The sequence below is a fragment of the Chiloscyllium plagiosum genome, unplaced genomic scaffold (assembly GCF_037043375.1).
Source record: "Chiloscyllium plagiosum isolate Xiang-an unplaced genomic scaffold, Cpla_swu_hap1 HiC_scaffold_42, whole genome shotgun sequence".
NCBI classification, from domain to species: Eukaryota; Metazoa; Chordata; class Chondrichthyes; order Orectolobiformes; family Hemiscylliidae; genus Chiloscyllium; species Chiloscyllium plagiosum.
Window position 1 is genome coordinate 71368607 of NW_028270180.1, and position 71582 is coordinate 71440188.

The following is a 71582-nucleotide window of genomic DNA, read 5'->3' on the forward strand; positions in this document are numbered from 1 at the left end:
TTTATTATATCTGATGCTTTCACATCCCGAGCATGTAAGAGACTTAAATATACACTCTGGTTAGTTGTAGGTTAGATTAGTAGATAGTTGAGTTTTGTTTAGTTTTTTTTATTTTTTTCGTTTTTTTTTTGTTGTTGTGTTTTTTTTGTTAAATTTTGGCTATTGTATATTTGAGCTAATTGTATATCAATGTTTATATCTGAGAGTTTTGTTTATTTTTGTAAACTTGTAAAAATGTTAAATTTCTAATAAAAATATCTATTAAAAAAATCAATTCTCAAACCTTCCATGTTTCAGTGCCTCTTTCTGATAAGAGGGAGATCAGAATTGCGCACCATATTCCAAAAGTGGCCCAACCAATGTCCTGTACAGCTCCTTTACTCAATGCTCTGATCAACGAAGGGAAGAATACCAAACAATTTCTTCACTGTCCTATCTACCTGTGACTCTACTTTCAAGGTACCATGAACATGCATTCCAAGGTCTCTTTGTTCAGTAAGACTCTCCAAGACCTTACAATTCAGTGTGAGTCCTGCTCTGATTTGCTTTTCTAAAATGCAGCAACTCACATTTATCTAAATTAAACCCTATATGCCACTCCACAGCCCATTGGCCCATCTGATCATTATCCCATTGTATTCTGAGACAACCTTTATCACTGTCTACAATACCTCCAATTTTGGTGTCATCTGCAAACTTACGAACCGTACCGGCTCTATTCACATCCAAATCATTTAAATGGATGAAGAAACAAATCCAGAAAAAAAAATCAGTTTCTCTGGGTTTGAATGTGCTCTGGGTATATCCTGCCCTATGACTCTCTACCAGGGAGGGCTGCACATGCACACCTCTGAACTTTGCCCCCGACAAAGCTGGCGGCCGCGCACATGTCCAGTGAATCTTTGCCCCAAATAAAGATGGCGGCGATCACATGATCAGGTTATTTTCCAGTTTACTGCAAAAACGGGACTGTAAGTTTCAAATTGTATTTTCCGATGTGAACCAAATGTTTGTAAAACATCTCAGCCCATACCAACACCATTTCCCTCCCACTACCTGCTGTTTATTTCTTTCCTTACCAACAGCTCTCCATCCACACGTGCCGCACATCCGCGCCCACCGTGAGGTTGATCATGCGGTATAGTCTAGTCCCATCCCTCTTTATTCTGATTGGTCGGAGGACCAAATGCCCCGCCAGGTCCTCCAGCTCTGCCCCTGCCTTTCCAATGGTCTTCCGCTGACATCACCCACCAGGGGCCCATTGTTACCTGGAGAATGCGCACTGCTTCGTGGCTTTTGTTGCTGTTTATCAGTTACAAGAGTGAGGCACAAAGTTAAAACCATACAACCACTTGATGAAGAAGCTGCAAAGCGAGTGCTTCCAAATAAACCTGTTGAGCTTGCTCTGCCATTCATTAAAATCATGGCTGATCATTTTTGGACGCAGAACCATTTACCAACGTTCTCACCATATCCCTTAATTAATTAGTTATTCCTTTTAAAAAAGTTACCTTAGCTTTAAAAACATTTACTGAACTAGCATCAACTACTTCCCTGGCCAATGAATTCCATAGAGGTCAAGAAGTTCCTTCTCAATTCAGTCCTAAATTTGCTGCCTCTCATCTTCAGGTGATGCCCTCTGGTCCTGGCTTCACCTGCCAGTGCAAACATTCTCTTCACTTCTATTTTATCCATTCCATTCATTATTTTATATATTTCCCATTCTTCTGATTTCCAATAAATACTTCCCATTCTCTGTTAAGCCAACCCCCTCAACTCCAGAATCAACCTAGTTAACCTCCTCTGCACCCCCTCTAGTGCCGGTGCATCCTTGAGCAAGTAAGGAGACAGCCCTCCAATCCCTCTGCTCCAATCCTAACCTCACCATTTCACCAGCAGATAAAGGGGGCGCAGTGGTAGTCTGGCGCACTGACTGAACACCACTGAAGCCAAACGCCAACTCGAGGACACCTCTTCCTACTGTCCCCTCGACCATGACCACACCCCCCATCCCCAAACCATAATCTCTCACACCATGCAGAACCTCATCACCTCAGGATATCTCCCACCCACAGCTTGCAACTTCACAGTCTGGGAACCCCACACTGCCCGGTTCTACCTCCTTCCCAAGATCCACAAGCCTGACCACCCTGGCCGACCCATTGTCTCAGCATGCTCCTGTGCCACTGAACTCATCTCTACCTACCATGACACTGTCCTATCCCACCAGTCCAGGAACTCCCCACATACGTTCGAGACACCACCCCCACCCTCCACCTCCTCCAAGACTTCTGTTTCCCCGGCCCCCAACGCCTCATCTTCACCATGGATATCCAATCCCTCTACACCTCCATCCACCATGACCAGGGCTTCCAAGCCCTCCGTTCTTTCCTCTCCCGATGTCCCCAACAGTACCTTTCCACCGACACTCTCATTCGTTTGGCCGAACTGGTCCTCAACCTTAACAATTTCTCCTTCGAATCCTCCCACTTCCTCCAGACCAAAGGAGTAGCCATGGGAACACGTATGGGCCCCAGCTATGCCTGTCTCTTTGTTGGCTACGTAGAACAGTTGATCTTCCGTAATTACACCGGCACCACTCCTCACCTCTTCCTCCGCTACATTGGTGACTGCATTGGCGCCATCTCGTGCTCCCGCGAGTAGATTGAGCAATTCATCAACTTCACCAACACATTCCACCCTAACCTTAAATTTACCTGGACCATTTCTGACACCACCCTCCCCTTCCTGGACCGCTCCATCTCCATTAACGACGACCGACTTCACACTGACATTTTTACAAACCCACCGTCTCCCACAGCTACCTGGATTACACCTCTTCCGACCCTACGTCTTGCAAAAATGCCATCCCGTATTCCAATTCCTCCGCCTCCGCCGTATCTGCTCCCAGGAGGATCAGTTCCACCACAGAACACACCAGGTGGCCTCCTTCTTTAGAGACCGCAATTTCCCTTCCCACGTGGTTAAAGATGCCCTCCTCCAACGCATCTCGTCCACATCACGCACCTCCGCACTCAAACCCCACCTCTCCAACCGTAACAAGGACAGAACGTCCCTGGTGCTCACCTTCCACCCCACTAATCTTTGCATAAACCAAATCATCCGCCGACATTTCTGCCACCTCCAAACAGACCCCACCACCAGGGATATATTTCCCTCCCCACCCCTTTCTGCGTTCCGCAAAGACCGTTCCCTCCGTGACTACCTGGTCAGGTCCACATCCATCACAACCCACCCTCCCAACCTGGCACCTTCCCCTGCCACCGCAGGTATTGCAAAACCTGCACCCACACCTCCTCTCTCACCTCTATCCAAGCCCCTAAAGGAGCCTTCGACATCCAAAGTTTTACCTGCACATCCACTAATATCATTTATTGTATCTGTTGCTCCCGATGGTGTCTCCTCTACATTGGGGAGACTGGACACCTCCTAGCAGAGCGCTTTAGGGAACATCTCCGGGACACCCACACCAATCAACCCCACCGCCCTGTGGCCCAACATTTCAACTCTCCCTCCCACTCTGCCGAGGACATGGAGGTCCTGGGCCTCCTTCACCGCCGCTCCCTCACCACCAGACCCCTGGAGGAAGAACGCCTCATCTTCCGCCTCGCAACACTTCAACCCAAGGGCATCATTGGGGACTTCAACAGTCCCCTCATCTCGCCTTCCCCCGCCTCATCCCAGTTCCAAACTCAACACTGTCCCTGTGACTTGTCCTGACTTGTCCTGTCTGCCTATTTTCTTTTCCAACTGTCCACCCCACCCTCCGACCACTCCCGACCTATCACCTACATCCCCTCCCCCACTCACCTATTGTACTCTATGCTACGTTCTCCCCACCCCCACCCTCCTCTAGCTTATCTCTCCACGCTTCAGGCTCTCTGCCTTTATTCCGGATGAAGGGTTTTTGCCCGAAACGTCGATTTTACTGCTCCTCGGATGCTGCCTGAACTGCTGTGCTCTTCCAGCATCACTAATCCAGAATCTGTACCCCACCACATCACTTTGCCCCACAATCGTGGTATCTGGCTGTGCACAAGGAGGAGTGGCACAGTCTGTACTGGGATGCCCTGGGGCCCTGAAACACATGGTAAAGACTAAAATCACCAGAGCACTGAGAGCCCCACCACATTGTTTGCATGTTCTATTGTTTTTACTCTGTTCCTGCCTTCCCTTGTTTTTTCTTAATAAAGTTGTTATTACACACACCTGAACAAGATGTGAAATAAACTCAGGCCTCTCGATCCAAGATTCGGGATACTTTCACCACATGACAAGGCATCGACTCTAACTTCCCTTGTCCCTTAGCCTGCTGAGTCGCGTCTGAATCAACTCCGCAATTGAGAGGAAGGGGCGAAACAGGAGGACCGAGCAGCGGCCGGTCGTCTAACCAGAGTGAGCGAGGAGAGGGGCAAAGCATTCTCGGGGAGTGAACGCTTCAGGATTGGTCAGAAAGCAAACTATTTTGCAGGATTGATCATTTTCACTACATAGTGGAGCATTAAACCTCTCCCATGAATCAATGTGAGATATTTAAGAAATAGTTGAGATGTAAATCTGATAACGTACATTAGGGAGATTTAAACAATCCTTAGATAAACACATGGGTGATTTTGCAATAGTGTAGGGGACGAGCTGAGAATAATTCACAGATCGGCGTGAATAATTCACAGGTCGGTTCACACAACTCGAGTAAGAAATTTATTTTCAAACTCCCAGAATGATTGGTAATTTACATAACCTGGCTAATATGGTTAAATTGGACCGAATAATTTATTTACATAGTAATCATCTCAATGACTGTAACTCGACAGACCAATTGTTAATGACTAATATTTCACCCATGATCCTGTGCAGTTTTGAATATTCTCTATAAACTCACCGCTAATCTCAGACGCACGCGCAGTTTGGTTTCTATGTAGAGCATGCGCAGTGTCGCATTGATCATGTGTGTGAGAGAGAGAGAGACATGGAGCTGCTTTCTCCGGCAGCGGCTGCGATCGGCTTCAGAGAGCGGCGCTAGGGGCCGGTGTGTGTGAGCCTCGCTGGGAGAAAGGAGCGGAGAGATTTCACAAGTCCTGGATAGAGGTAAACAAAAACCGAAAAAGACCCTCCAGGCCCGGGTAAGGAGGAGGCGGTCTCTGATCAGGGAAGCGGCCCAGGATCACGGCCGCCATTTGTTTGAGGGAAGAGGAAGCGCTCAGGGCCGCCATCTTGAGAAGGTCAAGGTGCAGGAGGGCGGGGCTCTCGGGGTCTGTAGAACAATCAGAGGAAAGGGAAGACCCATTGTTCCTGATTAATCCCACGAACAAAGCGTCACTGGGCGGTCCCGCAGGAATATCCTCTCTCAGTCCTGCTGGGATGGTTCACCCAGTCAGAACCAGTAGCTCTGTCCTTCCTGCAGCATCTGTCCCTGGAACATTGAGCTGCCTGTCCTGTCCCTCCCTCAGCTGTGTTTCTGTAATATTCCTGTCCCATCTTAGGTTACTTCACTAAAGACAGGAATGCACCCGAAGGATTTTTCTTAACATCAACAATTGTTTAATACTCACTTACACGTTTTTAATTACATCGTTTTTGAAGCATTTACTTCACATTCCATCATTTGCAATGGTGGGATTTGAACCTGTGTCCAGAGAGCACTTGCTGAGTTTCTGGATAAATTGTCACACAATAATGCCACTAGGCTATCACTTCGCCTGCTCACAGTTGTGTATCCCAGAGCAACATGAATCAAAACCCTTTCTTCCTGCACAATTGTTTGACCTGGCACTTTGGTGATGTGACTCAGTGCCTCTCCATGTGGTATCCCTGACTGTGTGGGTCTAATTGCTGCCTCTGTCAGCGTCTCTCACCTTTGAAGCTACTCCAGATCCTGAGCCAACAGAATTCTCCACTCCAGAGAGATGAGGCAGCACAGGTCAGGAATGTAGACTGGGATTTTCCAGATCTCTGTGGGCTCAGTGCCATTCTATTTGTGTAACCCTCAAAGCATTAGTCTAATTTCCCATTCTGCCTATTTCTGTGTCTTCTACAGGTACTCATGGAGTTCCTGACTCAATAGACTTGCCATCTGCTGGTTGGGACGATGATTAGTCAAAGTCAGGGAGGTCGGGAGTCTTCAATAAATCCTGCTGCCAGGTAAGATCATTCCAGTGCACAAAGCAGAAAGTAACAAGGGTGATCCAAACATCAGCTAACAAGACATGACATAAGAAAGTGCTGGAGGGGGAGCACAGTACAGACACACCCCAGGCTCAATCACCACGCCTGCTGCAAGTTTTGTTGTAATGAGACAGCGTCGGGAGTTGTCAGTTATCAGTCCATGCATGTGCTTTCTTAGGGAGCATCAGAACAACTGAGGGGAAAGCAGGCCTCCCACGAGAGGGTGGTAATGCTGCCTGGGGTCTTTCTGTTCCCTATTCCCTCTCCAACACTGTATCTATGGCTTGTATTGAGGACCAGTGTCTTCAATCATTCTCATTCCTTTCACAGTTCCTATCTCTGTCATCTCCTCCGCTCTCACCAATTATTTCACGTATTTGAAACCTCCAGTGACCATCCTTATCGCTGTACCTTGCTTCAGTCTCTACAGCATGCCTTGTCTCGATAATCTCCTCCTCCAACAACTGGAGACATAGGGTCTGTTTCTGTGCGGCATGACTCTTCGGCTGAGGTTTCCTAAATGGAATGAGTCGCGTTTGCCTATGTTTGGCTCATATCCCTTCAAACCTTCTCCTCTCCATGTACCTGCCCAAGTGTCTTTTCCATGTTGTAATTGTACTTGTTTTTTCCATTTCCTCTAGCAGTCCATTCCCTCTATGCACCATCCTCTGTGGATAATGTTGCCCCTTAGCTCCCTCTTTAAATCCTTGCTCTCTCACCTTACGTTTATGCCTCTAGCTTTGGACTCACCTACCTTTGGCAATTCACCTTACTTAGACACTACATAGTTGCATCAACTTTTATCAGGTCACCGCGTGGCCTCCTCTGCCCAAGATAAATATTAACGACAGTGTTACCAATATCTCCAACTCATGTACTGAATGCTCTGACCAATGAAGACAAGTGTGCCAATTGCCGCTTTCAACACCCTGTCACCCTGTGATGCCAGTCCAAGGAATAATGTAACTGCACCCCTTGGTCTCTCTCTTTTCTACAACACTGTCCAGGGCCCAACCATTACCCGTGTTAGTCCTCCCTGGTTTGTCTGAACTAAATCCAACACTGAAATGAAACTCCATCTTTCATTCATTGGCCCCCTGGCCCATTTGATTAACATCTTCTTCAATAACTATATTCCCTGCCCACTCTTCCACTAATCTTGGTATCCATAAACATACTAACAGGGACTCCTATATTTTCACTCAAATTGTTAATGTAAATGGTGCACAACAGTGGTCCCAGCACCAATCCTTGCAGCACACTGCTGGTCAGAGGCCTCCAATCTGAACAACAACCCTCTCCCACCACCCTCTGTCTCCCACTGTCATTCCATTTTGTATCTAGTTGGCTAGCTTTCCCTGATCCCTTGTGATCTACCTTTACGATCTACCCTTACTAACCAATGTCTCATGCTACACCCTGAACAAGGGTTTGCGGAGGCCAGAAGCAACGTCTGTTGCTCTGCATTTGTCTATCTTTTTGGTCACCTCTTGAACAAACTCCAGTCAATTTTGTGGGACATGTTATCCCACGCACAAAGCCATGCTGGCTGTCTGTAATCAGGCCTTATCTTTCCAAATGCATGTAAGGCCTACCTCTCAGAATGCCCTCCAACAACTGACCCACCCTGATGTCTCGCTCATCAGTCTGTAGTTCCCTGGCTTTCTCTTGCAGCCTTTGTTAACTGATGACACAACATTATAATCATAGTCAGAGAGTCATACCGCACTGTTCGGTTAACGCTAACCGCACTCTAAAACGGATCTCATCCCACCTGCTTGTTCCTGGATCATATCCCTTCAAACCTTTCCTATTCCTGTACTAATCCAAATGTCTTTTAAACATTGTAATTGTCCCCACATTCACCCCTTCCATGGGAAGTTCATTCCACACACAACCCACCCTCTGTGTAACAATGTGCCTCTCATGTTTTTTTTAATGTCTCTCCTCTAACTTAAAAACATAGTGCCTTGTCTTGAAACTCCCCTGTCCATGGGAAAAGACAACTCCCATTAAGTCTATCTATCCCCCTCATGATTTTATAAACTTCTGTGAGGTCATCTGTCAACATTCAGGTTTCAGTGAAAAATACCAACCTATTCAGCCTTTCTTTATACTGAAGCCTTTCGTACCCAGCCACATCCCAGTAAATCTCCTCCCAACCCTTTCGAGCTCAATAATATCCTTCCTATAACTGGGCGACCAGAACTGGACACAGTATTCCAGAAGAGGACTCGCCAATGGCCTGTACAATCTCAATATGACTTCCCAACTCCTATATCCAAAGGACTGAGCAATGAAAGCAAGTGAGGCAAGCCCGCTTTTTTTTTAAACTATCCTGTCTCTCCATGTTGCAAACATCAAAGAACTATGTAGCTGAACCCTGAGTTCCCTCTGTTCTACAATACTACCGAAGGTCTTGCCATTAATTGTATAAGTCCTGCCCGTGTTTGTTGTACCAAATGCATTACCTCGCATTTATTCAGATTGAACTCCATCTACAGTTTTTCAGCCATTCACACATTTCATCAGCATTCCTTTGTAATCTCAGAAAACCTTCTTCACTGTCCACAATGCCACCCTCCAGTCTAACAGCCTATCACACATCGCTCTCTATGGTACAAATATCTCTGCTGGGGGCCCTACAATTTCTTCACCAGCTTCCCACAATGTCCTGAGGTACATTTGATCAGGTCCTGGGGATTTACCTACCTTTGTGTTTTAAACCCTCCAGCACCTCCTTTTCTATAATGTGGACTCATTTCAAGACATTGAGTCATAGAGATGTACAACACAGAAACAGGCCCTTCGGACTAACTCCTGCATGATGTTTCTCGTCACATTTGCCACAATTTTGCCAATATTCCTCTAAACCCTTGCTATTCATACACCCATCCACGTGCCTTTTAAATGTATTTCTATCAGCCTTCACTATTTGCTCTGGCAGCTTATTCCATCCACTCTGCGGGAGCCAGTTGTCCTTTAGATCCCTTTGAAAAGTTTCCCTCGCCTGGGGAAATGACCTTGTCTATTGACCCTGTCGATGACCATGATGATTTTAAACACCTTTTATCGGTTAACTCCTCAGCTTCCCATGTTCAAGTGAAAACAGCCCCAGCCTATTCAGGCTTTTCCCTGAAGCGCAAACCGTCCAACCCTGGCAACATCTTTGGTTATTTCTTCTGAACCCTTTCATGTTCCACGACATCCTCCCGATGACATTGAGACCAGAATTGCACACAGTATTCCAATAGTAGTCAGGCCAAACACTGTTTAGTTCCCTGATCGCCCCAGTCTTTATCCACAGTAAGTTCCAAAGTGAAATATTTGTTTCGGATCTTGTACTTTCACACATCGTTGGCTTCATTGATCATTAAGGATACCGGGTTTGTCCCGAGCTCTTCTTTTGCTCTTAATACACTTTTAGAGTCTCTTTGGATTCTCCTTAACTTTCTCTGCCAAAGCCATCTCGTGTCTCCTTTTTACATTCCTGATTTCCATCCTAAGTGTATTTCTACAGCCCCGATGCTCCTGAAGGGATTCCCTTGAGTCAGCCAGTTATATCTGACATGTGACCCCTTTTTTCTTGACCACAGCCTCGAAACTCAGCCAGTGTTTCCTAATTCAGTCAGCATTGAGCTGCACACTAACAGGAACACGCTGGCGCTTAACGCTCCTTTTATCTCGGTTTTAAAATATTCCTACTTGCCAGACTTCCCTTTATCTGCAAATAGCCTCCCCAGATCTACTTTAAAAATTGCGGGGTTATCCGTTTTTGGCGAATACATTGTATAGGTGTTTTTCTTCCTCTTTTTGCAGTTCTGGTGTACTGCAGTGTGTCATGACCCTTTTGAACAGTGTCTTGATGCAACTTCCTTTGTGTGTGTTGGGGTGGTTGCTTTTGTAGTTCAGGACTCGTTCTGTGTGTGTGGCTTTCCTGTATACCTTTGTGGTGAATTCTCCGTTTGGTGTTCTCTGTACCGTCACGTCTAGGAATGGGAGTTGGGTGTCCTTTCCTTCCTCTCTAGTGAATCGGATTCCTGTGAGTGTGGCGTTGATGATCCGGTGTGTGTTCTCTATTTCTGTGTTTTTAATGATTACAAAGGTGTCATCCACATATCTGACCCAGAGTGCGGGTTGAATTTGCGGTAAGACTGTTTGTTCTAATCTTTGCATTACCACTTCTGCTATAAGTCCAGAGATGGGTGAGCCCATGGGTGTGCCGTTGATTTGTTCATATATTTGGTTGTTGAATGTGAAGTGTGTTGTGAGGCACAGGTCCAGTAGTTTGAGTATGCCGTCTTTGTTGATAGGTTCACCGTCCTGTTGTCTGTTCTGTATGTTCAGCAGGTTGGCTATTGTTTCTCTGGCTAGGATTTTGTTGATAGAGGTGAACAGTGCCGTGACATCGAATGAGATCATAGTTTTTTTCTTGTCTATGTGTATATTTCTGATGATGTCCAAGAATTCCTGTGTTGATTGTACAGAGTGTCTGGATCCGCTGATTAGGTGTTTCAGTTTCTGCTGTAGTTCTTTAGCCAGTTTGTGTGATGGTGTCCCTGGTAGTGATACTATGGATCTGAGTGGGATGTCTGGTTTGTGCACTTTAGGTAGTCCATAGAATCTGGGAGTGCTGTTGCTTTCAGGTTTCATTCTCTGTAGGTCAAACCTGGTTATCTCTCCGTTTTTTGTAGATTTCACAGTGTGTTGTTTATCCTATTGGTGAGCTGTGGGGTGGGGTCGAACTCCACGCAATTTCATCCACAGATGCCTCAGGGAAAGACAATGGAACGAGGACATGCCACAACCCAAAGGACTAGCCACACTACCATACATCAAGAACATTTCTGAACTGACAGCCAGACTACTGTGACCACTAGGACTCATAACAGCACACAAACCAACAGCCACTCTCAGACAACAACTCACCAGGACGAAGGACCTGACACCCAGCATGAGCAAAACCAATGTAGTGTACAAAATCCCATTCAAGGACTGCACAAAACACTACATAGGACATACAGGAAGACAGCTAACGATCCACATCCATGAACACCAACTAGCCACGAAACGACACGACCAGCTATCCTTAGTAGCCACACACGCAGATGACAAGCAACATGAGTTCGACTAGGACAACACTACTATTATAGGACAAGCCAAACAGAGAACAGCCAGGGAATTCCTAGAGGCATGGCACTCATCCACAGTTTCAATCAATAAGCACATCGACCTGGACCCAATATACTGGCCACTGCAACGGACAGCTGGAACGGAAGCGGCAGGTACAAACCACGATAAATGCCGGAGGAAAGATCACAGAAGCGCTTCACAGGAGGCTCCCTGAGGATGTCACCTAGACAGGGGACGAAACGTCTGCAACACAAATTCCCAACTCGGCGAACAGAACCACAAAAATGAGCACCCGTGCCACAAATCTTCTCACAAACGTTGAAGCCCTTTAGACTGTACAAAGCTCCGTCATGAACAACAAGCCACCATCTCTCTGTTTCCTTTGCCTTCTTCAGTGTCTGCAACTCTCGCTGTATCTTCCAGTTACGTTCTTTAGTGACTGCAGGTCTGCCTAGCTCCCCAGATAACCTGTTTCATCCCCTACAGCTCCCTCAATCACGGTAACACCCTCTTCTCTGTCTAAGCCTCCTCTTTCCCATTGTCTTCCAGGCACAGCAGCGATCCTGTAAGAGAGCAGTGCGGAATGGGATGTTGTAAATCTCAGCTGAGGTTTGATGCCGACCATTACCTGGGAGTCACAAGGGGAGAGAACCTGAGTGAGTGCAGCACAAAGCGGGAGAATATAAATCAGCAGCGAGGATCAAGGCCGACTGGGACTTGGTGTTGGATAAAAAGCAGAGCAGGAGGCTCGAAATCAGCACCGAGTCACAGAGGGAGTGACCGTGTGAGGGAGCAACTTGGAGCAGGAGCTTGAGGCTGACTCACACCTGGGAGAATATAAATCAGCACTGAGGATGGAGGCCTAGCTGTACCTGGGAGTCACAGAGACGGTGACCCTGTGAGGGAGCAGACTGGAGTGAGAGCTGGACGATTACACGTCCGAGGAGACACATCACTGTGTGTGCACGTGCCCCTCCATTGTTCTGTGTTTGTGTGTGTGTGTGTGTGTGTGTATGTGTGTTTATGTGTGCGTATGTCTGCATGTCTCCCTCCCTCACTTTGTGTGTGTGTCCCCTCGTGTGTGTGTGTCCTCTCGCTTTCTGAGCACATGTCCCATCCTCGCTGTGTGTGCGTGTCTCAACCTCGCTCTGTGTGTGTGTGTGTGCGACCCTCTTGCTGTGTGTGAGGGTGTCCTCCCCTCGGTCTGTATGTGTGTGTATGCCTATCACTCACTCACTGTGTGTCCCCCCCGCGCTGTGTGAGGATGTGTGTGTGCATGTCCCTCTCTCACTGTGTGCGTGTCGCTCTTGCTGTGTGTGTCCCTCATCCTGTGTGTGTGTGTCCCTCCCTCGCTGTGTGTGTGTGTGTCCCTCCCTCGCTGTGTGTGTGTGTGTCCCTCCCTCGGTGTGAGTGTGCGTGTCCCCCCTCATTGTGTATGTGTGTGCGCGTGTCCCTCCCTCACTGTGTATGTGTGAGTTCCCCCCCCTTGCTCTGTGTATGTGTGTCCCTCTAGGTGTGCGTGTGTGTGCGTGGCCCTCCCTCGCTGTGTGTGTGCGTGTCCCCCTCTCGCTGTATATATCTGTGTTTGTGTGCTTCCTCATGCGCATGTCGCTCCCCCACAATATGTGCGTGTCCCTCCCTCGCTGTGTGTGTGCGTGTCCCTCCCTCGCTGTATGTGTGCGTGTCCCTCCCTCGCTGTGTGTGTGTGTGTCCCTCCCTCGCTGTGTGTGTGTGCGTGTCCCTCCCGCGCTGTGAGTGTGCGTGTCCCTCCCTCGCTGTGTGTGTGCGTGTCCCTCCCGCGCTGTGTGAGTGTGTGTCCCTCCCTCGCTGTGTGTGTGCGTGTCCCTCCCTCGCTGTGTGTGTGTGTGTCCCTCCCTCGCTGTGTGTGTGTGTGTCCCTCCCTCGCTGTGTGTGTGTGTGTCCCTCCCTCGCTGTGTGTGTGCATGTCCCCCTCTTGCAGTGTGTGTCTGTGTTTGTGTGCTTCCACATGCACGTGTGGCTCCCTCGCTGTCTGTGTGTGTGTGCGTGTGTGTCCCTCCCTCGCTCTGTGTGTGTGCGTGTGTGTCTCCCTCCTTCGCTTTGTGTGTGTGTGTGTGTTTGTGTGGTCCCACCCTCGCTATCTGTATGTGTGAGTTTCCCCCCTTGCCCTGTGTGTGTGTGGCCCTCTCTCGCTGTGTGTGTGTGTGTGTGTGTTCGTCTTGCTGTGCGTGTGTGCACGTGGCCCTCCCTCGCTGTGTGTGCATGTGTCGCCCCCTCGCTATGTGTATGTGTGTGTGTCTCTCCCTCGGTCTCTGTGTGTGTGCGTGTCCCTCCCTTGCCGTGTATTTGTGTGTCCCTCTCTCGCTGTGTGCCTGTGTTTGTGTGCTTACGCATGCGCGTGTCCCTCCCTCGCTGTGTGTGCATGTCCCCTCTTGCTGTGAGTATGTGTGTCACTATTGCAGTGCATGTGACTGCCCCTCCCTCGCTGTGTGCATTTGTGTATAACCCTCCCTTGTGTGTGTGCATGTCCCTCCCTCGCTGTGTGTGCGTGTCCCTCCCTCACTGTGTGTGTGCGTGTACCTCACTCGCTGTGTGTGTGTCCCTCCCTCGCTGTGTGTCTGCGTGTCGCTCCCTCACTGTGTGTGTGTGTGTCCCTCCCTCACTGTGTGTGTGCGTGTCGCTCCCTCACTGTGTGTGTGTGCGTGTCCCTCCCTCGCTGTGTGTGTGCGTGTCGCTCCCTCACTGTGTGTGTGTGTGTCCCTCCCTCACTGTGTGTGTCTCTCCCTCACTGTGTGTGTGTGCGTGTCCCTCCCTCGCTGTGTGTGTGTGTGTCCCTCCCTCGCTGTGTGTGTGTGTGTCCCTCCCTCGCTGTGTGTGTGTGTGTCCCTCCCTCGCTGTGTGTGTCCCTCCCTCGCTGTGTGTGTGTGTGTGTCCCTCCCTCGCTGTGTGTGTGTGTGTCCCTCCCTCGCTGTGTGTGTGTCCCTCCCTCGCTGTGTGTGTGTGTGTCCCTCCCTCGCTGTGTGTGTGTGCGTGTCCCTCCCGCGCTGTGTGAGTGTGTGTCCCTCCCTCGCTGTGTGTGTGCGTGTCCCTCCCTCGCTGTGTGTGTGTGTGTCCCTCCCTCGCTGTGTGTGTGTGTGTCCCTCCCTCGCTGTGTGTGTGCGTGTCCCTCCCTCGCTGTGTGTGTGCATGTCCCCCTCTTGCAGTGTGTGTCTGTGTTTGTGTGCTTCCACATGCACGTGTGGCTCCCTCGCTGTCTGTGTGTGTGTGCGTGTGTGTCCCTCCCTCGCTCTGTGTGTGTGCGTGTGTGTCTCCCTCCTTCGCTTTGTGTGTGTGTGTGTGTTTGTGTGGTCCCACCCTCGCTATCTGTATGTGTGAGTTTCCCCCCTTGCCCTGTGTGTGTGTGGCCCTCTCTCGCTGTGTGTGTGTGTGTGTGTGTTCGTCTTGCTGTGCGTGTGTGCACGTGGCCCTCCCTCGCTGTGTGTGCATGTGTCGCCCCCTCGCTATGTGTATGTGTGTGTGTCTCTCCCTCGGTCTCTGTGTGTGTGCGTGTCCCTCCCTTGCCGTGTATTTGTGTGTCCCTCTCTCGCTGTGTGCCTGTGTTTGTGTGCTTACGCATGCGCGTGTCCCTCCCTCGCTGTGTGTGCATGTCCCCTCTTGCTGTGAGTATGTGTGTCACTATTGCAGTGCATGTGACTGCCCCTCCCTCGCTGTGTGCATTTGTGTATAACCCTCCCTTGTGTGTGTGCATGTCCCTCCCTCGCTGTGTGTGTGTGCATGTCGTTCCCTCCCTCGCTCTGTTTGTGTGTGTGTGTGTGTGTGTGTCCCTCCATTGCACTTTGTTTATATCCCCCTCACTGTGTGATTGCATGTCCCCCCTCGTTGTGTGTGCGTGTCCCTCCCTCACTGTGTGAGTGCATGTCCCCTCTCGATGTGTGTGCGTGTCCCTCCCTCACTGTGTGTGTGCGTGTCCCTCCCTCGCTGTGTGTATGAGTGTCCCTCCCTCATTGTGTGTGTGTGCGTGTCCCTCCCTCGCTGTGTGTGTGCGTGTCCCTCCCTCACTGTGTGTGTGCGTGTCCCTCCCTCGCTGTGTGTGTGCGTGTCCCTCCCTCACTGTGTGTGTGTGTGTGTGTCCCTCCCTCACTGTGTGTGCGTGTCCCTCCCTCACTGTGTGTGTGTGTGTGTCCCTCCCTCGCTGTGTGTGTGCGTGTCCCTCCATCACTGTGTGTGTGTGCGTGTCCCTCCCTCACTGTGTGTGTGTGTGTGTGTGTGTGTGTGTGTGTCCCTCCCTCACTGTGTGTGCGTGTCCCTCCCTCACTGTGTGTGTGCGTGTCCCTCCCTCGCTGTGTGTGTGTGTCCCTCCCTCGCTGTGTGTCTGCGTGTCGCTCCCTCACTGTGTGTGTGTGTGTCCCTCCCTCACTGTGTGTGTGCGTGTCGCTGCCTCACTGTGTGTGTGTGCGTGTCCCTCCCTCGCTGTGTGTGTGCGTGTCGCTCCCTCACTGTGTGTGTGTGTGTCCCTCCCTCACTGTGTGTGTCCCTCCCTCACTGTGTGTGTGTGCGTGTCCCTCCCTCGCTGTGTGTGTGCGTGTCCCTCCCTCACTGTGTGTGTGTGCGTGTCCCTCCCTCACTGTGTGTGCGTGTCCCTCCCTCGCTGTGAGTGTGTGTGTCCCTCCCTCGCTGTGAGTGTGTGTGTGTTCCTCCCTCGCTGTGTGTGTGTGTGTCCCTCCCTCGCTGTCTGTGTGTGTGTCCCTCCCTCGCTGTGTGTGTGTGTGTGTCCCTCCCTCGCTGTGTGTGTGTGTGTCCCTCCCTCGCTGTGTGTGTCCCTCCCTCGCTGTGTGTGTGTGTGTCCCTCCCTCGCTGTGTGTGTGTGTGTCCCTCCCTCGCTGTGTGTGTGTCCCTCCCTCGCTGTGTGTGTGTGTGTCCCTCCCTCGCTGTGTGTGTGTGCGTGTCCCTCCCGCGCTGTGTGAGTGTGTGTCCCTCCCTCGCTGTGTGTGTGCGTGTCCCTCCCTCGCTGTGTGTGTGTGTGTCCCTCCCTCGCTGTGTGTGTGTGTGTCCCTCCCTCGCTGTGTGTGTGCGTGTCCCTCCCTCGCTGTGTGTGTGCATGTCCCCCTCTTGCAGTGTGTGTCTGTGTTTGTATGCTTCCACATGCACGTGTGGCTCCCTCGCTGTCTGTGTGTGTGTGCGTGTGTGTCCCTCCCTCGCTCTGTGTGTGTGCGTGTGTGTCTCCCTCCTTCGCTTTGTGTGTGTGTGTGTGTTTGTGTGGTCCCACCCTCGCTATCTGTATGTGTGAGTTTCCCCCCTTGCCCTGTGTGTGTGTGGCCCTCTCTCGCTGTGTGTGTGTGTGTGTGTGTTCGTCTTGCTGTGCGTGTGTGCACGTGGCCCTCCCTCGCTGTGTGTGCATGTGTCGCCCCCTCGCTATGTGTATGTGTGTGTGTCTCTCCCTCGGTCTCTGTGTGTGTGCGTGTCCCTCCCTTGCCATGTATTTGTGTGTCCCTCTCTCGCTGTGTGCCTATGTTTGTGTGCTTACGCATGCGCGTGTCCCTCCCTTGCTGTGTGTGCATGTCCCCTCTTGCTGTGAGTATGTGTGTCACTATTGCAGTGCATGTGACTGCCCCTCCCTCGCTGTGTGCATTTGTGTATAACCCTCCCTTGTGTGTGTGCATGTCCCTCCCTCGCTGTGTGTGTGTGCATGTCGTTCCCTCCCTCGCTCTGTTTGTGTGTGTGTGTGTGTGTGTGTGTGCGCGCATGTGTTCCCTCCCTCGCTGTGTGGCGTGTCCATCCCTCGCCGTGTGTGCGCTTGTCCCTCCCTCACTCTGCGTGTGTGTGTTCCTCGCTCTCTGCATGTCTCAGCAAGTCCCTCCCTTGCTGTGAGTGCCCCTCGCTCGCTGTGTGTGTGTGTGTGTCTCGCTGTGTGTATGTCCCTTCCTCATTGTGTTTGTGTATGTGTCACACCCTCACAGTATGTGTTTGTGTGTGTCCCCCTTCGCTGCGTGTCCCTCACTCGCTGGTTGCGTGTGTCACTCCCTCACGTGTGTATGTGTCTCTCTCTCGCTCTGTGTGTGCGTCTCCCTCCCTCGCTGTGAGTGTGTGTGTGTGTCCCTCCCTCGCTGTGTATGTGTGTGTCACTCCCTCGCTGTGTGCGCTTGTCCCTCCCTCGCTGTGTGTGCGCGCATCCCTCCCTCGCTGCATGTCTCAGCAAGTCCATCTCTCGCTGTGCGTGTATGTGTGTGCTTGTCCCTCCCTCGCTGTGTGTGCTTGTCCCTCCCTCGCTGTGTGTGCTTGTCCCTCCCTCGCTGTGTGTGCGCGCATCCCTCCCTCGCTGCATGTCTCAGCAAGTCCCTCGCTCGCTGTGCGTGTATGTGTGTGTGTCCCTTCCTCGCTGTGTGTGTGTACGTATCACATCCTCATTGTATCTGTTTGTGTGTCCCCCCTTCACTGCGTGTCCCTCACTCGCTGTTTGAGTGTGTGTCACTCCATCGCGTTGTATGTATATTTCTCTCTCGCTGTGTGTGTGCGTATCCCTCCCTCGCTCTGTATGTGTGTTTACGTGCGTGTTCCTCCGTGTGTGTGTGTGTGTGTGTGTGTGTGTGTGTGTGTAAAAGTGTGTCTCCCTCCCACGCTGTGAGTGTGTGGGTCCTCCTCGCTGTGTGTGTGTACGTGCCCCCCCTCACTGTATCTGTGTGTGAGTGTTCGTCCCTCCCTCGCTGTGTGCGTGTGTGTGTCCCTCCCTGGCTGTGTGTGCGCATGTCCCTCTCTCGCTGTGTGTGTCTCTCTCTCTCTCGCTGTGTGTGTTTCTGTCTGTGTGCTTGCGCATGCGCATGTCCCACCCTCGCTTTGTATGTGTGTGTATCCGTCTGGCTGTGTGTGCGCGTGTCACTCCCTCGCTCTTTGTGTGTGTGTGTGTGCATCCCTTGTGTATGTGTGTGTGTGTGTGTCCCTCCATTGCACTTTGTTTATATCCCCCTCACTGTGTGATTGCATGTCCCCCCTCGTTGTGTGTGCGTGTCCCTCCCTCACTGTGTGAGTGCATGTCCCCTCTCGCTGTGTGTGCGTGTCCCCTCTCAATTCCTGTATACATGCCCTCCCCCTCGCCGTGTGTGTGCTTGTCCCTCCTTCCGTGTGTGTGTGTGTGTGTGTGTGTGTGTGTGTGTGTGCATGTGTCCCTCTTCCCTTGCTGTGTGTGCATGTCCTTCCCTCGCTGTGTTTGCGTGTCCCTCCCTCTGAGTGTTTGTGTGTGTGTGTGCACACGCGTGTCCCTCCCTTGCTGTGTGTGTCTCTCACTCGCTGTGTGTCTGCGGGTAATCCCCTCACTCTGTGTGTTTGCATGTCGCTCCCTCGCTGTGTGTATCCCACAGTCGCTGTGTGTGCACGTGTCCCTCCCTTGCTCTGTGTTTGTGCGTGTGTGTATCTGTGCGTGTCTCTTCCTCGCTTTGGGTGTGTGTTTCCGTCGTGTGTGTGTGTGTGTGTGTGTGCGTGTGTGCGCGCGCGCGTGCATGTCCCTCCCTTGCTCTGTGTTTCTGTGTGTGTATGTACCCCTCTCGCTTTGTGTGTCCGTCCCTTGTGTGTGTGAGTGCGTGTCCCCCCTTGCTGTGTGCGCGTGTCCCACCCTTGCCGTGTCTGCGTGCCCCCTCTCAATTTCTGTGTACATGCCCACCCCCTCGACATGTGTGTGTCCCTTCTTTCGCTGTATGTGTGTGAGTGTCCCTCCCTCACTCTGTGTGTGTGTGTTTTTGTGTGTCTGCGGGTAACCCCCTCACTGTGTGTGTTTGTATGTCGCTCCCTCGCTGTGTGTTTGTGTCCCTTCCTCGCTGTGTGTGCACGCGTCCGTCCCTTGCTCTGTGTTTATGTGGGTGTATGTGTATCTGTGCGTGTCCCTCCCTCGCTTTGCGTGTGTGTGTCCGTCCCTTGTGTGCGTGTGTGCATGTCTCTCCCTTGCTCTGTGTTTCTGTGTGTATGTATGTATGCGCATCACTCCCTCGCTTTGTGTGTGAGTCCATCCCTTGTGTGTGTGAGTATGTGACCAGCTTGCTGTGTGCGTTCTCACTCTTGCCGTGTCTGTGTATGTCCTCTCTCGCTGTGTGTGTGTGCCTCCTCTCAATTTCTGTGCACATGCCCTCCCCCTCGACATGTGTGTGCTTGTCCCTCCTTCGCGGTGTGTGCTTGTCCCTCCTTCGCGGTGTGTGCGTGTCCCTCCCTTGCAGTGTATGTGCGTGTCCCTCCCTTGCAGTGTATGTGCGTGTCCCTCCCTTGCAGTGTATGTGCGTGTCCCTCCCTTGCAGTGTATGTGCGTGTATTCCCCTCACCGTAAGTGTGTGTGTTTGTCCCTCCCTCGTATGTGTGTGTGTGTGTGTCTCTCCTTCGCTTTGCGTGTGTGTGTCCCCGTCTCTCGCAGTGTGTGTGTGTATCCCTCCCTCGCTGTGTGTCTGCGTGTATCCCCCTCACTGTGTGTATGTGCGTGTCCATCCATCACTGTGTGCGTGTGTCCCTCTTGCTGTGCGTGGCCCTCCCTTGCTGAGTGTGCATGTGTCTCCACCTCGCTGTGTGTGCGTATACCCCTCTTGCTCTGTGTTTGTGTTTGTGTGTGTGTGTGTGTTTGCATGTGACCCTCCCTCGCTGTGTGTGCATGTCCCGCTCTGGCTGTGTGTGCGCGTATCCCTCCCTTGCTCTATGTGTATGTGTGTGTCCATCTTGCTGTGCGTGTGTGCGCGTGGCCCTCCCTCGCTGTGTGTCTGCGTGTATCCCCCTCACTGTGTGCATGTGCGTGTCCATCCATCGCTGTGTGCGTGTGTCCCTCTTGCTGTGCGTGTGTGTGCTTGGCCCTCCCTTGCTATGTGTGCATGTGTCTCCCCCTCGCTGTGTTTGAGAGTGTCCCTATCTTGCTCTGTGTGTCTGTGTGTGTCTTCCTCCCTCGGTGTGAGTGTGCGTGCCGCCCCTCACTGTGTATGTGTGCGCGCGTATCCTTCCCTTGCTGTGTATGTGCGTGTCCCTCCCTCACTGTGTATGTGTGAGTTTCCCCCCCTTGCTCTGTGTGTGTGTGTGTGTGTGTGTGTGTGTGTGTCCTTCTTGGTGTGTGTGCGTGGCCCTCCCTCTCTGTGTGCATGTGTACCTCCCTGGCTGTGTGCGCATGTCCCCCTCTCGCTGTATATATCTGTGTTTGTGTGCTTCCTCATGCGCATGTCGCTCTCCCACTATATGTGCGTGTCCCTCCCTCACTGTGTGTGAGTGTTCGTCCCTCCCTCGCTCTGTGTGTGCGTGTCCCTCCCTCGCTGTGTGTGCGTGTCCCTCCCTCGCTGTGCTTGCGTGTCCCTCCCTCGCTGTGCGTGCGTGTCCCTCCCTTGCTGTGTGTGCGTGTCCCTCCCTCGCTGTGTGTGTGTGTGTGTCCCTCCCTCGCTATGTGTGTGTGTGTGTCCCTCCCTCGCTGTGTGTATGCGTGTCCCTCCCTCGCTGTGTGTGTGTGTATGTCCCTCCCTCGCTGTGTGTGTGCGTGTCGCTCCCTCACTGTGTGTGTGTGTGTGTCCCTCCCTCGCTGTGTGTGTGCGTGTCGCTCCCTCACTGTGTGTGTGTGCGTGTCCCTCCCTCGCTGTGTATGTGCGTGTCGCTCCCTCACTGTGTGTGTGTGTGTGTGTCCCTCCCTCGCTGTGTGTGTGCGTGTCCCTCCCTCACTGTGTGTGTGTGCGTGTCCCTCCCTCGCTGTGTGTGTGCGTGTCCCTCCCTCACTGTGTGTGTGCGTGTCCCTCCCTCGCTGTGTGTGTGCGTGTCCCTCCCTCACTGTGTGTGTGTGTGTGTGTCCCTCCCTCACTGTGTGTGCGTGTCCCTCCCTCACTGTGTGTGTGTGTGTGTCCCTCCCTCGCTGTGTGTGCGTGTCCCTCCCTCACTGTGTGTGTGTGCGTGTCCCTCCCTCACTGTGTGTGTGTGTGTGTGTGTGTGTCCCTCCCTCACTGTGTGTGCGTGTCCCTCCCTCACTGTGTGTGTGCGTGTCCCTCCCTCGCTGTGTGTGTGTGTCCCTCCCTCGCTGTGTTTCTGCGTGTCGCTCCCTCACTGTGTGTGTGTGTGTCCCTCCCTCACTGTGTGTGTGCGTGTCGCTCCCTCACTGTGTGTGTGTGCGTGTCCCTCCCTCGCTGTGTGTGTGCGTGTCGCTCCCTCACTGTGTGTGTGTGTGTCCCTCCCTCACTGTGTGTGTCCCTCCCTCACTGTGTGTGTGTGCGTGTCCCTCCCTCGCTGTGTGTGTGCGTGTCCCTCCCTCACTGTGTGTGTGTGCGTGTCCCTGCCTCACTGTGTGTGCGTGTCCCTCCCACGCTGTGAGTGTGTGTGTCCCTCCCTCGCTGTGAGTGTGTGTGTCCCTCCCTCGCTGTGTGTGTGTGTGTGTCCCTCCCTCGCTGTGTGTGTGTGTGTCCCTCCCTCGCTGTGTGTGTGTGTGTCCCTCCCTCGCTGTGTGTGTCCCTTCCTCGCTGTGTGTGTGTGTGTGTCCCTCCCTCGCTGTGTGTGTGTGTGTCCCTCCCTCGCTGTGTGTGTGTCCCTCCCTCGCTGTGTGTGTGTGTCCCTCCCTCGCTGTGTGTGTGTGTGTCCCTCCCTCGCTGTGAGTGTGTGTGTGTCCCTCCCTCGCTGTGTGTGTGTGTGTCCCTCCCTCGCTGTGTGTGTGTGTGTCCCTCCCTCGCTGTGTGTGTGTGTGTGTCCCTCCCTCGCTGTGTGTGTGTCCCTCCCTCGCTGTGTGTGTGTGTCCCTCCCTCGCTGTGTGTGTGTGTGTCCCTCCCTCGCTGTGTGTGTGTCCCTCCCTCGCTGTGAGTGTGTGTGTGTCCCTCCCTCGCTGTGTGTGTGTGTGTGTCCCTCCCTCGCTGTGTGTGTGTGTCCCTCCCTCGCTGTGTGTGTGTGTCCCTCCCTCGTTGTGTGTGTGTGTGTCCCTCCCTCGCTGTGTGTGTGTGTCCCTCCCTCGCTGTGTGTGTGTGTTCCTCCTTCGCTGTGTGTGTGTGTGTCCCTCCCTCGCTGTGTGTGTGTGTGTGTCCCTCCCTCGCTGTGTGTGTGTCCCTCCCTCGCTGTGTGTGTGTCCCTCCCTCGCTGTGTGTGTGTGTGTCCCTCCCTCGCTGTGTGTGTGTGTGTCCCTCCCTCGCTGTGTGTGTGTGTGTCCCTCCCTCGCTGTGAGTGTGTGTCCCTCCCTCGCTGTGTGTGTCCCTCCCTCGCTGTGTGTGTGTGTGTCCCTCCCTCGCTGTGTGTGTGTGTGTCCCTCCCTTGCTGTGTGTGTGTGTCCCTCCCTCGCTGTGTGTGTGTGTCCCTCCCTCGCTGTGAGTGTGTGTCCCTCCCTCGCTGTGTGTGTGTCCCTCCCTCGCTGTGTGTGTGTGTGTACCGCTTGCTGTGCGTGCGTGTCTGTGGCCTTCCCTTGCTGTGTGTGCATGTGTCGCCCCCTCGCTCTGTGTGTCCCCCTCCTTCACTTTGTGTGTGTGTGTGTGTGTGTTTGTGTGGTCCCACCCTCGCTGTCTGTGTATGTGCGTGTCCCTCCCTCACTGTGTATGTGTGAGTTTCCCCCCTTGCCCTGTGTGCGTGGCCCTCCCTCGTTGTGTGTGTGTGTGTGTTCGTCTTGCTGTGCGCGTGGCCCTCCCTCGCTGTGTGTGCATGTGTCGCCCCCTCGCTATGTGTGTGTGTGTCTCTCCCTCGGTCTCTGTGTGTGTGTGGTCCCACCCTCGCTGTCTGTATGTGTGCGTGTCCCTCCCTTGCCGTGTATTTGTGTGTCCCTCTCTCGCTGTGTGCCTGTGTTTGTGTGCTTGCGCATGCGCGTGTCCCTCCCTCGCTGTGTGTGCGTGTCCCCCTCTTGCTGTGAGTATGTGTGTCCCTCTTGCAGTGTATGTGACTGCCCCTCCCTCGCTGTGTGTGTTTGTGTATGTCCCTCCCTCGTTGTGCGTGTGCATGTCTTTCCCTCGCTGTGTGTACGTTTCACTCCCTCGCTGTGTGTGTGTCCCTCCCTCGCTGTGTGGGCGTGTCCATCCCTCGCTGTGTGTGCGCTTGTCCCTCCCTCACTCTGCGTGTGCGTGTTCCTCACTCTCTGCATATCTCAGCAAGTCCCTCCCTTGCTGTGAGTGCCCCTCGCTCGCTGTGTGTGTGTGTGTCTCGCTGTGTGTATGTCCCTTCCTCATTGTGTTTGTGTATGTGTCACACCCTCACAGTATGTGTTTGTGTGTGTCCCCCTTCGCTGCGTGTCCCTCACTCGCTGGTTGCGTGTGTCACTCCCTCACGTTGTGTGTATGTGTCTCTCTCTCGCTCTGTGTGTGCGTCTCCCTCCCTCGCTGTGAGTGTGTGTGTGTGTGTGTGTGTGTCTTCATCCCTCCCTCTGTGTGTGTGTGTGTGTGTAAAAGTGTGTTTCCCTCCCAAACTGAGAGTGTGCGTCTCCTCCTCGCTGTGTGTGTGTATCCCCCCCTCACTGTATCTGTGTGTGTGTGTGTTCGTCCCTCCCTCGCTCTGTGTGTGTGTGTCTTGCAGTGTAATCGCATGTCCCACCCTCGCTTTGTGTGTGTGTATCCGTCTGGCTGTGTATGCGCGCGTCACTCCATCGCTCTTTGTGTGTGTGTGCATCCCTTGTGTATGTGTGTGTCCCTCTATTGCACTTTGTGTATATCCCCCTCACTGTATGATTGCATGTCCCCCCTCGCTGTGTGTGCGTGTCCCTCCCTCACTGTGTGAGTGCATGTCCCCTCTCGCTGTGTGTGCGTGTCCCCTCTCAATTCCTGTATACATGCGCTCTCCCTCGCCGTGTGTGTGCTTGTCCCTCCTTCCGTGTGTGTGTGTGTGTGTGTGTGTGTGTGTGGGTGTGTGTAAAAGTGTGTCTCCCTCTCACGCTGTGAGTGTGCGCGTCCTCCTCACTGTGTGTGTGCGTATGCCCCTTTGCTGTATCTGTGTGTGTGTCCGTCCCTCCCTCACTGTGTGTGTGTGTATGTGCTCCCCCCTCACTGTATCTGTGTGTGTGTGTGTCCCTCCCTCGCTGTGTATGTATGAGTTTCCCCTACTTGCTGTGTGTGGGTGGGTGTGTGTCCCTCTTGCTGTGCGTGGCCCTCCCTCGCTGCGTGTGCATGTGTCTCCACCTCGTGTGTGCGCGTAGCCCTCTCTTGCTCTGTGTGCGTGTTTGTGTCTAACTCTCCCTCGCTGTGTGTGCATGTCCCTCCCTGGCTGTGTGTGCGCGTGTCCCTCTCTTGCTGTGTGTGTGTGTATGTGTCTGTGTGTCTCCTCCTTGCTGTGCGCATGCGTGCGTGGCCCTCCCTGGCTGTGTGTGCATGTGTCTCACCCTCGCTGTGTTTGTGAGTGTCCCTCTCTTGCTCTGTGTGTGTGTGTGTCCCTCCCTCGCTGTGTGTGTTTCTGTTTGTGTGCCTGCGCATGTGCGTGTCACTCCCTTGCTCTGTGTGTGTGTGTGTCCCTCTTGAAGTGTATGCTCATGTCCCACCCTCGCTTTGTGTGTGTGTGTCCCTCTGGCTGTGTGCGCGCGTGTCACTCCCTCGGTCTTTGTGTGAGTGTGCATCTCTTGTGTATGTGTGTGTGTCCCTCCATTGTGTATATCCTCCTCACTGTGTGAGTGCATGTCCCCTCTCGCTGTGTGTGCGTGCCCCCTCTCAATTCCTGTATACATGCCCTCCCCCTCGCCGTGTGTGTGCTTGTCCCTCCTTCTGTGTGTGTGTGTGTGTGTGTGTGTGTGTCCCTCCCTTGCTGTGTATGAGCGTGTCCCTCCCTCGCTTTGTGTGTTTGTGTATGTTCCTCCCTTGCTGTGTGTGCATGTCCTTCCCTCGTTGTGTTTGCGTGTCCCTCCCTCGCTCTGAGTGTTTGTATGTGTGGGTGTGTGTGGGTGTGCGCGCGCGTGTACCTCCCTTGCTGTGTGTGTCTCTCGCTCGCTGTGCGTGTGTGTGTCCCTTCCTCGCTGTATGTGTGTGTGTGTGTGTGTGTGTGTGTGTGTGTGTGTATGTGCGCGTGTCCCTCCATCGCTGTGTGTGTCCCCCTCTTGCTGTGCATTTGTGTGTGTGGCCCTCCCTCGCTGTGTGTGCATGTGCCTCCTCCTCGCTGTGTGTGCGCGTGTCCCTCTCTTGCTGTGTGTGTGTGTGTGTGTGTCCCTCTCACTGTGTGTGTCTATGTTTGTGTGCTTCCTCATGCGCGTGTCACTCCATCACTGTGTGTGCGTGTCCCTCCCACGCTGTCGGTGTGTGTATGTGTGTCCCTCCCTCGCTCTGTGTATGTGTGTCCCTCCCTCGCTCTGTGTGTGTGCATGTGTGTCCCTCCCTCGCTCTGTGTGTGTATGTGTGTCCCTCCCTCGCTCTGTGTGTGTATGTGTGTCCCTCCCTCGCTCTGTGTGTGTGCATGTGTGTCCCTCCCTCGCTCTGTGTGTGTGCATGTGTGTCCCTCCCTCGCTCTGTGTGTGTATGTGTGTCCCTCCCTCGCTCTGTGTGTGTGTGTGTCCCTCCCTCGCTGTGTGTGTGTGTATGTGTATCTCTCTCTCGCTCTGTGTGTGTACGTGTGTCCCTCTCTTGCTCTGTGTGTGTATGTGTCCCTCCCTCACTGTGTGTGTGCATGTGTGTCCCTCCCTCGCTCTGTGTGTGTATATGTGTGTCCCTCCCTCACTCTGTGTGTGTGTGTGTGCGTGTGTGTGTGTGTGTGTGCATGTGTGTCCCTCCCTCGCTCTGTGTGTGTATATGTGTGTCCCTCCCTCACTCTGTGTGTGTGTGTGTGTGTGCATGTGTGTCCATCCCTCGCTCTGTTGTGTGTGTGTGTGTCCCTCCCTCACTCTGTGTGTGTGCATGTGTGTCCCTCCCTCACTCTGTGTGTGTGTATGTGTGTCCTTCCCTCGCTCTGTGTGTGTGTATGTGTGTCCTTCCCTCGCTCTGTGTGTGTGCATGTGTGTCCTTCCCTCGCTCTGTGTGTGTGTATGTATGTCCTTCCCTCGCTCTGTGCGTGTGTGTGTCCCTCTCTCACTCTGTGTCTGTGCATGTTGTCCCTCCCTCACTGTGTCTGTGCATGTGTGTCCCTCCCTCCCTGTGTCTGTGCATGTGTGTCCCTCTCTCGCTCTGTGTGTGTGCATGTGTGTCCCTCCCTCGCTCTGTGTGTGTGCATGTGTGTCCCTCCCTCGCTCTGTGTGTGTATGTGTGTCCCTCCCTTGCTGGATGTGTGTGTATGTGTGTCCCTCCCTAGCTCTGTGTGTGTGCATGTGTGTCCCTCCCTCACTCTGTTTTGTGTGTGGTCCCACCCTCACTGTGTGTGTGTGTGCGTGTTCGTCCCTCGCTGTGTATGTGTGAGTTACCCCCTTGTTCTGTGTGTGTGTGTCTCTTGCTGTGCGTGTGTGTGTGGCCCTCCCTCGCTGTGTGTGCCCGTGTCCCTGTCTTGCTGTCTGTGTGTGTGTTTGTGTGTGTCCATGTCCCTCACTGGCTGTGTGTGTGCGTGTCCCTGTCTTGCTGTCTGTGTGTGTGTTTGTGTGTGTCCATGTCCCTCACTGGCTGTGTGTGTGCATGCCCCTCTCTCGCTGTGTGTCTGTGTTTGTGTGCTTGCGCATGTGCGTGTGCTTCCCTCGCTGTGTGTACGTGTCCCCCTCTTGCTGTGAATGTGTGTCCCTCTTGCAGTGTATGTGAGTATCCTTCCTTCGCGGTGTGTGTGTGTGTGTGTGTATGCATGTGTGTCCCTCCCTCACTGTTTATGTGTCAGTTTCCTTCCCTGTATGTGTGTGTGTGTATGTGTGCTAGTCTTGCTGTGCGTGTGTGTGTGTGGTCCTCCCTCGCTGTGTGTGCATGTGTCTCCCTCTCGCTGTTTCTGCGCGTGTCCCTCTCTTGCTGTGTGTGTGTGTGTGTTTTGCGTGTGTCCATGTCCCTCCCTGGCTATGTGTGTGCGTGTCCCTCTTTAGCTGTGTGTCTGTGTCTGTGTATGTGTGCTTGAGCATGCGCGTGTCCATCTCTCGCTGTGTGTGCGTGTCCCCTCTTGCTGTGAGTTTGTGTGACCCTTTTACAGTGTATGTGAGTGTCCTTCCTTCGCTGCGTGTGTGTGTATATGTGTGTCACTCCCACACTGTGTGTGTCCCTCCCTTGCTGTGTGCGTGTGTGTGCGCCTCTTGCTGTGTGTGCGTGTGTCACTCCGTCGCTCTGTGAGTGTGTCCGTACCTTGTGTGTGTGTGTGTCCCTCCCTTACTCTTTGTGCATATCCCCACCATTGTGTGTCCGCATCGCCCCTCGCTGTGTGAGTGCCTGTCCCCCCTTGCTGTGTGTGCGTGTGCCCCTCCCTCGCCATGTCTGTGCGTGTCCCCTCTCGCTGTGTGTGCATGCCCCCTCTCAATTTCGGTGCACATGCCCTCCCCCTCGCCGTGTGTCTGCGTGTCTCTCCTTCCCTGTGTGTGTACATATCCCTCCCTTGCTGTTTATGTGCGTGGCCCTCTCTCGCTCTGTGTGTTTGTGTATATCCCTCCCTCGCTGTGTGTGTGTGTCCGTCCCTTGAGTGTGTGATTGCGTGACCACCTTGCTGGGTGCGTGTGTCCCACCCTTGCCATGTCTGTGTGTCCCCTCTCGCTGTGTGTGTGTGTCGCCTCTCAATTTCTGTACACATGCCCTCCCCCTCGACATGTGTGTGTTCGTCCCTCCTTCGCAGTGTGTACATGTCCCTCCCTCGCAGTGTATGTGCGTGTCCCTCCCTCACTGTGTGTCTGCGTGTATTCCCCTCACCGTAAGTGTGTGTGTTTGTCCCTCCCTCGCTGTGTGTGCATGTCCTTCCCTCACTGTGTCTGTGTGTGTGTGTCCCTTCGCTGCGTGTCTGTGCGTGTCCCTCCCTCGCTGTGTGTGTCCCTTCACTGCATGTCTATGCGTGTCCCTCCCTTGCTGTGTGTGTGTGTGTGTGTCCCTCGCTGTGTGTGTCCCTTCCTCGTTGTCTGCGTGTTCCCCTTCGTTGCGTGTCTGTGCGTGTCCCTTCCTCGTTGTGTGTGTGCGTGTCCCTCCCTCGCTGTGTGTGTGTGCGTGTCCCTCCCTCGCTGTGTGTGTGTCCCTCCCTCGCTGTGTGTGTGTGTGCGCATGTCCTTCTCTCGCTGTGTGTCTGCGTGTATCCCCCTCACTGTGTGCGTATGCATGCCCCCCCTTTGCTGTGTGTGTCTGTGTCCCTCCCTCGCTGTGTGAGTGCGTGTCCCTCCCTCGCTGTGAGTGTGTGTGTGTCCCTCCCTCGCTGTGAGAGTGCGTGTCCCTCCCTCGCTGTGTGAGTGCGTGTCCCTCCCTCGCTCTGTGTGTGTGTGTGTGTGTGTGTGTGTGTCCCTGTCCCTCCCTCGCTGTGTGTGTCCCAGCCTTGCTGCGTGTATGCGTGTCCCTCCCTTGCTACATGTGTGCGTGTCCCTCCCTCACTGCGTGAGCCCCTCCCTCGATTTGCGTGTATGTGTCCCTCCCTCTGTGTGTCTGCGTGTATCCCCCTCACTGTGTGTGAGTGCATGTCCTTTCCTCGCTGTGTGTCTATGGGTATCTCCCTCACTGTGTGTGTTTGTGTGTCGCGTCGCTCCCTTGCTCTCTCTGTGTGTGTGTGTGTGTCCAATATTTGCACCATCAGTGGATTGGCGATCATAAATTGACTGTGGTATTCAGGAATGTGTGGTTTAAGTAAGTGCACCACGGGAAATGCAGGGTTTAATGTAAAGGTCAAGGGGTGGTCTGGGTAGGATGCTCTTCAGAGGTTTGGAATGGACTGGTTGGGCCAACTGGCCTGGTTGCACACTATGGCGATTCTATTCAGGTTATTGTCCAGCCCTGTCAACAACCCCGTCTCCTACACCTTGCCTTATCCCCAATATTCTCCTTAACACTGTCATCTCCTCCAGACTCTAAAACACTCCTTGGCGATGTAAGCTTCTCCAGTCCTTGCAAAGATCGATATGTCCATCACCTCTTCCTGCGTTTAGAACCCTCCCTATAACTATTACCATTTGGTACAGCACTCCCAATCATTGTTCCTTCTTGAAACTCCCATAAACATTTGTATCTCTGAAAACTCATCTGGACTGTCTCAACTTTATGGGCGGCACGTTGGCACAGTGGTTAGCACTGCTCCCTCAGCGCCAGAGACCCGGGTTCAATACCCACCTCAGGCGACTGACTGTGTGGAGTTTGCACGTTCTCCCCGTATCTGCGTGGGTTTCCTCCGGGTGCTCTGGTTTCCTCCCACAGTCCAAAGATGTGCAGGTCAGGTGAATTGGCCGTGCTAAATTGCCCATAGTGTTAGGTAAGGGGTAAATGTAGGGGCATGGGTAGGTTGCGCTTCGGTGGGGCGGTGTGGACTTGTTGGACCGAAGGGCCTGTTTCCACACTGTAAGTAATCTAAAACTTCCCTTTGACAGTTACGTTCTGAGACCTGCTCTATATCAGTGAAGTAATTAAGTCTTGGCAACACTCACTGTTATAACCTCCCTCCAGCCGAACAGCACTGAGGATATGTAGAAGCTCTTTTCAACCCGACAGCCATCTCTGTGTCTGTAATCTCCTCCACTCCCCATAATACATTGTCTCTGAGCTCCTCTGTAGTCCATTAAACACTCCCTAACACTGTCTGTATCAGTGTAACCTTCTCCAAAAACACAACCTTCTCTATCTGTGTAAATCCCTACACCGGTCCCTGTCCCTCTCAGCTCCGTCTAACAATACAACCCTCCATGTCTGTGTATTCACCTTCAGTCCCTACTCACCTCCCTATCTGTGTAACCTTCTCCATGCATTTTTGCTTCAGTCTCTTCAACTGTCCCTGTCAGTGTAACCTCTTCCAGACGCGAAAACTCTTCTCTTTTTGACTTACTCAGACCACACAACCCTCACTATCTGTAACCTACTCCTGTCTGAGAAACCTACCTCTGCAAATTGCTCCAACTCTTCCACTCTCCATAAACTCTTACATCCCTCCCTATCTACCAAGTCTCTTCCAGTCCCTAAACACCAACAGTCTGTGGAGACCCGACCACCATCCCTATCAGTGTAATCCTCTCAGGTCTCCGCAGTATTCCTGATCTGTCGAACTCACTCCATGCCTGTGCCTCTCCCAATCCAGTCCCTACAAAACCCACTATCTATTTAACACCCTCCTGTCACTATCATCCCCATGTCAATGTAAGCTCCTCCTGTGTCTCCATCATCTACCCATCTTCATAACCTTGTCCAGCTCTTACACCACTATCTGTTTAAACGTCACCCTCCCTTCAACTTCCTCCTGTTTGTGCTATGCTCCCTTATCTGTGAAACTGTTTCTGACCAAAATTGTTATCCCAGTCTCTGAAAAGTAATCCAGATTCCACAGCCTCCATAACCCCCAGAACCTAAGCCTTCCTATGTCTATAAACATCTTCAGTCATGACTACCCTGCATATCTCTGTTTGTTCTTCCAGTCGATACAAACAACTTTATCTCTGTAATCTGCTCAGCTCCCTAAAACAGTCGCTGTCTGTGATCCAGCCCTGGCCTACAAACATCGTGATCCCTGTAAACTTCTCCATCCCTCCCAACATTCCCATCTCCATGAGCACATCAGCCCTACAGCTCTCTACATTTCTGTAACCTCCTGTGGGTCTATGGTCCTCCCTCCCTGTGAAACTACCTCCAGTCCCCACATCCCTCCCAATCTGGGTCGTCTGCTCCAGATCAGACCATTGCTGTTTCTGTAAACACCTCCACTCCTGACAACTCTTTCCATTTGTGTAACCTCGTTCAGACCCCATACCCTCCAGCTTCCTGAATCCTCTTCCTGCATTGCAACCAAAACCACATGTTTATGTAATATCCACCAGTGCTTACACCCTTCCCAACTCAGAAACCACTTGCAGCCCTAACAAAACACCTAAACTGTGAAACCTCTCATTTCCCTACAATCCTCCCTCCCTCCCTCCTCAAATGCCTTCATCACCATCAAACCATACAATTACTGAAGCCTCCTTTTGGCACTGCAACCCTCCTAATGTCTGCAAAATCCTCCAGTCCTGATATCATCTCTGTCTCTGTAACCCCCTCCACCCTCCAGTGTCCTTCTGGGGAACATGGCAGAGGAGGGAAGATTTGTGAAGTCCGAGCCATGTTACGGAGGTAGAATTCTTGGAATTACAGATTTGGTCGAATGTCTGTGGTGTGCAGATTATTTGCGAGGACTCTAAAGACAGGATTTATGACTACTTGGAAAACCATAGTTACATTAGCCACAGTCAGCATGGGTTTGTGAGGGGTCAGGTCATGCCTCACAAACCTTATTGAATTCTTTGAGGATATGGCAGAATACGTTGATGGCTCATTCAGAAAAGAAGGATGATTGGGATACAGGGGAATCTTTCTGTCTGGATACAGGATTGGATGGCCTAGAGAAGACAGAGGGTGGCAGCAGATGGACAGTATTGAGCCTGGGGCTCAGTGACCAGTGGTGTTCTGTAACAATCGGCTCTGGGACTCTGCTCTTTGTGATTTTTGTAAATGACTTGGATGTGGATGTTGGAGAGTGGGTTAGTAAGTTTGTCAATAACATGAAGGTTGGTGGAGTGGTGGGGAATGTGGAGGGCTGTTGTAGGTTGCAATGGGACATTGACAGAACGCAGAGCTGGGCTGGAAGTGGCAGATGGAGTCCAATCTGGAAAAGTGTGAAGTGATTCATTCTGGAAGGTCGAATTTGAATACAGAATACAGGGTGAAAGGCAGAATACTTGGCAGTGCGGAGGAACAGAGAGACCATGGGGTCCGTCTCCATAGATCCCTCAAAATCACCACGCACGTTGGTCGGGTTGTTAAAAAGGCATATGTTGCATTGGCTCCCCTTAGAAGGGGATTGACTGTAAGAGCCGTGAGGTTTTACTGCATCTTTATAGCGTCCTGGTGAGACCACACTTGGAATATTGTGTTCAGTTCTGGTCCCCTGTTTACAGGAAGGGTGTGCAAGTTTTAGAGAGCGTACACAGGAGAGTTACCAAGATGCTGCCTGGAATGGAGGGCAGTTCTTACGAAGAAAGGTGAAGGGAGCTAAGGCTTTTTTCATTGGAGTGAAGAAGGGGGTGGGGTGACTTTGTGGAGGTGAACAAGATGATGAGAGGCACAGAGTGAGTGAATAGTCAGAGACTTTTCCTCCTATGGCATAAATGGCTATTACAAGGGGGTGTAATTTTAAGGTGAATGGAGGATGGATCAGAGGATAGAGAATGGTAGGTGGTTGGATGGACTGCCAATGGTGGTAGTAAAATTAGATACATTTGGGACATTTAATAGACTCTTGGACAGACACATGGATAATAGTACAACGAAGGGTATGTAAGTTAGTTTGATCTTATAGCCGGATAAAAGGTTGGCATAGCATCATGGCCGAAGGGTCTTGGGCTGAACTGTTCTGTGTTCTACGTTCTGTCTGGTAAACTGGGTAATAAGCTCAGATCAGTGTAAAAAGGATATGGCATTCAGGAGGAGCTAGTGAACTGGATACAAAATTTGCTTGATGGTTGTAGACAGAGAGTGATGAGAGACATGTTGTTTTTCTGACTGGAGGCATGTGACCAGCGGTGTAGTTGGTCCACTGGTGTTTGTCATTTGGATAAATGGTTTGGATGGAAATATTGGTTTCCTGGTAAGTAATTGTTTTGGGTGACACTGAAATTGGTAGTAAAGTGGACAGTGAAGAAGGTTATATATGATACAACAGGATGAACAGTACTGCTGGGATAGTGGGCTGAAGAATAGCAGATGGAGCTTAATTAGATAAATGTGAAGTGTTCCATTTTGGTGAAACAAACCAGGGTGGGACTTGTACTGTTAATGTTCGGGCCCTGGGTCGTGTTGTCAGTCAGTGACCCAGTGACCCAGGTACACAGTTCTTTTAATGTGGTGTCACAGGTAAACAGGCTGGTGCAGCAGGCGTTTAGGATGGTTACCTTCATTGGGGAGAGCATTAAGAGTAAGAGTTGGGATGTCATGTTGTGGCTGTAAAAGACATTGGTGGGGCCACCATAAAAACATTGTTGAGCAGTAGGAAGAACTCATCTAGTTCACTAACTTCCTTTCGGGAAGGACATCAAATATTCTAACCTGGTCTGGCAGACATGTGACTCCAGACCCACAGCAATATGGCTGACTCTGAGCTGCCCTCTGGGTAATTAGCAGTGGTGTCAAAGAACGTTGTTCCAGGCAGTGACACCCACATCCCATGAATGAATAAATAAAAATACCTATGTCCCTCCATACCTCTGCAAACCCCTCCAGCTGCAGCAAACCGTCCTGTCTTTGTAACACCCTGACCACTCTCTGTAACACTCTCACCACCTCCAGCACCTTCACATCTCCCTGTTCCTATCGTGTCAATGAACGCTGACCGTGGCTCCCCTTCCCACAGCCCTCCTCCTGCGAGCAGACCCATTGCAATGCATTAACATTTACTCCTAAAACATTCTCTCACTTCAGGATTTTAAGTACTTTTTGGTGATCTTCTCAGCCTCATAATCTAGTATGATTCCTTTTGTCCTGAGTGAGGGATCAGTGGGAATTTCTTGCTGAGGTTTTTACTGTTTCAATCGAATGTCTTTTTGTTGAGTATTTTGCATTGTCCCTTCAAATGTTTTCCACTGTCCATTTACAGGCACATATTTCAGTCTGTTTCGCCTGTTTCCCTTGGTCAGTTCTCCTCTTAAACTCATGCCATTGGCTATTTTTGTTTCTAGTTGTAGCTTGTCCTTTCTTTAAAACTTTATATTTATTTAAACTGCACTTTATCACAATTTCCCGAAGGATCTCTGCAGGTGACATTACTCATTCACTAAGTTTCATTACACGGTCGCTCTGCGATAGTTGTGTCCCGAGCCAGTTGCACAATGTGTTTTTCAAAGAAACACTGAAAAAAAAATTCTCCGAACTCCTTTCAACATCAATGTTGACCGTGTGATTGTCCCAGATTATACAAATATTGAAGTTTTCCAAAATTATCACAATGCCTTTGTTAAAAAATTCCAATGAGTTCCTGTTTAATGCAGTGATGAGCAATGGAATGCTGTTCGGTGGCTAAAACTGTTCTGCTGCTTGTGTCCTTGGCAAGTAGTAGCCAGAATTTACATTCAGACTGACTCTACTTCATGATCTGAGGCCAAATGCTTTCTCTGTAATGCCTCTGATACCCATTATTGTTAGTGTTACCAATTTTGCCTGAGTTTGCACAAGACTGAACCACTGAATATTTCTGTTCACCCTGTATCCATGTCTCCCTGGTGTCTAACTCTCTTTTATCTCTGTGTCACAAATCCATTGACCTTTTTGCAGCAACGTTGTCCATTCAAAAAAAAAAAACATTATATACTCTCTACCACAATTTTCTGTCACAAATCTATTCGCTGATGTACAATTTTAGTTAAACTCTATCCCTTCCTGTTCCTTTCTGCTTGTCTTCAGCCACATCCCCGTGCTGTTCCATTGCTTCACCTTTTCTATTTGGATTTGGAAAGCTCCTTTCACCTGCATCCTCTCTGTCAGTTTAATGCCCTGTCCATAAACCTACCGACATGATTGGCCAGGACACTGCTCCCAGCACAATTCCAGGGGGACCATCCTAACAGATTTTTAAATCAGGTACAGGATGTGTGAAGCTCTGGCTGACCAGCCTTTCTTGCCCAGCCCTAGCTGCCCTTGAACTGAGTAACTTGCTCGGCCATTTCAGAGGGTAATTGAGAGGCAAACACTTTGCTGTGGGTATGTCGTGCAGACCATGTCAGGATGGGCAGATGTCCTTCTCTAAAGTGTTTGGATTTGTTGTACATCAGTAATTGTTTCATACTTATTTGTGGATTGTTAATTATTATTTTTAAAATTATTGATTTCAAATGTCTCCTTTTCAGATGGCAGGATTCAATCCTGCCTCCCCTGAACATTAGCAGAGGTTTTGGATACATTCTCTCGCAATAATACCACTCGGCCATTACTTCACCTGCTCACTGGGTGTTCATCCGTGAGCACTCATACCAGGGCATCATGAAGCTAAACCCATTCTTCCGACACAATTGTGTGATCCTGACATCTTCCAGCAATCTGGGACAATTAATTAATATCGCTCCATTTTCCAGATCGCTGTGGAACTCAGTGCCATTCTCCATGTGTAACCCTCGCAGCATCTGTTTAACTTCCCATTCTGTCTATTTCTCTGTCTCCTGTAGGTACTCAGGAAACTCCTGACTCAATAGCCTTCCCAGCTGCTGGGTGGATCATCCATTACCTCATTGAATGCAGTTGGTCTGCCAGAGAGAGACAAAGGGAAAGGAGATCTGGAGCCTTCAATAAATCCTGTAGTGAAGTAAGGTCACCCACAGTGCACAGAGCAAAGAGCAATGAGAGGGCTCCAAACATCTATTAACACAACATGACATAGATACAGTGCCGGAGGGGAGCACAGTACACACACACCCCAGGCTCAATCACCACCCCAACGTAAGTTCTGTTATATTAAAACTCGCTGCAATACAACAGTGTATCCATGGCATGTCTTGTGGTCCAGTGTCTTCAATAATTTTTAATTCCTATAACAGATCCTATCGCTGTAACCTCCTCCCTTCCCGATAGTCCCTCTTCATATTTGAAATGTATTGCATTCCAGACTACCATCCCTATCCCTGTCACTTGGTTCAGCGTCTACAACATGCCTTATCTCAGTAGTCCCCTCCTCCAATAAGGTAAATACAAGGACTGCAGATGCTGGAAACCTGAGTCTAGATTAGAGTGGTGCTGGAAAAGCACGGCAGGTCAGGTAGCATCCGAGGAGCAGGAAAATCGACGTTTTGGGCAAAAGCCCTTCATCAGGAACAGAGGCCGTGAGCCTGCAGAGTGGGGAGATAAATGAAAGGGGGTGGGGATGGGGAGAAAGCAGCATAGAGTACAATAGGTGAATGGGGTAAGGAAGAAGGTGATAGGTCAGAGTGGAGGATGGGGGAAGGTAGCAAAGAGTACAATGGGTGAATGGGGGTGGGGATGGTGGTGATAGGTCAGAGAGGACGGTGGAATGGATACGTGGGAAGGGAGGTAGGACATTAGGACAGGTCATGAGGGCGGTGCTGAGCTGGAAGGCTGGAGGTGGGGTAAGATGGGGGAAGAGGAAATGAGGAAACTGGTGAAGTCCACACTGATGCCCTGGGGTTGAAGTGTTCCGAGGCGGAAGGTGAGGCGTTCTTCCTCCAGGCGTCGGTGGTGAGGAAGTGGCGGTGGAGGAAGCCCAGGACCTGCATGTCCTCGGCAGAGTGGGAGGGGGAGTTGAAATGTTGGGTCACAGGGCGGTGTGGTTGATTGGTGCGAGTGTACCAGAGATGTTCCCTAAAGTGCTCTGCTAGGAGGTGTCCAGTCTCCCCAATGTAGAGGAGACCGCATTGGGAGCAACGGATACAATAAATGATATTGGTGGATGTGCAGGTAAAACTTTGGATGTGGAAGGCTCCTTTGGGGCCTTGGATGGTGGTGAGGGGGGAGGTGTGGGCACAAGTTTTGCAATTCCTGCAGTGGCAGGAGAAGGTGCCAGGAAGGGAGGGTGGGTTTTGGGGGCGCGTGGAACTGACCAGGTAGTCACGGAGGGAACGGTCTTTGCGGAAGGCGGATAGGGGTGGGGGAGGGAAATATATCCCTGGTGGTGGGGTCTGTTTGGAGGTGGCGGAAATGGCGGCGGATAATTTGGTTTATGCCAAGGTTGGTAGGGTGGAAGGTGAGCACCAGGGGCGTTCTGTCGTTGTTACGGTTGGAGGGGTGGGGTTTGAAGGCGGAGGTGCGGGATGTGGACGAGATGCGTTGAAGGGCATATTTTACCACGTGGGAAGGGAAATTTCGATCTCTAAAGAAGGAGGCTATCTGGTGTGTTCTGTGGTGGAACTGGCCCACCTGGAAGCAGGTACGGCGGAGGTGGAGGAATTGGGAATAGGGGTTGGGAATGTTGCATGCGGTAGGGTGGGAAGATATGTAATCTAGGTAGCTGTGGGAGTCGGTAGGTTTGTAAAAAATGTCGGTGTCAAGTTAGTTGTCATTAATGGGGATGGAGAGGTCTAGGAAGGGGAGGGAGGTATCAGAGATGGTCCAGGCAAATTTAAGGTCAGGGTGGAATGTGTTGGTGAGGTTGATGAAGGACGAGGGAGCGGGAGCACGAGGTGGTGCCAATGCAGTCCTCAATGTTGCGGAGGAAGACTTCGGGAGTGGTGCCATTGTAACTACGGAAGATGGACTGTTCTACATAGCCAACAAAGAGACGGACATAGCTGGGGCCCATAAAGGTGCCCATGGCTACCCCTTTGATCTGGAGGAAGTGGGAGGATTTGAAGGAAAGATTGTTAAGGGTGAGGACATGTTCAGCCAAACGAATGAGTGTATCGGTGGAAGGGTACTATTGTGGACATCGGGAGATGAAGAAACGGAGGGCTTGGAGGTCCTTGTCATGGTGGATTAGGTGTAGAGGGATTGGATATCCATTGTGAAAATGGGGCGTTGGGGGCCAGGGAAATGGAAGTCTTGGAGGAGTGGAGGGTGTGAGTGGTGTCTCGAACGAATGTAGGTAGTTCCAGCACTGGGGGATAGGCCAATGTCGAGGTAGGCAGACATGAGTTCGGTGGGGTAGGAGCATGCTGAGTCAATGGGTCGGCCAGGGTGGTCAGGCTTGTGGATCTTGGGAAGGAGGTAGAACCGGGCAGTGGGGGATCCCAGACAATGAGTTTGGAAGCTGTGGGTGGGAGATCTCCTCCTGAGGTGATGAGGTTCTGTATGCTCTGGGAGATGACAGTTTGGTGATGGGAGGTGGGTCATGGTTGTGGGGGTGGTAGGAGGAGGTGTCTTTGAGTTAGCATCATGGCTTCAGCGGTGTAAAGGTCAGTGCACCAGACTACCACTGCACCCGCTTTATCTGCTGGTTTGATGGTGAGGTCGGTATTGGAGCAGAGGTTGTGGAGAGCTGCACGTTGTGAGGGTGAGAGGTTGGAGTTGGGGAGGGGGGTCGACAGGTTGAGGCGGTTAATGTCTCGGTGGAAGTTGGAAATGAAGAAATCGAAGGCAGGTAATAGGCCAGCGCGGGGTGTCCAGGTGGGTGGAGTGTATTGGAGGCCGGCAAAGGGGTCCTCAGAAAACAGGCGGGAGTCTTCATTGTAAAAGTAAGCTCTGAGGCGGAGGCGGTGGAAGAAGTGTTCGATGTCATGGCGTGTATTAAATTCATTGATGTGTGGACGGAGGGGGATAAAGGTGAGGCCTTTGTTGAGTACTGATCATTCGCCCTCAGTGAGGGGGAGGTTAGGGGGAATGGTGAAAACTCGGCAGTACTGGGAGCTGGGAGAGGCGACGGAGCCTGTAATTGGAGTGGGTGTGGTGTTAGGGGGAATGGGGATGGAGCCATGAGCAGGGGTGGTGTTCCCCTCAGAGTTCTGGGGGGGCGGGGACGGTGACGGTGGGACCTGGGGGGTGGTGTCAGCAGAATGCAGGTGAGTGGCGTTGGTGGGGGCGGAAGTGGTGGCAAACACGGCAGTGGGGGGAGGGGGCGTGGAAGTCACTGGGTGTGTGACATCAGCGATGATGTGAGGGGCGGAAGTGATGTCACTTGCGGTGTATGAGGAATTGTGAGGGGCGGAAATGGCATTTACTTTATTTTAACCAATAATTTCCTGTCACAAATCTGTTTGACACTGTCGTATTTTAATTAAACTCAGTCCCTTACTGTTTCTTTCTGTTGGTCTTCATTCACATCTCCATGGTATTCCAATATTTCAAACTTTCTCTTTGGACTTGGGAATTTCCATTCACCTGTGACCTGTCCCCCTCCTTATCTGTGTCTATTTATAACACACTGCATAATCTGGTACCGGAGGGGCCTATCCCAATAAAATAGCTCAGTCTTCCCTGAGTACTGGTAGCAGTGCTCACTGGTCAGAACTACTTCTGATAATACCATTGTGTGATCCTGATACATTCCTGCACTCTGCTGATATCACTGTCTCTCTCCATGTGGTATCCCTCACTGTGTGGGTCTAATTGCAGTCTGTATCAGTGTCTCTCGCTATTGCAGCTACTCCAGATCATGAGCCAACAGCATTCTCCACTCCAGAGGGAAGCAACTGCACAGGCCATGGATGGAGACTGGGAATTTCCAGATCTCTGTGGGACTCAGTGCCATTCTCCATGTGTAACCTTCATTGCATTAGTCTAATTTCCCATTCTGTCTATTTCTCTGTCTCCTGTTGGTATTCCTGATGTCCCTGACTCAACAGAATTCCCAATTCCTGTCTCGTCCATCACCACATTGAATACATTTGGTCAGCCAGAGAGAGATGGAGAGTGAAATCTGGAGCCTTCAGTAAATCCTGCAGCCGGTAAGATCACTCACAGTAAACAGCACAGGGAGGAGTTAGTGGACTTTAATTCAGACCCTGAGGGCATGATGTAGGAACAATGCTGGGCAAGGAACATGAGAAAATTCTCAGGCTTCATTATCACCATCTTGTCTGTAAATTCATCTGTTCCACAGAACCCTCCCTATGTCTGTCAGTTTCTCCATTGTCTGTTTCATCGATACCATTTCCCTTATTTCTATCAGCCCCTACAATCCTGCTTATCCCTGTAAGCTCCTCATGTCAGTAAAACTCTCCAAGTTTCTGCCTTTGCCTTTAATCCTGGGTTCTGTCACATCTCTCCTTAACTGAAGAAAAACAATTCTTCAGTTTCTTAAGCCATCCTGGTCAGTGTAGTCCTTTCCAGACCTGAAAAACCTCCCTGTCTTTGTGACTTTTTTGAACTCCTGCTACCTTCATGATCTCTGTCACCTTCCTGTCACGACAACAAAAAAGCTCTGTACCTTAGTAACCTCCACCAGCTGTTAGACTCCTCCTTGTCTCTGGGCACAAAGCAGAGTGACCCTGCTTCTCTCATAAATTAGTTTCTGCATTTCTAATGATGACTATGAACTCTTCCTGTCTCTAAAACGCACTCAGTCTTTGTAAACTCTGCTGGTCCCGACTGATGTAATTTCCTTCGGTAACTACAAAATTGTACACCTTTAATCGCTTCCAGACGCGACCACACAGTTTATTTCTATAACCTCCATGAGTGATAGAGTCATAGAGATGTACAGCACAGAAACAGACCCTTCTGTCCAACCCATCCATGCCGACCAGATATCCCAACCCAATCTAGTCCCACCTGCCAGCACCCAGCCCATATTCCTCCAAACCCTTCCCATTCATATGCCCATCCAAATGCCTCTTAAATGTTGCAATTGTACCATCCTCCATCACATCCTCTGGCAGCTCGTTCCATATACGTACCACCCTCTGCGTGAAAAAGTTACCCCTGAGGTCTCTTTTTTATCTTTCCCCTCTCAAATTCAATCTATGCCCTCGAGTTTTGGACTCCATGACCCCAGTGAAAAGACTTTGTCTATTTATCCTATCTTATCCATGCCCCTCATAATTTTGTAAACCTCTGTAAGGTCACCCCTCAGCCTCCGAAGCTCCAGGGATAACCGCCCCAGCCTGTTCAGCCTCTCCCTGTAGCTCAAATCCTTCAACCCTGGCAACATCCTTTTCTGAACCCTTTCAGGTTTCACAACATCTTTCTGATATGAAGGAGACCGGAATTGTTTAAAACATTCCAACAGTGGCCTAACCAATGTCCTGTACAGCCGCAACATGACCTCCCAACTCCTGTACTCAGTACTCTGACCAATAAAGGAAAGCATACTAAATCCTAGTATGCTTCACTATCCTATCTACCTGCGACTCTACTTTCAAGGAGCTGTGAACTTGCACTCCAAGGTCTCTTTGGTCAGCAACACTCCCTAGGACATTACCATTACGTGTATAAGTCCTGCTAAAATTTGCTTTCCCAAAATGCAGCACATCGCATTAATCTGAATTAAACTCCATCTGCCACTTAGCGCATTGGCCCATCTGGTCCAGATCCTGTTGTAACCTTCTTCGCCGTCCACTACACCTCCAATTTTGGTGTCATCTGTAAACTTACTAACTATACCTCTTTTGCTCGCATCCAAATCATTTATGTAAATGACAAAAAGTAGAGGGCCCAGCACCGATCCTTGTGGCATTCCACTGGTCACAGGCCTCCATCTGAAAAACAACCCTCCACCACCACCCTCTGTCTTTTATCGTTGAGCCAGTTCTGTATCGAAATGGCTATTTCTCCCTGTATTCCGTGAGATCTAACCTTGCTAATCAGTCTCCCATGGGGAACCTAGTCGAATGCCTTACTGAAGTCCATATAGATCACATGTATCACTCTGCCCTCCTCAATCGTTTTTGTTACTTCTTCAAAAAACTCAATCAAGTTTGAGACATGATTTCCCATGTACAAAGCCATGTTGACTATCCCTAATCAGTCCTTGCCTTTCCAAATACATGTACATCCTGTCCCTCAGGATTCCCTCCAACAACTTGCCCACCACTGAGTTCAGGCTCTGTCGTTCCCTGGCTTGTCTTTACTACCCTTCTTAAACAGTGGCACCACTTTTGCCAACCTCCAGTCTTCTGGCACCTCACCTGTGACTATTGATACAAATATCTCAGCAAGAGGCCCGGGAATCACTTCTCTAGCTTCCAACAGAGTTCTAGGGTACACTTGATCAGTTCCTGGGGATTTATTCAACTTTAACCGTTTCAAGACATCCAGCACTTCCTCCTCTGTAATCTGGACGTTTTGCAAGATGTCACCATCTATTTCCCTACAGTCTACATCTTCCATATGCTTTTCCACAGTAAATACTGATGCAAAATATTCATTTAGTATCTCCCCCATTTTCTGTGGCTCCACACAAAGGCCGCCTTGCTGATCTTTGTGGGGCCATATTCTCTCCCTTGTTACCCTGTTTTCCTTAATATATTTGTAAAAATCCTTTGCATTCTCCTTAATTCTATTTGTCAGACCTATCTCATGTCCGCGTTTGCCCTCCTGATTTCCCTCTTCCTTTATACTCTTCGAAGGATTCACTCGATCTATCCTGTCTATACCTGCCATATGCTTCCTTCTTTTTCTGAACCAAACACTCAATTTATTTAATCATCCAGAATTCCCAATACCTACCAGCCTTCCCTTTCACCCTGACAGGAATATAATTTCTCTGGACTCTTGTTATCTCATTTCTGAAGGCTTCCCATTTCCAGCCGTCCCTTTACCTGCGAACATCTGCCTCCAATCAGCTTTCAAAAGTTCTTGCCTAATACCGTCAAAATTGGCCTTTCTCCAATTTAGAACATCAACTTTTAGATCTGGTCTATGCTTTTCCATCACTATTTTAAAACAAATAGAATTATGGTCGCTGGCCCCAAAGTGCTCCCCCACTGACACCTCACTCACCTGCCCTGTTTTATTTCCTAAGAATAGGTCAAGTTTTGCACCTTCTCTAGTAGGTACATCCACATACTGAATCAGGAAATTGTCTTGTACACTCTTAAAAAAATTCCTCTCCATCTAAACCTTTAACACTATGGCAGTCCCAGTCAATATTTGGAAAGTTCAAATCCCCTACCATACCTACCCTATTATTCTTACAGATAGCAGAGATCTCCTTACAAGTTTGTTTGGCAATTTCCCTTTGACTTTGGCGGGTCCATAATACAATCCTAGAAAGGTGATCATCCCTTTCTTATTTCTCAGTTCCACCCATATAACTTCCCTGGATGTATTTCTGGGAAAATCCTCCCTCGGCACAGCTGTAAAGCTATCCCTTATCAAAAAAGCCACTCCCTATCCTCTCTTGCCTCCCTTTCTATTCTTCCTGTAGCATTTGTATCCTGGAACATTAAGCTGCCAGTCCTGCCCATCCCTGAACCATGTTTCTGCAATTGCAATGCGATCCCAGTCCCATGTTCCTAACCATGCCCTGAGTTAATCTGCCTTCCCTGTTAGGCCCCTTGCATTGAAATAAATTCAGCTTATGGTTCTGTTCGCCGAGCTGGAAGTTTTTGTTGCAAATGTTTCGTCCCCTGGCTAGGCGACATCATCAGTGCTTGGGAGCCTCCTGCGAAGCGCTTCTTTGATGTTTCCTCCGGTGTTTATAGTGGTCTGTCCCTGCCGCTTCCGGTTGTCAGTTTCAGCTGTCTGCTGTAGTTGTTGGTATATTGGGTCCAGGTCGATATGTTTGTTGATGGAGTTTGTGGATGAATGCCATGCCTCTAGGAATTCCCTGGCTGTTCTCTGTCTGGCTTGCCCTATCAACAAACACATCGAACTGGACCCAATATACCAACCACTACAGCGGACAGCTGAAACTGACAACCGGAAGCGGCAGGGACAGGCCACTATAAACACCGGAGGAAACATCAAAGAAGCGCTTCGCAGGAGGCTCCCAAGCACTGATGATGTCGCCTAGCCAGGGGACGAAACGTTTGCAACAAAAACTTCCAGCTCGGCGAACAGAACCACAACAACGAGCACCCGAGCTACAAATCTTCGCACAAACTTTAAATGAAGCTTAATTTATTAATCCCATCTTGTCCCTGCCTGTCCTGACTGTTTGGCTCACTTCTGTTCTCAGCCGTACCCCTCTCGGATCGAGTTCCCAAAATCCTCCCTGTGATTGTTACCACGCCCTGCATTCCTCCAAATCCATGTAAAGTCCTCCCATTCCTAAAACCCACCCTGTATCTGTCACCTGTTCCATCTTCCACAACCCTCCCTATCTTTGTAAGACAGTTTTATCACACAATGGTCGCTCTGAGATAGTTATGTCCCTCACCAGTTGCACAATTTGTTATTCAAAGAAACACTGAAAACTAATTCTCTGAAATCCTCTTCCAATATCACTGTTGTCAGTGTGACTGTCCCAGATTATGGGGATATTGAAGTTTCCCAAAATTATCACAATGTGTTTGTTAAAAAATATTTCAATGATTTCCTGAGTAACGCAGTGATGAGCAAGGGAATACTGTTCGGTGGCTAAAACTGTTCTACTGCTTGTGTCCTTGGCAAGAAGTAGCCAGGATTTACATTCAGACTGACTCTACTTCATGATCTGAGACCAAATGCTTTCTCTGTGATGCCTTTCTTACCCATTATTGTTAGCATTATCCATTTTGCCTGAGTTTCCGTAAGTTTGTGATCCATTGAATATTTATGTCCAACTTTTGTTCACCCTGTAACCATGTCGCTCTGGTGTCTAAATCTTTTTTATCTCGGTGTCAGAAATCAATCTACCTTATTGATAAAACTTCGTGCATTCAAAAAAAAACATAAGTTACTCTTTCCCACAATTTCCTGTCACAGGCCTATTCCCTGATGCACATTCCGTGATGTAGTTAAACTCTGTCCCATCCTGTTCCTTTCTGATTGCCTTCAGTCACATTCCCATGTTGCTCCCATACTTCACCTTTTCTCTTTGTATTTGGAAAGCTCCTTTCACCTGGATCCTGCCCCAGTTTAAAGCCCTGTCCATAAACCTACCGACATGATTGGCCAGGTCACTGTCCCCAGGACAGTTCCATAGGACCATCCTAATGGATTTTTTTATAAATCAGGTAGGGGATGTGGGTGTCTCTGGCTGACCAGCCTTTATTGCCCAGCCCTAGCTGCCCATGAGCTGAGTAGCTTGCTTGGCCATTTCAGAGGGCAATTGAGAGACAAACACTTTGCTGTGGGTGTGTCTTCCAGACCACGTGAGGATGATCAGACCTCGTTGTCGAAAGGACAAGTGGGTGGCACGGTGGCTCAGTGATTAGCAATTCTGCCTCACAGCACCAGGGTCCCAGGTTCGATTCCAGCCGCGGGCGACTGTGTGGAGTTTGCACATTCTCCCCGTGTCTGCATGAATTGCCTCCGGATGCTCCGGTTTCCTCCCACAGTCCAAAGACGTGCAGGTCAGGCGAATTGGCCATGCTAAATTGCCCATAATGTTAGGTGTATTAGGTCGAGGGGGATAGATCTGAGTGGGTTACTCTTTGGAGGGATGGCGTGGACTGGTTGGTCGAAAGGTCTGTTTCCACACTGGAGGGAATCTAATCTAAGGGATTGAGATTTTTGTATATCAGCAATGGTTTCGTATTTGTTTATGGATTGTTAATTGTTATTTTAAAAATTATTGATTTTAAATTCCACCATACCTTATGATAGGATTCAAACCTGCCTCCCCTGAGCATTAGCTGAGGTTTTGGATAAATGCCCTAACAATAATGTTACTAGGCCATCAGTTCACATGCTCACTGGTTGCTCATCCCTGAGCACTGATACATGAAGCTAAACACATTCTTCCAACATTATTATGTGATCCTGAAGTCTTCCAGCATCCAGTGATATCACTCAGTCTCTCTCCATGTGGTATCCCTCACTGTGTGGGTCTAATTGCTGCCTCTGTCTGTGTCTCTCACTCTTGCAGCTACTCCAGATCCTGGGCCAACAGAATTCTCCACTACAGAGAGACTCTTCAGTACAGGCCAGGGATGGAGTTTGGGATTTTCCAGATATCTGTTGGGCTCATTTCCATTCTCCTTGTGTAATCGTCACTGCATCAGTCTAATTTCCCATTCTGTCTATTTCTCTGTCTCCTGTAGGTACTCAGGAAGTTGCTGACTCAATAGACTCCCCAACTGCTGTGTGTCTCATCCATCACTTCATTGAAGATGGTTGGTCAGCCAGAGAGACAAAGGGAAGGGAGATCTGGAGCTTTCAATAAATCCTGCAGTGAGGTAAGATCACTCACAGTGCACAGAGCAGGGAGCAATGGGAGGGCTGCAAACATTGGCTAACAATACATGATACAGATACAGTGCTGGATGGGAAGCACAGTATAGACACACCCCATGCTCAATCACCACATCTACTTTAACTTAAGTTGCACTGAGACAGCATCGGGAGTTCAGAGTTATCGATCTAGGCCTGCGCTGTCTTAGTGAGCATCAGAACAACAGAGGTTAAAGCAGGCCTCCGACGAGAGGTTGGGAATGCTGCCTGGGATCTTTCTGTTCTGTTCTCTTCCTCCAACACTGTACTAAGACTCACTACTCTGCAACACTGTATCTATGGCATGGCTTGTGCACCTGTTACTTCAGTAATTTTAACTCCTATAACAGTAGTTGTCCGTGTAACCTGCTCCATTCCCAATAGTCCCTCCACATATTTGAGACGTACTGCATTCCTGACTACCATCCCTATCGCTGTAACTTACTTCAGTGTCTACAACATGCTTTAATCCTAATCACTCTAATCCTCTTTAACTGGATACAGAGTGATACAGCACGGAAACAGAACCTGTGGTCCAACTCCTCAATGCTGCCCATGTTACCTAAACAGAACGAGTCTCATTTCCCTGCGTTTGGCCCTGAGCTCTTCAAACCTTCTCCTCTCCATGTACCTCTCAAATGTCTTTTCCATGCTGTAATTGCTCTTGTTTCTCCCATGTGCCTGAGGCAGTCTGTTCCGTCTATTCACCGTCCTCTGTGGATAATGTTCCCCCTCAGTTCCCTCTTTAAATCCTTGCTTTCTCACCTCCCGTTGATACCCTCTAGTTTTGGACTCACCTACCCTTGGATATTCACCATTCTTAGGGTCACCCCGTGGCCTCTCTGCCCAAGGGAAATATTTAGGACAATGTTACAAATATATCTAATGTATGTAACAAAGTGCTGGCCAATGTCGGCAAATGTGCCAAATGTCGCTTTCCCCACCCTGTCCACCTGGTATGCCACTTCCGAGGAGCAATGTAACTTGTACCCCCTGTTCTCTCTCTCTCTCTCTCTCTGTTCGACAACCCTGGCCAGAGTCCTTCCATTAACTGCATTAGTCCTCCCTGGTTTGTCTTAACAAAATCCAACACCTGAATTAAATTCCATCTTTCATTCCTTGATCCACTGGCCCAGTTGGTCAAGATCCCCTTTGATAACCGTATTTACTGCCCACGACACCATTAATCTGATCATCAACAAACTTTCGCACAATCACTCCTCTATTTTCAACCAAATTGTTTATGTAGATGATGCACATCAGTGGGCCCAGCCCTGATCCATTCTTCAATAATGGAATAAAACCATATTCTTGTCATAGAGCCATACAGCATGCAAACTGACCCTTCAGTTGATACCCACCATAATCTAAAACTAAACTCTTCCCAGCTGTCTGAAGATGGCCCATATCACTCTAACCCTTCCCTATTCGCCTGTTTATCCAAATATCTTTTAAATGTTGTAATTGTACCCACATCAACCCCTTTCTCAGGAATTTCATTCCACACTCAAACCACCCTCTGTGTAGCAAATTTCCCCATATCTTTTTTTTTTAACATCTCTCTCTCCTCTAACCTTAAAAATGTGGCCCCTCCTCTTGAGACTCCCCTATCCTGAGGAAAAGGCAACTACCATAAAATTGATCTAAATACCTCATTTTTTTTTCATAAACCTTTATAGCATCATGTCTCAACCTCCAGGCTGCAGTGAAAAAAGATTAAGCCTATCCAGCCATTTTTCAGAACTCAAGCCTTCCATACCCAGCAATATCCTGGTAAATCTCTTCTGAACGCCCTGCAGCTTAATAATATCCTCCATGTTGACTGGGCGACCAAAACTGGACAGAGTATTGCAGAACAGGCCTCACAAATGTCTGCGCAATCTCAACGTGACGTCCCAAATCCTACACTCAATGGACTGAGCAATAATCAGGCATGCAAAGCACTGTCTTATCCATCCTGTGATACAAACTTCAAGATTTATGTACCTGAACTAGGAGGTCCCTCTGCTCTAAAACACTAACCGCAGCCTTAACATTAATTGTATGAGCTCTACCCTTGTTTGTTTTACAAAATGCATTACCTCGTATTTATTCAGATTAAATTCCATCTCTAGTTTTTCAGCCCATTCACTCACTTCATCAAGATCCCTTTGTAATCTCAGAAAACATCCTTCACTGTCCATGATGCCACTCTCCAGCCTGCCAGCCCATCACACATGGCTGTCAGTAGTACACATACCTTTGCTTGGGGCTCCACAATTTCTTCCCTAGCATCCCACAGTGACCTGTGATACACTTGATCAAGTTCTGGGACTTGCCATAGCTTTGTGTTTTAAAACCTCTAGCACCACCTCTTCTATAACATGCACTCTTTTCAAATCATAGAGATATACAGCATAGAAACAGACCCTTCGGTCCCCAACTCGTCCAGGCTTACCAGAAGACCTAAATAAATCCATTCCCTTTTCCAGCACTTGGCCCATATACGTCTACACCCTTACTATTCAGATGCCCATCCAGATACCTTTTCAATGTTGTAATTGTATCAGTCTCCTTACTTTCTCTCTCAGCTCATTCCATACACATATCACCATGTGTGTGAAGAAGCTGTCCCTTCAGTCCCTCTGTAAACCATTCACCTCTAACCTTAAACTTATGCCCTCTAGTTTTGGACTCCCCACCTCTGGGAAAAGACCTTGAATGCTTACCCTATCCATACCCCTCATGTTTATATAAACTTCTGTCAGGTCATCCCTCCGACTCCGATTCTCCGGTGACAGTAACCCCAGCTTATTCAGCAACAACCCGGGCAATATCTGGTTAATCTTTTCTGAGCCCTTTCAAGTTTCACAACATCCTTCCTGTAGCAGAGAGACTGGAATTGCAGAGTACTCCAATTGTGGTCTAATGTATTACTCTTGTTCCCTGAGTTCCCCAGTCTTTCTCCACAGTAAGTTCTGGAATGAAAAAAATGTTTAGGATCTTAGCAAATATCCTGCAGTTCCACACATCGATGGCCTCATTGATCTTTAATTGACACTATTTTGTCCCGAGTTACTTAATATGCTGATACAATCACTTTTGGATTCCCCTTTCCTTCTCTGCTGAGGCTATTTCATGTAGCCTTTCTCCATTCCTGTTTTCTACTCAGTGTATTCTTACAGCCCCTGTATATCCTCAGGGATTCCCTTGATCCAGCTGGCTATACCTGACATGTGTCTCTTTTCCTTGACCAGCCCCTCAGTAGACAGTCAGTGTTTCCGAATGCTCTCAGCATTGAGCTGCACACAAACAGGAACATGCTGGCGCTGATCGATCAGTTTATCTCACGTTTAAAATATTCTCACTTGCCAAACTTCCCTCTCCCTGTAAATAATTCCCTTCCCCAATCCCATTTTGAAAGTTCCTGTCTAATACGATCAAGATTGGTCAGGCCCCATTTTATAACTTGCACTTGTGGACCAGGCCTGTCCTTTTCCAAAGCTGTTTTCAAACTACCAGAACTGTGGTCCCTTGGGCAAAATGCTTTCCCAAACACATCTCAGTCCCTTTCCCTACCTTGATTCCCAATTGGAGGAGAAAGTGAGGTCTGCAGATGCTGGAGATCAGAGCTGAAAATGTGTTTCTGGTAAAGCTGGTCAGGCAGCATCCAAGGAACAGGAGAATCGACATTTCGGGCATAAGCCCTTCATCAGGAATCCTGTCGATTCTCCTGTTCCCAATTGGAGGTCAGGTTTTGCCCCTTTCACTTTTCAGGCTATTTACATATTGATTGGGAGTTTTCTGGAACACAATTACCAAATTTCTCCCTTGCAAACGCTGAACACTGGCAGTGCCAGTCTAGGTTTGGAAAGTTTAAAAACCTTATCAGCCCTATTATTATGGTTGATAGTTAAGATGTCCCGACATATTTGTTCCTCAGTCTGCCACAGATTATTCAGGGTCAGCAGTCCGATCTATCAAAGAGATTAACCTTTCTTATTTCTCAGTTCCACTAACATAACTTCACTGGGCGATACCACAGGAATATCCTCTCTAAGTACTGCTGCAATGATTCATGCAATCAAAACCCACCACCACACGTCCTCTCTTGCCCCCCCTTCCTGTAGCATCTCTACCTTGAAACAATGAACTGCCAGTCCTGGCCCTCCTTCAGCTATGTTTCTGTAATAACTATAATATCCCAGTCCCATGCCTTGAGTTCATTTTCCTGGCTTAAAATGTGTTGCTGGAAAAGCACAGCAGGTTAGGCAGCATCCAAGGAACAGGAGAATCGGCGTTTCGGGCATAAGCCCTTCTTCAGGAAAGAAGTAGGGCTTAGGCCTGAAGAAGGGCTTATGCCCGAAACGTCTATTCTCCTGTTCCTTGGATGCTGCCTGACCTGCTGTGCTTTTCCAGCAACACATTTTCAGCTCTGATCTCCAGCATCTGCAGTCCTCACTTTCTCCTCCTTAGCTGTCTGGCCCCTTGCATTGAAATAAATGCAGTTTAATAATCAGTTTTCCCCCATTCCCTGCTGTGTTCTTGCATGCCTTGTCTGCTGAAATTGCGGTCTTTAACTTGTGTACCAGCCTCAATCTTCTTTCTGGCCTTACGTCTATTTAAGATCCAATACCCTGCCAGGCTAGGTTATATCCTCTCAAGCATCTCTAGCAATTCACCCCACCAGGATATGGGTCCCTCTCCCGCTCCCAGTTGAGGTGCCTTTCCCACCCTGTCTCCCTGTGCTGACACCTTCAGGGATATATGGACTTGTCCACCAAGGTCCCTGTATTCCTCAGTGCTCCGCAAGTACCTAGCGTTCATTATATCTGTCCTTCGCTTATCGTACCTCCCCCAGAGTATTACCTCACTTCGATCAGAACTAAACTCTGCTTAGATTATCATCCGATCGACATTGGTCTGCAGACGGAGACCATCCTCCTCACTGTGAACAACACCCTCATCTTTCATGTCATCTGCAAACCCACGAACGATACCTTCTGCTTTCACATCCGAGTGAATAATGTTCAATGGTTCCTGCACAGATCCCTGTTGTACACCCGCTGGAGAAAGTATTCTATCCACCAATTTTGCATCCAATTTACCAACTTGCCTTGGAACCCAGTCCTTTTGGACCAGCCTTCCATTTTGCATCTTGTCAGAGGACTTATTCAAGTTCATGTAAACCACATCATCTGCACTGCCTTCATAAATATACTTAAGCATCATTTAAAATTAAAACTGAACTGAATTCCTCAGACAGCGTCTTCCTCTGCCAAATCTGTGATGACTAAGCCGAGTTGATCCTTACCTTTGCAAGTGTTGATTCATCCTCACAATTGTTCCAAATAATTTCCCTCCTCTGCTGTCAGACTATCTGCTCTGTAATTACCTGGCCTACCCCTGCTGCCCTTCTTGAACAAAGGAACCACATTAGCGATCCTCCAGTCATTCAGCACTTCACCTGTGTCCAGCAAAGTATTAAATATATCCACCAGGGCCCCAACAATCTCTGGATAATTAGCATGGGATCAAAGAATGCTGGTTCAGGCAGTGACACCCACATCCCATGAATGAATAAATAAAAATACGTATGTCTCTCCTTACCTCTGACACACCTCACAGCTGCAGCAATTCATACTGGCTTTGTAACACCGTTCAGGCCCTGACCACTCTTTGTAACTCTGTCATCTTTCCCTGTTCCTATCATGTCAATAAACCCTGACAACGATTCCCCTTCCCACTGCCCTCCTCCTGCTAGCAGACCCATTGCAATCCCTTTAAAACTTACTCCTAAAACACTCTCTCACTTCAGGATTTTAAGTACTTTGTGGTGATCTTCTCAGCCTCATAATCTAATATGATCCATTTTGTCCTGAGTGAGGGATTAGTGGGGATTTCTTGCTGAGGTTTTGTCTGTTTCAGTGGAATGTCCTTTTGTTGAGGGTTTTACACTGTTCCTTCAAATGTTTTCCACTGTTCATTTCCAGACACATATTTCAGTCCGTTTAGCCTGTTTATCTTGGTCAGTTCTCCTCTCAAACCCATGTAATTGGCTATTTTTGTTTCTAGTTGTCCTTTCTGTGATTCACTTTAAAACTTTATATTTCTTTAAACTGCACTTTATCACAATTTCCCAGAGGATCTCTCCAGGTGACATTACTCAGTCACTAAGTTTTATCACGCAACAGTCTCTCTGAGACAGTTACCACCCTCGCCAGTTGCACAATGTGTTATCCTAAGGAACACTGAAAAAAAATCTCTGAACTCCTCTTCCAATATCACTGTTGTCAGTGTGATTGCCCCAGACTTTGCCAATATTGACGTTTCACTAAATGTTCACCATGCCTGTATTAAAAATTCCAATGAATTCCTATTTATTGCAGTGACGAGCAATGAAACGCTGTTCGGTGGTCTAAAACTGTTCTGCTGCTTGTGTCTTTGGCAAGCAGTAGCCAGAATTTACATTCAGACTGACTCTATTTCATGATCTGAGACCAAATGCTTTCTCTGTAATGCCTTTCTTACCCATTATTGTTAGCGTCGTCCATTTTGCCTGAGTTTGCACAAGGTTGTGAACCAATGAATATTTATGTCCCACCTTTTGTTCGCCCTGTAACCACATCTCTCTGGTGTCTAAATCCCTTTTATCTCTGTGTCACAAATCCATCTACCCCATTGCAGAGACTTTGTCCATTAATAAAAAACATAATTTACTCGTTCCCATAATTTCCTGTCACAAATGGATTTGCTGATCTACACTTTTAATTAAACTTTGTCCCATCCTGTTTCTTTCTATTGTCTTCGGTCACATTCCCATGCTACTCTGATGCTTCACATTTTCTCTCAGGTTTTGGAAAGCTCCTTTCACCTGAAGCCTGTCCCTGCATCCTCTCTGTCAGTTTAAAACCCTGTCCATAAATCTACCAACGTGATTGGCCAGGACATTGTTCCACTGGAACTGTGCTGGGACCAATCTGAATGTTTTTTTATTAAAAATCAGATATGGGATGTGGGTGTCTCTGGCTGACTAGCCTTTATTGCCCATCCCTTGCTGCCATTGAGCTAAGCAGCTGGCTCGCCCATTTCACAGGGTAATTGAGAGGTAAACACTTTGCTGTGGGTATGTCGTGCAGACCACATGAGAGTGAACTGTTGTCTTTCTCTGAAGGCCAAGTGTTTGGATTTTTATCAATACTTATTTATGGATTGTTAATTCCAATTTTTAAAACATATATTCATTTAAAATTCCACATGGTTAGAAGTTAGAAAGAAGAAGAGGGGTGGTCACTTTGTTGGGACTGTATTGTAGACTGTTGTAGACCCAACAGATAGCAGAGGAGCAGATGTGTAGAGAGATTGCAGATAACTATAGGAATAATAGAGGAGTGCAGGCTGGAGATGTTAATATTCCCTGTATTGACTGGGCCACCTCGAGTATAAAAGACCTGGAAGGAGAGCAATGTTTCAACTGTGTCCAAGGAAGATTCCTAACTCAATATGCAGAGGGCCCTACTCTACTCAGGCAGGTGCAACACTGGACCTCCCCTCAGAAAACGAGGTCGGGCAAGTGACTGAAGTGTCATTCAGAGAGCACTTTGGGTCCAGTGCCCACAACTGTATTCGTTTTAAAATAGTTATGGAAAAAGATCAGCAGGTCCACAGATTGAAGAGGAAAACTGGAACAGGGCCAGGTTTGGGGCCATTCTGAAGGATCTGGCCAGCGATAATGCCGTGAATTTAAAATTGCACAACGCCCAGTTATAATCCAACTCGTTTTGGAAGCGCTGGTGATCACTGTAACAGATGAAAGGCTTAAATTAAATTTGTTTGATATTATATTCCATGACACTGCCATCCTGTTGCTATAAATTCTGTACCTTAGGATTGTGCTCCACAACCACCTGATGAAAAAGCAGTGCTCTGACAGCTAGTGCTTTCAAATAAATCGGTTGGACTGGAACCGAGTGTCGGGTGATTGTTAACTTTGTCCACCCCCAGTCCGACACCGGCACCTCCATATTATGATTCCAATCGATCGGGTGGGTCTGTTTGAAGGAAAAGGAACAACTGGCAAATGGGAGGCTTTTCAAAGTGTGATCTCAAGAATCCAGGGCTAGTATGCCCCATTGGGGTAAAGGGAAAACCTGGCAGGTTTAGGGATCCTTGGCTGATGAGGGATAATAAGGCTCTGGTCTTAAAATGAAGACTGCATGCATTGGGTTGAAGCTTTCCATATCTACATGAACTCTTCTATTCTTAAAGACACGATCAATCTGTGGAGACACTACGATCTTCTCAGTCCCTGTAACAATCCCAATCTGCAGAAGTCATTCCAATACCTGTGACTCTTCCAGTCCAGCTCCTACAAGACCCACCATCTATGTGATATCTTTTCATTGACAGCACCCACCCTGTCAATGTAAACTCCTCCAGTGTCTCCATCCATCTACTCATTTCCATAATCTTCTCTAGCTGTTACATGTGTAAACATCACGCTCCCCTACAATCCTTCCCACTTTGACCAAACTGGAGGAGGTTACTAATGCTCCCTAATCTGTGAAACTATCTCCAACCAAAATTGCTGGCTTTATCACTTGGAAAATCTGTATGATTCCACACCCTCCATGTCTAAATAACCTGCAGAACCTACGCTTTCCTGTATCTATAAACATCTTCAGTCACGACTACCCTCCATACGTCTGTTTGTTTTTCCAATCTACACAACCCACTTTATCTCTGTACTCAGCTCCATTCACCTGAAACATTCCTGTCTGTGTAAAACACCCCATCCTACCAACATCCTTATCCCTGTAAACTGATCCATTCCTCCCAACCTCCCCAGCTCCATGAAACCCCTGTAGGCCCTACAGCTCTCCACATTTCTGTAACCTGCTGTGGCTCTGTGCTCCTCCCTCCCTGTGAAACCACCTCCAGTCTCCACAACCCTCTGTCTCTGTTACCTCATACAACCTCAGCAACGCCTCCTCTTTGTGTCTCTTCATTCAGACCCCATCCTCTACAGCTTCACGAAACCGCTTCCTGCCATCATAACCCTCGCTATTTAGAACATAGAATAGGACAGCCCTGTACAAGCCCTTCAGCGCGCGATATTGTGCTGACCTTTTATCCTACTCTTAAGACGAAACAAACCTACATACCCTACATTTTGCTATAATCGCTGTGCCTATGCAAGAGTTGCTTAGATGTCCGTAATATGTCTGAATCTACTACCACGGCTGGCAATCCATTCCACGCACCCACCACACTCTGTGTAAATAACTTACCTCTGATATCTGAGCTAAATCTTCCGCCAATTACCTTAAAAAATGTCCCCTTGTGATAGCCATTTTGCCAATGGAAGTTGTCTCTGGTTATCCACGCAATTGATGCCTCTCTTTCCTGAAGATTCCTGAAGAAGGGCTCACGCCCGAAACGTCGATTCTCCTGCTCCTTGGATGCTGCCTGACCTGCTGCGCTTTTCCAGCAACACATTTTCAGCCTCTCTTTACCTAGTACACCTCTATCATGTCACCATTCTTCTTTCTTCACTCCGATCAGAAAGGCCCGACCTTCCACAACCTACCTTCAATGGGCATGCCACAACATGACCTCCTAACATCTGTACTCAATACTCAGACCAAAAAAAGAAAGCATACCAAACACCTTCTTCACTATCCTACCTACCTGCGACTCTGCTTTCAAGGAGCTATGAACCTGCACTCCAATTTCCCTATGTTCAGCAACACTTCGTCAGACCTTACCACTAAGTGTATAAGTCCAGCAAAGATTTGCTTTTGCGAAATGCAGCACCTCGCATTTATCCGAATTAATCTCCATCTACCACTTCTCAGCCCATTGGTCCATCTGATCAAGATCCCAGGCAGCATCTTGTTAAGTATCCTCTGCACTGTCTTTAAAGCTTCCACATCCTTCCTATAATGAGGAGAACAGAACTGTTCACAGTATTCCAAGTGTGCTGTTACTCGGGCTCTATAGAGCTGCAGCAAAACCCTGGAACTCTTAAACTCAATCCCCCGCGAATGAAAGCCAACACACCGTATGCCTTTTTAACATCCTCTCAACTTGGGGAGTAACTGCAGGGACACAGGAACCCTCTGTTCGTGCACACTGCTAAGTATCCTGCCTTTAACCATGTAAAGTTCTTTTTCTGCAGAATCCTCCAATCTGAAACCATCCCTATCTTTGTAACTTCCTCCAATCCCTATAACACTCATAAACTGTGAAACCTCCTCAAGTCCCTATATTTCTAAAGCCTGCAAAATCCTCCAGTCCCGATATCCCTCCCGAACTCTGTAAATGCCACCGGCCTCTCGTACTCTTCTGGGGAACATTGAAGAAGAAGGAAGAGTTGTCGTGTCCGGGCCATGTTACAGAGGCAGGAAGGGCTGCAGAACCTGGAGGATGGTACAAACATGGGAATGGACGTGGGCCCTGTAGGAGTGTAGAGGGAGCGGGATTCATAGAGCCTGCGAGATGGAACCAAGAATAGATTGTGGAACCTGAAGGAAGTTATGATTTGACCACAGATCATTTTTGATTGGACCATTCAGCCCCTCTTAGAGTCACAGAGACCCTTTGGTCCAACCCGTCCATGCCGAACAGATATACCAATCCAATCTAGTCCCACCTACCAGCATCTCTGGTCAACATTCTTGCAAACCCTTCCTATTCATATACCCATTCAGATGTCTTTATATCAGCCTCCACCACTTCCTCTGGCAGCTCATTCCATACACGTAGCACCCTCTGCGGGGGTAAAAAAGCTCTTTTAGTCTCTTTTATATCTTTCCCCTCTAACCATAAACCGATGCCCCCCAGTTCTGGACTGCCACACCCAAGGGTAAAGACTTTGTTTCTTTACCCTCTCCATGCCCCTCATGATTTTATAAACATCTATAAGGTCACCCCTCAGCCTTCGAGGCTCCGGGAAAAACAGCCCCAGCGTATTCAATCTCTCAAACCCTCCAATCCTGGCAAAATCCTTGTAAATATTTTCTGAACGCTTTCAAGTTTCACAACATCTTTCCGAAAGGAAGGAGACCAGAATTGGGCACAATATTCCAAAAGTGACCTAACCAATGTCCTGTACAGCCCCCACAACATGACCTCCCAACACCTGTACTCAATACTCAGACCAATAAAAGAAAGCATACCAAAAACCTTCTTCACTATCCTACCTACCTGCGACTCTGCTTTCAAGGAGCTATGAACCTGCACTCTAATTTCCCTATGTTCAGCAACACTTCGTCAGACTTTACCACTAAGTGTATAAGTCCAGCAAAGATTTGCTTTTGTAAAATGCAGCACCTCGCATTTATCTGAATTAATCTCCATCTGCCACTTCTCAGCCCATTGGCCCATCTGATCAAGATACCATTGTAATCGGAAGTAACCTCTTTCGCTGACCATTACACCACCAATTTTGTTGTCAACTGAACACTTACAAACAATACCTCTTCTGCTCACATCCAAATTATTTACGTAAATAATGCAAAGTATTGGACCCAGCACCAATCCTTCTGTCACTCCATTGGTCGCAGGCCTCCAGTTTGAAAACCAACCCTCCCCCACCACACTCTGTCTTCTACCTTTGAGCCAGTTCTGTACCAATTGGCTAGTTCTCCCTGTATTCCGTGAGATCTAACCTTGCTAACCAGTCTCCCATCGGGAATCTTGTTGAACACCTTACTGAAGTCCATATAGATCACATCCACCGCTCTGCCCTCATCAATCCTCTATAAAATCTCAATCAAGTTTGTGAGACAAGATTTCCAACTCACAAAGCAATGTTGACTATCCCTAATCAGTCCTTGCCTTTCCAAATACATGTACATCCTGTCCCTTACGATTCCCTCCAACAACTTGCCCACCGATGTCAGGCTCAACAGCCTATAGTTTCCTGGATTTTCTTTACTGCCTTCCTTCAATAGTAGCAACACGATAGCCAACCTCCAGTCTTCTGGTTCTGATGTCCTGTTTCTATAGATCTTTACCGGAATGGGTGAACACAGCTTCAAATTGCCAGGCTGGGAGATGTGAATTCCGTTGTGAATCTATTTGCCTGTTCTGTCTGTGTGCCTGACACTGACCTGGTGGTGCTCTGGTAGAAAACACTCTCCGTAACATCCAGATCTATGTTACTGACCAGAGCTCACCTCATCAAAACCTTCATTTGGAATGTTCTTTATTTTAATATTTTTAAATGGCAGTTTTGTGAGATGCAGGAATTGAGGAGTTGTCATTTTTGTAAGAATGAAACTTTTGTCATTGACCCTGACCCATGCAATGGGGATTTGTGGATTCTGTTGTTCTCTGCAGACTGTCACTCAGAGGATTGTATCACCAGGGAATCTGAGTTCAGATGGTCTTTGCCTGGTAGAATGTGTATTTACCAGTTTATGTCGGCTAGGATACAGTGTTGCTGGAGAATATATAACTGCGTAAATACTTCACCGACTGGTTCAGGGATGAGTGCATTGGGCTCTGAGCACCAGGAACTGGGAAACCTCATGCTGTTTGCATGTGGAGCTTGGCACCAGACTGGGTGAGAGCAGCTCCCTGAGTAAATGACAGGTATGGAGCTTGGGATCCTCCTGCTGTGTTTGACCTTGTGCCATATCGTTATCTCCCTCTCATGAGAGAGCGTGTCATGTTCTCCAGTCCTGACAGTGTCCTCTCCCTGTAAACCCTTCTTGCTGTTGAACATCTCCCTTCTCTCTCACTCCCTCCAGCCCTTCCAACCTCATATCTCCTGCAGTCCCAACCGACCTTGCTCTTTGTTATCGCATTGCTTTCCTTTCAGCTGTGTGGGAACAAACCTGAAGTAGGTTTGGGCCATTGGAAGAAAAAGACAACTCCCTCTTCTCCACCTTTGTCAAACAGAGTCTCCTTGTCTGAGCATCCTTTCTGCATCCACCCTGTCCATTCCCCTGAGGATCTGTACATTTTAATGAAGACAGTTGTCCTCCTGATGACCCTCAGTGTCACAGCACTGAAGTGACCTGTTTATGTTCTATAATTTTTGGGACCACTTCGTTTTGCTCTGTCCCTCCATTATTCTGAAGCCTCCCCCAGTCTGGACAGTGCTCCAAACCACTAATTACTGAGAATGCTCCAACCCCCTATCTCTGTAAACTCCTTACATACCTACAATTCTCCTTTTCTGTGAGAACACCTCCAGCTTCTGCAGTCTATCCAAATTATTGCATCTCCTCCAGCCCTCACCATCTCCGTATGCTCCAGTCACTACATTTCTGCATGCATCTGTAAACCCCTCCAGCCACTCCAAATCTACCTATCTTTCCAAAGTCCAACAGTTCCAAAAACCATCCCTCTACATGGAACTTCCACCAGAGACCACTGGCCACCATATGTCTGTAATCCCCTGCGTGTCTCTCTATCTCTGTTCCCAGCTTCACTCCCGAGAACTCTACTTCCATGTACAACATCATCAAGTCCCTACAAACCTCCCGATCTGTGGAACCTCCAAAAGACCTTACAATTCTATCTCAGTCTCTAACTGCCTGGAGTGATTTGAAACTTTGGCAATTAAAGTCAGAGAATCATAGAGATGTACATTATGGAAACACACCCTTTGGTCCAACTTGTCCATGACAATCCAGTCGCACCAATCAGCACCCAGCCCATCTCCCTCTAAACCCTTCCTATTCATGTACCCATCCATATGCCTTTTAAGTTTTGCACTTGTACTAGACTCAACCACTTCCTCTGGCAGCTCATTCCAAACACGTACCACCCCCTGTGTGAAAAAGTTGCCCCTTAGGTCTCTTTTATATATTTCCCCTCTCAGCCTAAACCTATGCCCTCTAGTTCTGGACACTTGACCCCAGGGAAAAGACTTTGCTTATTTATCCTATACATGCCACTCATGATTTTATAAATCTCTGTAAGGTCGCCCCTCATAATTTTATAAACCTCTATAAGGTCACCCTCAACCTCTGATGCTCCAGGGAAAACAGCCCTAGCCCATTCAGCCTCTCCCTGCAGCTCAAATACTTCAACTCTGGCAACATTCTTGTAAATCTTTTCTGAACCCTTTCAAGTTCCATAATATCCTTCTGATAGGAAGGAGACCAGACTTGCACACGGTATTCCAAAAGTGGCCTAACAATGTCATGTGCAGCCGCAACATGACCTCCCAACTCCTGTGCTCAATACTCTGCCCAATAAAGGAATGCATACCAAGTGCCTTCTTTGCTATCTTATCTACCTGTGACTGTACATTCAAGGACCTCTGTAATTCATTTGAAAAATTGGATAGACAGATGGAGTGGCCTGAGGTCTTCTGGGTTAAGTTAGTTCAGTTTAAGCTGTTAGGCAGAGCCAATGAGGTATTTGCAGTGCTGTCTCATGAGTGGCCAGGAGATTATGCACATGTCAAAAAGGCTATTGTAAGTGCTTATGGATTAGTACCAGAAGTGTATCGACAGCGGTTCAGAAACATAAAGAAAGAAGCAGGACAGACTTATGTGGAGTTCTATACAATTAAACAGAGGAATCTTTCTGCAACATCTCCAGTCTCCATGAGTCTCTCAGTCATGGTGAGCTGCTCCAACCCCCATAACATTTCCTGCCTGTACACCATCAAGTTGATACAACCCTTCTGATTTCTGTCGTGTCCTGCAGACCCATTTTTGTGAATTCTGCCGACCACTAATACTCTCCCTGTCTGTGTAAATGCCCCCAGCCACTGCAATCCCCATTACTTTGCAGCCCCCACCAGACCCGAAACCATCGCTATCTGTGAAAGCTCCTTCAGGTCTGTGTCCTCCACCGTGCTGAAACCCGCTCTCAGCATTGCAACCCCCATTATTTCCTAACGTTGTTGAGTCTCTAAAACCATCCCTATCAGTTTCCTCTCCTCCACTGCATACAACACTCCCAGTCTGTGTAATCTCTTCAATTCCTTCAGTTCCTATATACCTATGTATAGGTGTGACTGTTTTGTGGCCATTGTATCCTCGTTTATATCTGCAAAACGATCCACTCACTGTAGCACATCCTATGCTCATAAGTGAATCTGGTCTCTCACAAGCCTCTCTACGACTCTCTCCTCCCATCTCGACAAGCTTCCTTATCCCTGTCGATCTTGCAGCATGCACACCACTCTCTGACATGCCTTTCAGTGCACAAAATCATCTCTCCTTCTAACTTTATCCAATCTGCAACTTCCTCCCTATCCGTACAACATTCTCCAGTCTATATCATCTTCCATGTGATTGCAACATTCTCCAGTCCATACCACCCTCCCTTTCCCTGTAATATTCTCCAGTCCATACCAGCCTCCCTATCACTGTGATATTCTCCAGATCCCACAACTATTGTTAAGTGTACGACGTCCTGGAATCGTGTGAATGTTTCTACACCCTGATCAACATAGACCATGTAATGATCCACAACCCGACACACATCCCTATCTCTGGAATCTAATCAAAGACGCTTTATCTCTCTAACTTCCTCCAAACAATAAAAACCTTTCTCCTGTGAACATTCTGTCGCAACTGTAACTATGTTGAACCCTGCAACATTGTCGCACCCCCAAACATTTCTCCCACTCTGTGACCTCTATCCATCCCTCAAAGGCCCTCTCTCGGTGACACGCGCCATGCATTTGCAACAAGGCAGATGGAATGACAGCATTAACTGAAGGGAACAGATATGATTGAACTGTTATTGTGGAGGGGTGGCTGCAGAATGATCATGACAGCAATGTGATTATTGAGGGATTGTAGGGATTTAGGCAGGGTCAGCAAAAAAACAAACAAGGCCCCGTTTTTTGGGAAGAAAGGATGCAGTCAGTGCATTAGTGAGACAGTCGATTTAATCTGGGAATCAAAATATAGAGTTATTTTGAATGGACAGCTTCCAAATAGCAAGGGGGATCTGCACGATCAAATCACAATCCATGCCCGTTGGTAAGTTGGATACAATATTTTCTTGGTGATAGTAAGCAGAGGCATGTGCAGTGGTCAATTCTGATTGGACGTCTGTGGCCAATGCTGTTTCACAAGGATCAGTGCTGCGGTGTCTGTGTGTAATTTATATCTGAGATTCAGATGAAAAGGTCAGCAGTTTGCTTAGTATTTTGCAGACGACATTTGGAAAGCCATGTAATGATTAGGGATAGTTAGGGGAATTGTGGACAGTGAGGAAGAGTGTTAAAGGTTGCAGCAGTGTGCAGATCAGCTGGAACGCTGGGCAGAGAAATCGCAAATCGAAGTTCATCGGGACAGGTGTGAAGTGATGCATTTCTGAAGTCAAATAGAAGAGAGAAGTGCACTAATTGACTATATGGACACATTGATAATCAGATGACCTTGAATCCAAATCCGTAGCTCCCTCAAAATAACAACGCAATAGGATGTGGTGGTAAAGGAGGAGTATGGTAGGTTTCCCTTCATTGGTCACAGTATTGAGTACAGGCGTTTGCATGTCATGTTGTGACTGAATGAAACTTCATTCGGCCATGTTTGGAAGGTTGCATGTCATTCTCATCGCCACACTACAGGAAGGAGGTTGCAACAGAGGGTTGGCAGAATGTTGCCTGGTCGAGAATGTGTTTACTGTAAGGAGGTTGGACACAGTTGGATTGTTTTGCGAGAATATCGGAGACTGAGGGGTGACCGGGTACAGGTATATAGCATTAGGAGAGGCGTGAATAGTGTGGATAGTTGGAATCCTTCTTCCAATGTAGAAATATCAAATACTAGTGCACCTCGGTTTAAGGTGAGTGTGAGAAGTTTTAAGTGAGATGAAAGAGGCCAGTTTTCTTTACCGAGAGGGTGGAAGCTGCTTAGGAGGAGGGAGAGGTGGCAACGAGAGCAAAGTTTTGAAGTGGCATTTAGACAGAAAGATGAACAGGCAGAGAAAGACGGATATAAACCATGTGCAGGCAGATGGGATTAGTTTAGAATTGCATCATGGTCAGCACAGCCATGGTGGGCTGAAGGGCCTATTACTGTGCTGTATTGTTCTCGTTTCTAACTTAACGACATCTAGCCTGTCAAAGCCCCTCCGAATCATGGATGTTTCATTCAATTTCTCTCCCATTCTTCAAATCCCCAATGGGTTCAAGGTCAATCTACTCCACCTCTTCTCATTGGAATATCCCGCCATCTCCAGGATCAGCCGAGTGAAGCTTCCCTGGTCTGCCTCCAATAAAAGAATGTCTTTACTTAGGGCATGCATACTGTTCATTATAATCTCGGTGTGGTCTGACTTGTACCTGGCATCGTTTTAGCAAGACCTCCTTATTTTTAAACTCCATTCCCTCTGTAATAAATGCCAGCATTTGCTTTGCCTTCTCTATTACCTGCTGACCCTGCGAGCTACCTTTTTTCAGATTGATAAACAAGAACTCCCTCAACCCTTTCTGTTGTCAGTCTGAAACCAAATAGTGTTAGCCTGACAGTAAGTCGGGAACGTGCTGGAATGTTTTATAAAGGATATGACAATAAATGATAACTGGATGCTTAGAAACAATGGGAGACGCATGATTTTATAAAAGAGGAATATTTTTCAATCTGTTGGATTCTATATTTCGGTGTGACCTTAAATGGCAGAATAGATAAGGGTGGGGGAGGCTAGTTGCGGTAGAGGGATATTTGACACTTCAGAAGCATTTTGACAAGTTTCAACAAAGGGCTAAAAATTAGCTTGAGAGAGAATAGGGCCCCTGAAAGGTCAATGAGGCTGTCTGTGTGGAATCACTGCTAATGGGGGAGATACTGAACAAATATTTTGTGTTCGGATTTACTACGGAGAAAGACATGGAAGCTCTGGAACCTGGGAAAATACATAGGGATTGAAAAGAGAGCACATTGGAGAACAGGAGATGCTGGATATCTTAAAATGCAAGAAGTTAGATAAAACCTTGGGACATGATCAGATGTATCCCAGCGCCTTGTGAGAAGCGAGGGAGAAAATTGCAGGGCCCCTCACAGAGATATTTGCATCATCAACAGCCACTACAGACCAGTGAGACTGATGCAGGGGTGGTAAGTTGTTGGCGGAGATTTGAGAGAAACGATCATCATGCCTTTGGAAAGGTAAGGACAGATTAACAATCGTCAGCATGCCTTTGTGCATGGTAAATCATGCCTCAAATGTGAGTGTGGAGATAGACAAGTGAGAGGTCAAAGCAGAGCAGGACATGATGTCCACATGAACTTTATCAAGGCCTTTGACAAGGTTCTGCATGGCAGACTGGATAGTAAGTTTAGATCATACATAACCAGGGAGCGCTCACTAACTAGATACAAAACAGATTGACGGTAGGAGACGGAGCGTGTTCATAGAGGGTTGCTGCTCAAACTGCAGGCCTGTGACCAACGGTGTGCCATGGGGTTCGGTGCCGGGTCACTGTTGTGCATCCTTTATATAAACAGTTTGGATGATAATACAGGAGTCATGGTTAGCAAGTTTGTGTGTGAGATTGAAATTGGTGATAATGTGGACAGTGAAGAGGGTTATCGAAGAGTAAAATGGAATCAACACTACTGCTGGACCAGTGAGGTTAGGAATAGCAGATGGAGAAATGCAAGATGTTGTATTGTAGTAAAGCAGACCAGGCTAGACTTGTACAATTAATGTTTGGGCCCTGGGTACTGTTGTCAATCAATGACCCAGGGACGCAGGTACACAGTTTTTTGAAAGTAGCGTCACAGCTAGACAGGCTGGTGAAGCAGGCGTTTGAGATGGTTACCCTTCATTGGGCAGAGCATTGAGAGTAGAAGTTGGGATGTCATGGTGTATCTGTACAGGATATTAGCGAGGCCACCGTATAAGCATTGTTGATTATCTTGTAAAAACCAACTTGTTCACGTATGTCCATTAGAGAGGCACATCTGGCATTCTTGCCTGGTCTGGCTTATATGTGACTCCAGACCCACAGCAATATGGCTGACTCTGAGCTGCCTCTGGGCAATTAGCACTGGGGTAATGTATGCTGGTCCATTCGCTGACATCCTCAGGCCATGAATGAATCAATGAAAATACAGATGCCCATCCCGACCTCAGCAAACAGCTCTAGTTGCAGCAATTAGTACTGGCTTTGTAACATTGTTCAGGCCTTTGCCCTCACCACCTCCAGCGCCTTCAGGCAAGGGATGGAGACTGGGATTTCCGAGATCTCTGCTGGACTCAGTGCCACTCTGCATGTGTTATCCTCACTACATCAGTCTAATTTCCCATTCTGGCTATTTCTGTCTCGTGCAGGTAATCAGGATGTTCCTAACTCCTGTCTCATCCATCGCCTCATTGAAGCTGGTTAGTTAGCCAGAGAGAGATGGAGAGGGAGATCTGGAGCCTTCAGTAAATCCTACAGCCGGTAAGATCGCTCACAGTAAACAGTACAGGGTGGAAGTAGTAGACTTCTATATTCAGACACGGAAGACAGGACATGGATACAGAGCTGGGCAAGGAACAGCAACATTGTAGGCTTCATTTCCACCATCTTGTGAGGGTCCTGCTTTCACCTTTGCTGTACTGGTCCTCAATGCAACAGCAAGGAGGATCGCAGGCATCAATCCTGGCCCATGCTGTGTTAGTGATCTCTGTAATATTCTCCAGTCCCAATAATGCGTCCTCTGTTTGGAATCTCCACACCATTCTCTCTATCTCTGTCTCTGTCAGGTTCTCCAATCCCTAACACCCTAATTCCTAAACTTCTGCAGTCGATACTAAATTCCTTCATGCCTGTAAACCCTGACAGTCCTGTCTATCCCTGTAAGCATCTCCCACCAATACCACCCTCCATGTCACTGTATTTGACTTTAACCTCTCCATCGGTCCCTACCGAGGTAATCTTCTCCAGTTCCTACAACACTTCCTCAGCTGTGAAAACATTTATAATCTGCTTATCCTTCTCCAATTCTTTGATCTTTATCTTGTTAAATTTCACCCTCATTCCCGACACCATACCCCTCGCGACCACAGGAACCTCTTTCAGTTTGTGCAACGCCCCCATTTGTGTAACTGTCTCCAACCCAGTAACCTGGCATTCTCCATTGCCTTCCGATCTATGTAGCCTCCAGAGCCTAGAAACCGCCTTATATCTGTAAACATCTTCAGTCACGACAACCTTCCATATCTCTGTTAGTATACACAATACTCTCCTAGATGAAACAGCACCCTATCTGTCCCTCTCAGCCTGCCTACCTCTTCCTTTCTCCATCCCTATTCCCTATCTCCAGAATCTAATCTAGCTCCCTCTATCTCTGTAAATTCCTCCAATCCCCAAACCCCTTTGTCCCGCTGACATTCTTGACCAGATGTAACTCTGTTTAACTCTAACATCCTCGAGTCCCTATAAGCCTCCCTATCTCTGTAACCTCTACGCATCTGTTCAAACTCCCCACTACTGAGGAATGACTCCCGGTATTCGCCATAAGGCAGATGGAATGACAGTGAACAGATATGATGGAACTATCTGTTAGCTGCTGAATGACCATGCTGGGAGTGAATGCTGAAGGTTTGTTGGGATAGAGCCATAGAGTCAGAGAGATGTGCAGCATGGAAACCGACCCTTCGAGCCAACCCATCCATGCTGAGCAGATATCCCAACCCATTATAGTTCCAATCGGCAGACTAGGCAAACACCAAACAAGTTGTGAAGGAAGGATGAGGTTAATGCATTAATGAGACAGTCATATGAAACTGAATATGAAAAGTGGAGCTGAGAATAAACAAGCAGCAGCAACCATTAGCAGGAGTTCTTTTGTAGGCACTAACCAGTGATGGGAATGTCAATATGGTTACAGTCAGGACACTGAATGTACTTATGACAAGGGCAGTACAGTAACTGTGTGTGACAGTGGTCTCCATGCCGACTGATACAGCAATGAGTATCAGTGCTGTAATGGATAGAATCCTGGATTGTATGTGAGATGGTTTTCTGTAACATCATATCATATTTGTAGATCAAAAGCTGTGTACTAATAAATATCCAATAATCCCATTATAAAGGAGTTTTGTGAGCAGAGATCCATAATATTATGCAGGACATATTGAGTTTGTGCTCAGACCATGAGATGTAGGAAGGGAATGAGGCCATTTGGCCAATTGGGTATGCTCTGCCCTTCAATCGGATCATGACTGATCTGATACTGTTCAACTCTACTTTCCTGCCTTTTCCACAAAACCCTTGTTTCCCTGATTCATTAAAATCAGCAGGAGTTTACAGAACAGTTGGAGTGTAGACAGAAATAGCAAATTGAGTTTAATCTGGACAAGTGTGAGCTGATGTCAAATTCAAGAAGAAAGTTAGCATACTGAGGGATATTGATATGCAGAAGGATCTTGGTGCAAGTCAGTAATTCCCAGAAAATGGCAACAGAAGTGTTTCAGATGGGAAGGAAAGCAAATGGAGCACTGGCCTTCATCGGTCACAACGTTGGGTGAAGTCGTTTGCATTTGATGCTGTAATTGCATCAAATGCTTGTTTGGTCACATTTGAAGTACTGTGCGCAGTTCTCATCTCCACAAAACAGGAAGGATGTGGAGTCTTTGGACAGGATACAAAAGTGGTTTATCAGCACGTTACCTGTGTTATGTTTTTAAGAGTGTCTTAGGTGTTAAGAGGAGATTAAACAAAGTTGGATTGCTTTGTGAGAGTATCAGAGGCAGACAGGCGATCAGGTACAGGGATATAACATTAGGACAGGGATAGATAATGTGGATAGTCAGAATCTCTTTTCCAATGTGTAACTTTCAAATACTAGAGCGCAGAGATTTAAGGTGAGAAAGAGAAAGTTTAAATGATATTTGTGAGGCAAGTTTTTTTTTAACAGAGAGTGGAAGTTGCCAAGCAAGGTCATAGAAACAGAAATGTGAGTAAAGTTTTGAAGTGGCATTTAGACATGAACGGGCAGAGAATAGAGGGTTGTGGACCCATGTGCAGGCAGATGGTATGATTTAGAATAGCATCATGGACAGCATAGACGTGGTGGGCTGAAGGACCTGTTGCTGTGCTCTACTGTTCTATTTTCTAACTTCCCAGCATCTGCCCGATCAGAGACCCTCAGAATCTTGGATGATTCATTCCATTTCTCTCTCATTATCTAAACTTCAATGCGTTCAACCTCAACCTACTCCACCTCTTCTCGTTAGAAAATCCCTTCATTCCCAGGATCAGCCGAGTGACCCTTCTCTGGACTGCCTCCAATGCGACAACATCTTTCCTTCGGGCACTCACACTGTTCATAATATTCGAGGTGTGGTCTGACTTGTACCTTGCATAGTTTTAGCGAGACCTGCCTATTTTTAGACTCCATTCCCTCTGTAATAAATGCCAGCATTTCATTTGCCTTCTTTCTTTCCTGCTGAACCTGTGGGCTACCTTTTTCAGATTGATAAACAAGAACTCCCACAGCCCTTTCTGCTGTCAGTCTGAAACCAAATAGTGTTAGCCTGATAGTAAGTCGGGAGCATATTGACATTGTTAGAAAGGATATGTCAATATGCATTAACTGGCCACTTGGAAACACATTTGATAAAAGAGAATTTGTTTTTGAGCCTGTTGGGTTTAATTTGTTGGTGTGAATATAAATGGCAGGTTTGAAAGGGTGTAGAAGGGGTGGAGTGGTACAGGGGTATGGTGTATTTGAATTAGCAGAAGCCTTTACGCAAGTTTCAATAAGGGCTAAAGAGTAACTTGGGAGAGAATAGGGCCCCTTCAAGATCAGTAAGGTCGCCTATGTGTGGAACCCGAGGAGATGGGTGAGATATTAGACAAAATAATCTTGTCAGTATTTACTGTGGCGAAAGACATGGAAGCTCGGGAACTTGGGGAAATAAATGGTGATGTCTTTGAAAGAATCCTCACCAGAGAAGAGAAAGTGCTGGAATATTAAAACAAGTAAAGGTAGATCAATCCTCAGTAGCTCATTAGGTTTATCCTAGAATATTGTGGGAAGCTAGGGAAGAGGTTGCAGTGTCCCTTACAGAGATATTTATATTATCAACAGATGCAGTGAGGTGTCGGAAGATTGGAGGGAACATTATGCTGTTCCATCACATAAGGGCTGCAGGGAAAAGCCAGGACATTACAGCCCAGTGAGCCCAGTGTTGGGGAAGTTGTTGGAGGAGATTCTGAGAGAAAGGAGCTGTGTGTATTTGGAAAGGCAAGGGCTGATTAGAGGTAGTCAGCATGGCTTTATGAGTGGGAAACCGTGTTTCACAAACCGGATTGACTCTTCAAGCAGGTGGCCAAGAGATCGATGAAGGCAGAGCAGTCAACATTGTCCACATGGACAGCGAATCATTTAACAAGGTTGAAAGGGATGTAGAACATCTAGTCAAGAGGAAGAAGGGAGCTTATTTAAGTTTGAGGAAGCAAGGGTCAGATAGGTTTCTAGAGGGTAACATGGAATAGCAAGATGGCCCAGTGGTTAACGTTGCTACCTCATAGCACCACGCACTCCATTTTGATTCCAGCCTCAGGTGACTGTCTGTGTGGAGTTTGCACGTTCTCCCCGTGTCAGCATGGGTTTCCTCCAGGTGCTCCGGTTTCCCCCACAGCCCAAGGATGTCCAGGTCAGGTGACTCAGCCATGCTAAATTACCCATAGTGTTCACGGGTGTGTAGGTTTGGTGCATAAGTCGGGGCAAATGGAGAGAATTAGGTTGGGGGATGGTTCTGGTTGGGGTACAGTTTGGAGGGTTGATATGGAGTTGTTGGGCCAAATGGCCTGTTTCCACACTGTAGGGACTCTCTGAAGGTACCAGGAACGAACTGAAGAATGGACTTAGGACAGCTAGAAGGGGGTATGAAAAAGCTTTGTTGGGAAGGATTAAGGAAAACCGTAAGGCATTCTCTACTTATGTGAGGAACAAGAGGATGGACAGAGTGGGGGTAGGGCCGGTCAGGGATAGTGGAGGGAACTTGTGCCTGGAGTCACAGGAGGTAGGGGATTTCCTTTATGCATACTGTGCTTCACTATTCACTACTGATAGGGACCTTGTCATTTGTGAGGATAGGGTGAAACAGGCTGATATATTTGAACAGGTTGATGTTAAGAAAGAGGATGTGCTGATTATTGTGTAAAACATAAGGATAGAAAAGTCTATTGGACCAGACGGGATGTGCCCAAAGTTACTACACGAAGTGAGGGAAGAGATTGCTGTGCACTTGGCAATGACCTTTGCACCCTCACTGTCCACTGGAGTTGTATCAGATGGTTGGAGGGCGGCAAATGTTATTCCCTTGTTCAGGAAAGGGAATACCGATAACACTGGGAATTTCAGACCTGTCAATCTTATATTTGTGGTGTGCAGATTATTGGAGAGGACTCCGAGACAGGATTTATAATTCCTTGGAAAACCATAGTTTGATTAGAGATAGTCAGCATGGCTTTGTAAGGGGCAGGTCATGCCTTACAAATCTTATTGAGTCCTTTGGCGATGTGACACATTCGGAAAGTACAGAGACATGGGAAACAGTGAAACCTGTCTGTCTGGATTCAGAATTCCTGGCCCATAGAAGATCGAGGATGATGATGAATGGAAAGCATTCACCCTGCAGCTCAGTGTCCAGTGGTTTTCTGCAGGGAGAGGTTACAGGACCTCTGCTCTTGGTGGTTTTATAAATGCATTGGATGTGAGTGGAAGAGTGGGTTAGTAAGTTTGGCAATGACACGAAGGTTGGTGGAATGGCTGATGTAGGTTGCAACGGGGAAATGACGGGATGCAGAGCTGGGCTGAGAAGTGGCAGATGGAGTTGAATCTGCAAAAGTGTTAAGTCATTCATTTTGGAAGACTGAATTTGAATGCAGAATGCAGGGTTAAAGGTAGGATCCTTGACAGTGTGGAGGAAAAGAGGGATCTTGGGTTCCAAGTCCAGAGATCCCTCAAAGTTGCCACACAAGCTGATAGGCTTGTTAAGAAGGAATATATTGTGTGGGATTTCATTAGTTTGGGGATTGAGTTTTAAAGCCGTGAGGTTATGCTGCAGCTCTAAAGAGCTCTGGTTAGACCCTACTTGAAATATTCTGTTCAGTTCAGGTCCACTCATTACATGCTGGATGTGGAAGCTTTAGAGAGGGTAAAGAGGAGATTTACAAGGATGCTTCCTGTACTGGAGAGCATGTCTTTTGAAGAAAGCTTGAGCAAGCTAAGGCTTTTCTCATTGGAGTGAAGAAGGGTGAGTGGTGACCTGGTAGAGGTGAACAAGATGATGAGAGGCACAGAGAGAGTGAATAGTGAGAGACATTTTTTACCCTGACGTAAATAGCTATTACAAGGGGGAAAAATTTTCAGGTGATTCACGGATGGTGAAGGGGAGATTTCAGAGGTACGTTCGTTACATATAGAGTGGTGGGTGAGTGGAATGCACTGCCAGTGGTGGCAGTAAAATTAGATGCATTCGGGACATTTAATATACTTCTGGATAGGCACATGGATGATAATAAAATGAAGGGTACGTAAGTTAGTTTGATCATACAGTCGGATAAAAGGTTGGCATGGCATCATGGCCGAAGGGTCTTGTGCTGTACTGTTCTGTGTCTGTATGGTAAGCAGGGTAATAAGCTCATATCAATGTAAAAGGATATGGAATTCAGGAGGAGCTAGTCAACTGGATACAAAATTGGCTTGTTGGTAGGAGACAGAGGGTGGTGGGAGACATATTGTTTTTCTG

General features: G+C 48.5%; 1 long non-coding RNA gene across 2 annotated transcripts; it reads left to right on the forward strand.

Annotated features, from left to right (window-relative positions):
* The first annotated feature begins 4987 nt into the window (after nt 1–4987).
* On the forward strand, nt 4988–45863 carry LOC148137907 (uncharacterized). 2 transcript variants are annotated; one of them, XR_015754164.1, is made up of 4 exons: nt 4988–5109; nt 6059–6162; nt 35408–35678; nt 45755–45863. It is a non-coding gene; the product is annotated as an uncharacterized LOC148137907 (long non-coding RNA). The 2 variants fall into 2 exon arrangements; XR_015754163.1 differs by lacking the exon at nt 45755–45863 and having other exon boundaries at nt 35408–35709.
* The last annotated feature ends 25719 nt before the right edge of the window (nt 45864–71582 follow it).